This window comes from Cryptotermes secundus, unplaced genomic scaffold, assembly GCF_002891405.2.
Source record: "Cryptotermes secundus unplaced genomic scaffold, Csec_1.0 scaffold2860, whole genome shotgun sequence".
Lineage (NCBI taxonomy): Eukaryota > Metazoa > Arthropoda > Insecta > Blattodea > Kalotermitidae > Cryptotermes > Cryptotermes secundus.
The window spans coordinates 124,101-196,189 of record NW_019725472.1 but is presented as its reverse complement, the minus strand read 5'-3'; the positions used below and the strand labels follow the sequence as shown (position 1 = coordinate 196,189).

The following is a 72,089-nucleotide window of genomic DNA, read 5'->3' as shown; positions in this document are numbered from 1 at the left end:
AGTGCCCGTCGAGTGGTCAGGTTCACGCCACTGCCCCTTTACCCCCAAGGAAGTGGTCACTGGTAATCCACCGTATATGACACTGGGTGGGCCCTAACGCCTGTTTGGATGCTATAAAGAGAAAAAAATATCTTGCAGTTGCCAGGAATCAAACTCCGATTACTCGGTCGTCGAGCCCATGACCTAGTTCCTTTTCTGACTGAGGTATCCCGGGTTCAAGAATAAAAATGTAAATTGTGCACAATTTGTTATTAACTCGAGCAATGCATGTCAGGAACACGGTACGTTTTGAGGGGAGAAGATTTTGTGAACAGCGCAGATGCGGAGATGGCAATAACTTGGCGGATGTGAGTTCTCATAGCGGTGAGATGTAACGCCGTGTAGTCTGGTAGAAGTCTTTTTCAGAGGACCTACTGCCTTCATTTTCAGGATAGAATATTAATCGAAGCAGGACACCAACAAGAAGCAAGTGGTAATCAGAGCTCTGCCGTGCTTTTTACTCCTTTCTTGCTTACCTTATATGTATATCTACCCTGAAGATGGTAGCAGTATATTCCTCCGAAAAGAACTCCTACCCGACTACACGTCGTTTCATCCCAGAACATAATAATTCACGAATAAATTTGTTTTCTTATAGTTTCATCTTTTTTTCTTTCTTCTTCCATTTTCTTTCTTTATTTCTTCTCATTTTCCCTCCTCTTTCCCCTACTCCTTTCCTTCATCTCAATGTACCTCTTCCCCATCTCGCCGGCTTCACAATAAAATTACTTTCTAATTGTTAGTAAGCTATAAAGAACTACATGTTGCTCATACGGACTGATGCTTTATGTGGGTACCACAGTAGCATTGTTACTCAACTTGAACAATGTATTTGAAACCGGGATTAATGGCCTCAAACATTAAAATGTACGGACCAAAGAACGAGTGTATTCCCAAGGATTTTGTCACGTTCTTTGTTAAGTACGGCACACGGTAATAATACCAGAGAACACAAAACCTGCATTTGGGTAGACACGCGGTATCTACTGCCTCTGTCTTGTACTATGATCCAGGAAGGAAGATCTGTAGAGATTCCTGTATTAACAGCAGGACTTGATTTCTGTCCAGAGTCGCTTCTAGCGGGCTGTATTTTCCGGCTTCCGGTTGAGTTTCATTTATTTGTTTATTTATTTACGGTTTATTTAAGGAATCTTCAACAAATCAGACCATACAACGTCGAAAAACTAGGTAATAATAATTAAAAATGAATGGAAACCAAATGGAAGGAAGAGGTCGTGGACCGTTTCAAGGTACAATACTGGCATTTGCCTGGAAGGAATAAAGGAACCCACGAAAGCTTCAGTGCCTCGGCCGAGATTTGAATAAGGAACCTCCTGAACACAAGCAAGAAGCTTCACTGCCTGAACCAATTCGATTGGTCCCACGGCTTGGGTTAATCACTGTCGTCACCACCACCACCCACCTCATCTTCTTTCTCCGAGGCAGTTGCCGCAAAAACAGTCCGGGAACTTTCCGATACCACCTCGTACTGCATGTTGTTGAGATATTCATTAATACACCTCAGCCCAAGTACAAAATAACAGCTTACATTTTTAGGAATGGTTCTGATTTGTATTCATAATAAGACGTATTATATGCCAACAGTTCATGCTTCCCAGTGAGTTTTCATGTAGAAATACTGTCGCCACCCTTTAATGTCTATCAGTAAAACCTGTTACTCAAGGAACTTGCATTGTCTAAATTTGTTCAGAATATTTTCATTTTTTATCTTTGGGTTCATCTTGTGAACATCAAAAGGACGGCTATGTCTTCTTCCACAAGTCATTCTACTAAAGGAATTCTATTATTCCCTTCAGAGTATGTAAAACATTGTTTGGCAACTCTTTTAATTGAATACCATGTGATTTATTTATACCATCTGCTATTCTGCCATGTCCAGCCATATCTGTCTCCGCTTTTGATATAACATATCATCATAATCACTGTTGCTGTTGTTATTGCAGCATATATTATGTTTGTCTAAATATTATTTCTCTTTGAATTATTATCACTAGGCAGGAAGGAAAGTTTGGGGAGGGATAAGTGTATGTATGTGGATTATAGCTGCCAAATTTTCACAAATACCTCAATTTTTCTATAACACGATTTAAAGGAAAATAATTAATGATTAAGGAAAAAATCGATTTTAGACTGTAACGGATTTCTCGATCTGTGCCTTCTTCACTGATTTCTCAGTTTTCCTCAAATTAAAACATTGGCTATAGTCATGCATTAAATAACCCAGACAAATCACTTTCATAGAGATCAGTTTCTTCACCACTAAAATGACAAATAAATTTGTATCTTTTTTCAGCATTTATGGATGTTGCAACCTGTCATGAAGTACATGATCTCACATATTCCAAAAGAGTGAGAACAAGGCGCAGTGGACATTCCAAAGAAATGCTGGAACAAATTAACAGATCTAATGAATCAGTGCTTGGATCAAATGTCCACAGTCACAGACATTCGACCAGGCCTACGATTGATAGTTCAGTGGTTAATGGTGAAATATCTTTGAATGACAGTAGTACTCAGCATGGGAAAGGCACAACTATGCAATCTGTGGAAGAAAGCTCTGCAGGCAGTCTCATACAGACCGAGAGAAGAATCACTATATCCTTGGATGAAAATTATGTACAGCCTAGAAAGGCAGATGCTGTGTCCTCTGAAAACACTAATGTACAGTCAGAGAGGGAAGATCTACACTTAAATCAAAATATATCTGGGAATGATACACAGATATTAACAGAAGTCACTTCATCATTGCAACAATATTCCTATAATATGACTGGAAACTCAACATTTCAACCCCTGTACAACACTCTGATTAACACAATAGTAGAGCCTATTATGAAAAATATAAGTTCTGAAAATATAACAACAAATTTAAACACACAGTACTTGCATAATATTTCAAGAAGTGATGTACAGAGAAGTGGCAATAATTTAAGCTCTGTGAGAACAACTGCATATAATTTATCCTCACAGTCTTTAGAAATTACTACTCTCTTTGCAAAGTCACATGATTCAGTGACATTTTCACCATACCTTTTGTCTACATCAAATCATGAGAATGAAAGTTTGCATACACCTGCAATGAATAATTCAAACATTAATGATTTTAATCATCCTCCCATTATGCCAATAAACCCATTAGTTTCTTATTCAATGCCTAGCACAAATAACTTGTCAACTGCATTTCCTGAAGTAAATACAAATTTGTCTGAAGATCATAAACAAGTGGGTCAGGAAGACAACAATATAACGTACACAGTTCACTCTAACGTTTCAGACCAATATTCAGCACTCCATACAAGAAAATTACCAGAAGGAAAACCAGTTGTAACATTAATTCCTGAAGAAGTACATAAAGTACCATCAGTTACTCAAAACAGTTCTTCTTTCATATCATCCAGAGTATCTGAAAGAAATATTCAAACTAATACATTTGAAAATTACACATCTTTTCATTCAGAGTCATCCATAAACCCCACAACCCCACTATTTTATTCATCAGCAGGTGCATATATTAATTCAGAAATATCTCCCAATACCTTTCCAGTAACAACTACTTCCACAGAATCTGAAATTGCATCAGAAACTATCATTGAATCACATAATGTTGTGTCTGAAGAAGATTTTCCTCAAACAATTCTTGCACCAGTTACCAGTGCAAACTGCAGTGCCATGTCATTAGTTACACCTGTATCTCATTCACTATCATCTAGTTTTGACACACCAACGAAAACTGTGGAAACATGGGACACAAATGCTACACCTACTGTGTCATCAGTAGGAAATATACTGTCAAGTGCAATTTTCAATACTGTGGAATCAAGAGATGTTACAACAAACAAAATCTCCAGTAATGCAAAAGCTGTAGAAAGTGTGATCTCAAACTTTATTTCTAATACTGCACCATCATTAGAGAATATAACCTCAAGAACAATTTTTAATACTGTGCCATCAGTAAATGATGTGACCTCAAACACAATTTCTAGTAATGTGGAATCAGCAGAAAATATGAGCTCAGAAGAAGTTTCCAGTACTGTGCAATCAGTTGAAACTTTAACCTCGAGCACAGTTTCTTACATTATGCCATCAGTGGAAAACGCAATCTCAGACACACTCTCCAATCTTGTGGCAGTAGTAAATGTAACCTCAACAGCAAAACCTTCAAATTCGATCTCTAGTACCATTCAATCATTAGAAACTGTAACCTCAAACACAGTTCCAAACACTGTGCAATCAACAGATAATGTAACGTCAGGAGCGATTTCCCACAGTGTTCTGTCAGCAGAAACCTCAAACACAATTTCCCAAAATATGCAATCAGCAAAAACTGTAACCTTAAACTCATTCCCCAGTACCGTTCTATCATTAACAGTGGTAACTTCAAACACAACTTCTAGCCCTCTGCTATCACTAGAATCTGTAACCTCAAGCACAAGTTCTACATTTGCTAGTACTGTGCCATCAATAAAGTACATACTGCCAACTAAGGATGCTAAACAAGGCGACAAATTTCAAGTTGACATTGTCAGCGGAAAAGATGAATCCTCCCACAGAACTGAGGACGAAATAGGGAAGTCATTTGACAATCTGAGTGATAATAGTAACACCACATCTCTTAATGTCATTCATGAGGTAAACACATCAATATGTAAGCCAAATAGAAAACTTTTCCTCGTATTATTCAGTTTTTAGTGTTAAAATATGTGTAATGTTTATTAAAAGTATAATGCTACAGTATACCACTAGTGTCTACTACTGAAAATTCTATGAATTTTCTATTTGTGTTAAACACATGTAAATATCATAGGGGGGAAATGGCTTTACATCTACCTTAAATGTGTTCTATAAAGGAACAAAACATAAACAGCCCCTCAAAATGGGGATAGTCCTATTTTTCTCACATTTCTGGGAAATTATGTCAGATTTATTGAAAATATATTTTGAAATATCATACAGGTGGAAGGATAGAAAGTAACTGGAGGGGTAAAAGTCAAGACAAAGACTTTTAGCCATTTCTTTTTAGCTGTTGGTTAATTTTATTTGTTACTTGTAAAGGAATCACATAGTATTTTAAAATATTTCTCATAAAATGGAATAGAGTTCATACAACATATTTCCAACAAATGAGTAAATTTCCCAATACCTCCTATAGCTGATTTATTTGTTTTCCAGCAATTGTTTGTAAAATCTGAGAAACTAACAGAAACAGAAAAGAAAGAAGACCCATTAACCATTGTCTTCAAAAGTGATATGGAGGTTGCTGAGTGGTTCCTATCCTGGGATATGGTTTTCAGAAAATACACTTCAAAAGCACTTACAGGATGTATGGAGGTTCAGGTATGTATGAGGGTTATAAGGAAAGTAACAGCCTGCAAAATGTTAACAAAACAAGCATCACTCACTCACTCACTCATGGAGCTGAGCCCTTCTTGAGAAGATGTCAATTGCACAGCTACTCAAGAATTGCCCAGCATTTTATGGAGCCTGAAAGTTCATTACGGTGTTCACAAGAGTCCTCTACTGGTCCCTATCCTGAGCCAGACCAATCCCATTTATACCATCACATCTTATCTCTCTGAGATCCATTTTAATACTGTCCACCCACCTACATCTTGGTTTCCTTAGTGGTCTCTTTCCTTCTGGCTTTCCCATCAATATCCTATACGCATTCCTCCACCTCTGCCCCATCTGACCTGTACTCCCACTAAATCTATCTTATATTTTGAGATTTCTCCCACCACTGCACTGAGCGAAACTGCCTTATACATACTTCATTTATGAAATGATTTAACAACCAAAGTTTAACTAGAGGTACGGGAGTGTACTGCCTACAATTCTTTCAGCACAGACCAAAATACTAACTTCTCAAATCTAATGCAGGTCATTACCAAACAAACTGACAAACATGGTGGATAAAGCATGGCTGCAACTACTTAGAATCTTATATAGAATTAAAAACTGAAAATTATTCATTATGGATAAAATTTACTGATGAGCATTATGATGTAAATTGCAGGAAAAGTGGAACAAAACACTTTCACCAGAAGACATCTGTTATATGATACCAGGACCTTATGCTGATGGAGGAAACTTTACCATCTGCATACTAGTAAAAGGTCATGCAATGGCAGGAAGTATGTTTATATCAGGGAAATACCTTCAAAAATGCTTAGAGGAAATGATTCTCAATTTGAAACAAATGGTAAGAATGTTATTCATGTGTTACTAGTAAAAGTAAAGTAAAGCTATCCCTGTAACAGGCCGTGAAGGCCCATAGGGTTGTGAGATGTTGAGGGTCCCACATTATCTAGACAATCAGCTCAAAGATGGTGGTAAGGTTGTCAGCCTTACACACCGGCCGCGCTTTATTCCCCAGGAAAATTATTTAATTAATTCTTGGTACTCATTTCTGTTAGAGTGTGAGTAAATGCCAGGGCCATAGTGTGGCTGGAAGGATTAGCTCAATTGAAAAAAATCCAATGACCTCATCAGAACTTGTACCCGCGACCTCATGGCTTGTAGCATAGTGCTTCAACCAACTACGCTACTGTGTGCCCCTCATGTGTTACTTGTAGATTAGAAAATGTATTTTTCTTAAAGTAGACATGAAAGTGGTCATTGTCTGATCGAAATACTGTCCTAGCTCTTGCCTAGAATGACTGAAGAAAACCATAAAAACCTCAGGATAGCTGGTGTCCTGGCCAAAATTTGAACCCAGCATGTTCCAAATATAAATTTAGACTATTATCTTAAGTTCTAAGCTGAACTCACAAAGCCTGTTTCTCTACTGCAAATACTGTAGCCACTAAACTGCACCTTAGGCCTCATTTGAGGCTATCACAGGGGTGGTTATGAGGAGTTCCATCTTCTTGGATATAACGCTGTGTAGTCTGTTGAAAGTCAACTGAAGTTTTGGAGGAACATGTCGCCTCCATAATAATAAGCCATGCTACCTGCTTCACAGTGGTTTCTTGCATGACTTATTCTTCATCCCTGAAGATGGAGGTTACGTGTTCCCCAGAAACTTCAGTTGACTTTCAATGAACTACATGGTGTTGTATCCCAGAAGATAGAACTCTTATGCCCAATTGTTTTGGCATCATTTTAAGTCCTACACAGCTGTTCGTTGAGACCCTTGTGGTCTTAAGGCTCTTTCAGGTGTGAGTTTGATACTTATGCACAGAATGGAATGAAATCTGCGAACAAGGTCTCCATAAGGTTTCCTTCTTAAATCAAGAAAACATTTTAGAGCATATGTCCTGTGTCATTTATTTTTCAAGATTAACATCACCATAAAATTGAGCAAACTAGGAGCATTCAGAGGGTCAGGCTGTAGAAATAGCCATCTTCGAGCTTGGATGTTGGTTCAGATATGTGGATAATACATCTGTCATATGGTCACAGGGTTCACATGTGCTGAACAACTTTCTCCGCCATATAAACAGCATCCATCTTAACATGCAGTTTATGACAAAGCAGGAAGGTCAACTGCTCTCCCTGGACAGATAATTACAGGAGTGGCAATGGATTCTTAGGACACAAAGTCTATAGGAAGGCACCACACATGAACCAATACCACAACCCAACCTCACACCACCATTCAGATCAGAAACTCAGCGTTCCCTCAACCTTGACAAGCAGGGCATATAACATCTTGGATGATGCTAATATACACATAGTTGGAATAGTTGGTTTAGGCACTATGCTACAAGCCGGAAGGTCACAGGATCGAATCCAAATGAGGTCATTGGATTTTTTCAATTGACCTAATCCTTCCAGCCACACTATGGCCCTGGGGTTGACTCAGCCTCTAACAGAAATGAGTATCACAATATATCTTCATACTAAGTTTAATTCTTAGTTCCAATAGTTCATTATCAAAATCAGATCCACAGGAAAAGATATTTTCAAATGGATGCCTGTCTTTTTACATTCTGCAGATAAAACTACCTATATAAAGTTGCATATTTTCCATATATACCTAAGTGACCTCAGTATGACCAATCGCTTTGAAATTAAACTTGACTTGATCCCTATAACAGCTGTCAATTATTGCCCTGATTAACATTTATGCAGGAGCTGGGATATCTCAGTTGCTATAGCAATGGGCTGAGATGTGGATGACCAGGGTTCAATTCCTTGCAGAAACAAAAGATTCTTCTCTTCTCCACAGTATCTAATCTGGTCCTTGGGCCCATCCAACCTCCTATTCAATGAATACCAGTGGTTCTTTCCCCTGGGGGGGGGGAGGTTAAGGGACCAGTGTGTGAAACTGATCACTGAGCTCTGTAGAGCTACACCTCCATTCCCCCATACATCATAATGGCGTGGCACTTAGTTAATTAAGCACAGGGACAACTTTAACTTTATCATACTTACTTTACCCTATTATTTTTACAGCTGCATATAGAAATCATAGACATTTTCATTGGGATTCCAACAGCACAACAAAGTCACTGTAGGATACAGGAGATGAGTTGGAACAGAATAAAAGTTACAGTAGCAGTGATTGTGGTAATAGCAATATCCATGTCTATTATTGCTGCTCTCATATTCACCATAAAGCATCGGCAACGTCAGGAATTTTTGCAACCTACAGCTGGGTTATCTTACCAGGTGAGTTATATTAATTTAAATTTTAAATATAGTTTTGGAACCAATTTTACAATTAAAACATAAAGTTTAAAAAACTTACAGGTCACATTGGACGGAGTGATTTATTTTTGTAATTGTTAGTGTGATGGACCAGAATGAAACAAATCAATCTCAATTTTACAAATTTGAAGTATGCAGTTTCTGTGAAACTGTCATTCCCAACCTCAAAATTTCATATTTTTGGTTAGTAGTGACTCAGCATAGTCTGTGTAACATTCGAGCAGAAGCATTGGAAGTTGTACTGATGTTTCTGAAGAAAGAACAAAAGGAGAACACTATATAGTACTTCAGGATTATAAGGGCTTGGAGGTGGTACAGTTACATGTATATCAGGCCATCAGAGCCAATTTGATCTTTGCCAGGAGGGTAGGGCAATCAGTTTTGGAGGGGTAACAGCTAGAAAATTTGTTCTCACAAACTCATGTTTAAGCCCTTTATGAGTAATTGTACTGATCACATAAGGGTATTGTATTTTAAACAATTTGGTATCAATATTTAGCAGGCATTTTCCTTTTAATTTTGATTTTTTCCTAAGATTTGGGAAGGAAAGGCATGATGCCTGTTTCCTTCCCCCTTCTTGGTGACCAGATATGTGGAACTTCTTGACTGCAAATACAGTTTAAAGAAAAGTTGAAATAATTTTTATATAAATTAGAGTACCAAGAACGTATAACACATGAACTTAAGACTGCAACAATACACTACACTTTCAAAGGAAGGAGGCAAAAAACGTACTATTCCAAAAATCAATAGATATAAAATATGACAGTATTCGTAATTATGGGTCTCTGTTGTTCATGAATATGAATCATTACAAGAAGATGTCAACAATTAAGGGCTTCTGGGGATACTGCAGTTCTGATCTTTGCTTAGGAGTTGTACAGTGTGTGTGCTGATGTGCACTGTGTAACAGAAATACCATGACTAATATCAACTTTCACTATGATGAAAAGCAGTTGCTTCATCAGACTCACATGCTCATTCCTTCTCAGCTGAGAAGTCATAATGATGGTCGCCATCTAGCCACAGATGAGGAGTGCACTGCTATGGAAGCAAGCAATGTTCAGCTACAGGAAGTGAAAGAAGAGAAAGCTAATGGTTCCACACCTTCAACTTCTAAGGCTCCTGCGGTTGTTAAATTCATCAGCAAAGAGGAACATGAAAAGTGGGTTGTACCCTATGATGAAGTAATAATTCAAGGAGAAAAATCTATAGGTCATGAAGACACAAGACTATAACAAATGTACAAGCAAATACAGCTTTAACAGACAGAGAAATAAAAGTGAAACAATATTACCTTGAAGTTAATTAACACAAACATTTTTTTATGGTTCACCATTTAAAATATCACTATGATACTTTGTATTCACACTTGATTTTAACGATATACTCTTTAGATGGGTATTTGGAAGAACTAGTTAGATTAATTTATGTACAAGTGCAAACACACAAAAATACATTCGAATGACTTATTCTTGCAGCAGTAAAATATGATGAATGATGTTTCTGCATCCGTATGGACCAAAAGTAAGCAACACTGTTTACACCAAAAAATGCATATGATAAGGGCAAGTCTTACTATCAGGGCTCACAGAATGCTTGCTTGATGTAGGCTGTAATGTAAAAACAGAAACATTGTTTTTAACTGTCAGTTTATACTGCAATATAGCAGCTTGTGAAACAACTCATTTACTAAGCTTTACGCAACTATGACTGTGATAAAAGAATCACACAAATTCTTCTTTTGTGTACAATGATCGACTATTCCGACATAAACCATCATCCTATTTAAAAAAAAAATATCTTGAAGCCTGAATTCTATCTTCATCCTCAGGTAAAGAGCCTACTCAGTTGGACCCAATCAGTACAGCTAGTTCCTGTCTCTGGAGCTAGAATTCTTCACAGGTTAAATTGTTACCTTCCATATCCTAACTCATCCTTCACTGTTACCCTTTCACATCTCAGCTAATAAAGAGACATCTGAAGTACACCTTGCATCTACATAGACACAGCAGTTTGAATTGGCCACTTCATGCACAGCAGGCCAACTGCTTGCTCATGCAAGATGTTACATATATATATATATATATATAAGCAACAAGCGAACCCAAAAAATTCAGCATATATTGTACTTCACAATGAATGGCCACAGTCAGATAAGATTTTTTTTATTGCTAGTGGTGTGGGACTAAGTCCCTTGTACTGTGGCCACTTCTGGCCTATTGTACCAGCCCCAGATGATAGGTGAGGGTGATTGGTGGAATGAAGATTGGCAGGGGAAACCGAAGTACATGGAGAAAACCTGCCCCAGCGCCATTTTGTCCACCACAAATCCAACTTGACCAGGCCCGGGACCAAACCCGGGTCACCGTGGTGGGAAGCCAGCAACTAACTGCTTGAGCTATGGCGCAGCCTCACCAGCTGTTATAAAGTTTAATTTTGTTCCAAAAATATGCCATAAATGACTTTAATTAAACAAAAATTATTGGATGACATATAAATAACAAAATACATTTTCTAAAAATGACATAGTCACCTGAGGTATTTCCTGTTACATAAGTAACATTTTAATTACCAAGCATGCACACAACAGCTGGCAGAGAGAGAGAGTGTGGGTTGTGTGCACACATGTGGGTTTTTTGTGTGTTTGTGTGCATGCATGTGCCAGAGCTCATGTCATACTTTCTTCAAGTGACTGATTTGAGACATGGTGCTGGATTGAAGAGAATTTTGAAGGTGAGGGCAGTAGATTGCAAGTACAACTTCCTTGCCAAGAAACTTTCAGCATGGCAAGGGCAGTACCAGCTTGTCAGTGACAGATTGTGTGTCTGGCTTGGCTCCTCTATATTTCGTATTATGAAGTGGTATAAACTTCAACCGCAACAAACTGTAATTTAATGTTTATCTTTAATCTTGCAAAAGGGTGAGTTTAAGGAATAATTGCAATTTGGAGCTCAATGTACCCATCTCTCTGGCTTCACAACTTACCCTCTCTTGCTGCACAATAGTGACAAATAAAAATTCTAATATTCTTTGTTTAACATAGGTTCAAAGACAGAACAAACATAGAAAGTATTTTATAAGACAACCTCGAATAAGGACATAAATGAATTCTGGAGATCACTGAGTTTAACTTCCCAACTTTGTGGCCCATCTAGTGCCATGTCACTGAGACGAGAACACTACTTTAAGACTGAGGATGCGATAATATGCTGCCTAGACAGTGCTACTTTACACTTCAGGGGACAGTGACAGATGAGTGTAGGGCAATAGTGTAATGATTGGCAGGGAAAATTGAATAAATTTGGAGCAACACCTGCCCCAGTGCCACATTTTTCACCCTGAATCTCACATGAAGTCACCCAGGATTATACCAGCATCTAAGCACTAGAAGTATGGCATGACCCAGAGATTCCTGTATATAGGACAAATTGTATTTCAGCTGATTTGGCACTAAACAAAAATGAGATATGAAGGCTGTTCAAAAGTATAATCATTGTGACAATGCCAAAGCCACCAGTTTCAATTTCTGACAGTGTTACTTTAGATTAAGATATTTTTTCATTCAGATCCTATTAAAATTCATTCGTTCTACTACACTTAAGTTTAAACATACAAGAAGTAGAATTTTGTACATGTCTGACTTGTAGCTTGAATAAAAAAGGAAATATGTCATTTTCCTCCTGTCAACAGACCAAATATCACACCAACATACGATAAATGTTCATAATTTTGTGTCATACAGCATTCCTATTTTCAGCTAATCTACAGGAGTGCAAGTCTTACATCTTTGACAGTCAACATCAAGTGTTTTTTTTATTCTTTTTGCAAATGTACTCAGGTGAAAAAATTGGCTGCTCCTTCCATCAAGTGGGGTCAACTCATAATGCCTAAGTTTACTTCTCAGCTGTGCTGTTTGGAAAATATATAACTGGAGTAGATAGTCGAAAAGATGAACACATCCTATGGCAGGAATATAGACTGTGACATATTTAGCAAGCGGTCAAAGAATGAAGAACTTTGATATGTTGGGTTTTTGGACTTTATCCATCGTCCTGGTTTATACTATAGTAATGAAGAACTTGTGTGTTGGCTATGTGTATGCTGATTTAGGGAGTGAAGAATTTGGTCAATAATAACAACAACCATAATATCCAAATGTTTTACTTTTACAAGTACATTTTCCATAAAATATAATATGTATTCAAGTATTAAAATAAAGATTAAAATGTAAATATCATTTTCATTCAGGCTCACTTATGAAGTAAAATTAAGGCACTAGAACTAATAACATCTAGACACAGCAGTTCACAACAGCAACAACACAACTTTAATGTTTTAAATGTTTTAAACATATTTTATTACTTTTACTTTCCTTTTACTTACTTATGGGCATGCTGAACAGTCATCAAATCAACAGGGTTGTTACATTTGCATTTAAATAAAGCAATAATATAGCACTGGTATCCCCTCAGTTATGTGATATCAAATTATGCAGATTTTGTATTGATCCAATTTCATATAGATCTCTCTAATTTATTTCTGTCAGTAAACACTAAAAAACAGTTCAGTTATTTGTCTAAAACAATACATTTGGAATTATTATATGACTAAAATGACTGACATTAAAATTTTTTAATTAAAATTAAAGGTAGAGGAACTAAAGGAGTAATAACAAATTTTGAATTTCGTGAATGAGTTACGTGATAGCTCTTGTGAACATATAATTATTGTGTATGGCAATTATACAACAGCACTAGCAGGAACTTCACCACAGTCAGAAATTCCAAGTGTAACTTTGAAGAATCATAAAATGGCAGGAACATAGACAGGAAGAAACTTGTCTCATAACAATGTCAAATTTGGCAGCGGCTACAGTTAACATCTCCCATTAACACAGACAGTTCTACTGGCAGGAATGTAGGAACTTGAATGTTTGGGTAACTCTGATAAATGCAGTAAAAGTAAGTTACATCCTTAACCATACAAATCTATTCAGCATACAACAGAGAAATATCCAACTCCAGAGAGTAGAGATCTTCAGAAGCAACAGCTGCAAAGCTAGCCAAGCAATTCCAGACCTTTTATTAACAGGAAGGTTCATTATCATCTCTACAAGACCCTGCCACCAATCAATATACTTAGCCATGGGAATTCAAACAACATCACAACAGCCTATTTCTAAAATCTGTTTAATATTACGATCCTATCTATATTTACATGTTTTCTGACTAACATTCTGAACTTAAAAATCTATATCAGAATACACTGTTCAACAGAAGAGGTTAAATTTATTCCTTCTGGTATCAGGAACCTACACATAACTAAAAAGATTGTCTACTAATGCTATATTTCAGAAACTGTTGCACTGGAATCCAGACAACTCATGTCATTATGTATACCATATTCTGTGGTCACAGAGTACCATGGCATAGAGAATATAGACTTCAAATACAACACAACTGCTGTTTTTAGAACAATGAACTAGAAAAAGCAGTACAGCAAAGAAATTATGTAGAAGTATCTATCTCATGATGACCATATAAGGTCAAAACATGTCATAGAGACGGCATGTATATAAGGGTGACAAAACAGCACACCAAAATCTATGTGTACAACAACTTTAAAGATTACCTATTACTTCCATGCCGATCACAGTGAACACATGGTCTAAGGCATGAAATGTCTTCACCTGCTCTAACACTGGGATTGTGAGCTCAAAAGCCATTCATGGCAATTATTCTGTGTTTGTGTTGTTCTGTGTAGGTAGCAGCCTTGTGACAGGCTGATCCCTCATCCAAGGAGTCTTACTGACTGTCTAAGATCAAGAAACTGAAGTGAAACGAAGCGTTCCATGGATGACCTATGCTCCAAGTAGGAGCAATAGGAACAAAGATAGATATATTACTTCCACTAAATAGTAGAAACACTCACTGTGTTGTGTGGGAGATGCCCTCTAGAAACAATCACAGCTAAAACCACGATATATGGTTTGTACATATACGTTGTTTGAAAACCTGATGAAATAAAGACAATTTCTGAAATGTACTTCACAAAGCACAAGAGGATAGTTTTAATCCACGTGTCACACTACCATCAAAGACTTTAAACTCACACTGACTATTTCTTTCTTCTGTGAAACAGAAATAGTATTGCTGGTACTTGTTAATATAATCCTACCACAGGCAATCTGAACCATTTCTTACAAATCATAAACAATACTGCAATATGTACGAGTGACTACAGGTGGGGTTTGGATTGGTGATTGGATTTACTGACCACTTACAGATCACAACTACAAATGACTCTAGTGTTATTGCTAATTCACTCTTTACAATTCACTATAGCACACGCTACATATCCTCAATCTGCTGTGTCTTCAGCAGCTGTTGCCTGGTAGTGACTTCCAATGGCAGACGTTCCCCTTACTCTAGGTTCCTGAACAATTCCCGCGCCTCAGCTGCCAGCTTCCAATAGCAATGGCTCACAAGGACTGAAACGAAACAGTTCTCTAAATAACTCACTAATCTTTTTTAAATGCTAGTGGGGTGGGACTAAGTCCCTTGTACTGCGGCCACTTCTGGCCTATTGTACCAGCCCCAGATGATAGGTGAGGGTGATCGTGGAGCAATTTGTGGAATGAAGATTGGCAGGGGAAACCGAAGTACTCAGAAAAAACCTGCCCCAGGGCCACTTTGTCCACCACAAATCCCACTTGACCAGACTCGGGATCGAATCAGGGCCACCACGGTGAGAAGACAGTGCTATGGCACGGCCAAAATAACTCACTAACTCACCACCCAACTACCTCGCTTCACTTCACTAAAGTGCACTGCACTCACTCATTGTCCCACTTATAACATCTAGACATGGACTGCACAGAACAGAACACACCATTCCTATGTAACTGTATCATTGTTGTGTGCACAGCCATTGGCATGGACTGCACAGAAAACACTGCTTTCCAGCCAGTGCACTGGTGTATGTTAGAAATCTGTTGCCTAGCAATGGGTGTTGTCTACAGTTATTACTTAGCAACAGGTCTATAAGCTACAATATGTTTTATAGAACTATAAGGTTTATTTTGGACTCTATCCATCGTCTGGTATATAAGACAAAAAACCACAACATTTCAGAGACTGGATCTGTCTCCGTCCTCAGGTGGATGGGGCAAGATAGACCTACTCAGTTGGGCCTGTTAGAAAGAGCTAGTCTCAATCACTGGACCACTGTATAGTTCTATACAGCATATACCATTGTCAGATCCTTTAAAATTTACAATATGTTTGTTTAACAGTTATCATCTGGAATTAGGGGATTGTAAATTTTGTGGTTCTACAAGGCTAGTGGCCATATTTTAACTTCGGGCTAAGGGTATTAGTACAGTATTAAGAAAATGCAACACTCTGCCATCTGGACCTTGCAGACACACCATCACAGCAATGTGATACATAACCTATGAAGCTTAAAGATAAATTTGCAAAAGGAAATTTGTAATTCTGAGAATTCCTCATTATAAAAGTGGATTTTATGTAAATATTTTGAAATTAGTAATGATGAAACAAATCCAAAATTGCAGCGATGGGATGTGGCAATGCAGAGAAAGGATATACATGATGACACTTTTGTGTTCTAAAAAAAATATCAACCTAGAATGGTAATTGATGAATCTTTATATTGTAACAGACTTGATCAACGTGTAGTCAGGCAACAACTCTGTAAACATGGTCCAACACACAACAATAGATGAGGCTGTGTGTTTTCTATGTCATCTGTGTCATGCCCAGTGCTGGTAATGGACCAATCAACTCACAGTCTGACACATGATGTGTTTTCTGTGTGGTCTGCGCCATGTAACAATAGAAGGGCTGTTTTCTGTGAATGGTCCATGTCAAGAGGATAGGATAGAACACAGGAATGGGAATTGCCTGGACTTGAGTTCTGAAGTTCTGAGGGAACAGCAGTGTGGCCAGAAGAAGAATTAGAAGACTCAGTGTGTGACTTTATGTGTGCTGTAGTACATCGATATTGGGATTGTGTAATTTAGTGAGACTTTTACAGTACCTGTGTTATAAACCTGTTGCCAGGAAACGGATAGTGAAGACTAGAGGAAAGAGACAGAGAAGATTAGTGTGGAGTAATTGTAAATTGTGTAAATCAGCAATAGTGTAATAATTATTTGTAGTTACGTCCTGTGGGTGGTTAAAAAATCCAATTACCAATCCGAACCCCATCTTTAGTCACTAATACACGTGACAATGAACTTTATAATTTTCAGATTGAGAAATCTATCTACATTTTACATTCAAACTTAGCAGCCAAACATTATTTCAGCTTTCAGCTTTCATACTCTTCATATTTTATTGTAACATCAACACACTTTTAATATCCTGTTCCTCATTTTATAATCCATCAACCAATTGCAGTCACTACACACTTCAGGCATAACACGAATATTCCAAATACAGAACTAAAGTCATTCATTCATTCATTCATTCATACAAACACATATGACACTACAGATCTTCTTAAATGCATCACAATTTGTACATTAACTGCACTAGAAGCATAATAAATGTAACAATATACACATGTAATAAAATACACAATAAAATAAAATGATGTAACAGCATACAGACTTTTTACTGAAAATGTGATGTCATGGCATGTGAATTACATTTATGTCACAGTCAGCCTTGTAAAATTTTGTAATTTCTTCAGACTTCTGTTTCTTCATGCTGTCATTGTCAGTGAAACTGAAAGAATTTACTGCAGTACACATGTACTTGTATTTCACTGCTCTCCAAGGAAATAATATTACAACCATGAAAAAGGAGAACTTGAATAACATATGAGGTTCTCATGGTGGAGAATATACTGAACACATTCTTCTAGAATGTGATGCCATGTACTTCGGAAGATAAATTTGTATGAAACACTGGTACCTACCTATCAAACTATACAGCATCACATCCCATAAGACTGTGATATAAAAAGAACTTTTCAGGTGAAGAACATACAGAAACACTGCAAAACCTCTGTCAAAACTGAAAGTGTTCCTTCATGCTGAAAATCTGATTTCAGAAACAAGAAGACATGATACAACATTTACCAATTTAATTTTGTAAATAACAAACATAAAAACTTTGAAATCCCTTCACTGCTGCCACTGGAGAAAATAGAGATAGAAGGAATACATGACAAATATTTTACTTACACGGCAGATCAACTCAATGACACTACATCATACTTGCTCTAATAGGCTCTCTCTTATCTCCTACCTACCACACACCACAGCTGCCAAATATTGTCAAACTGGCATTCAAGCTATTACTGATACTTACTTTTATCTGAAATATAAACATAAATAAGATATATATATATAAACTTTTATTTAATATAGTTATAAAAAATATAATAGTTTTTAAATAAATATTTTTATCAAAAATTTGAATAATTGACTAATGTGGTTATTGGACACATTACATGAGTAAATATTTTTGTACAATTTTCTAAAAGAATAAGAAATTATAGAAAAATCATGATATGGAGGAATCAGAGTCTCAGTATAAATGTATTGACAGTATATTTACCAAGTCATAAGACATTTATAATCTTATGATTAAAATTTAATCCTTTAATAAGAATATAATGTATAAATATGTAAATGTTGACAGCCTACATTTATTATGGAGAACTTCTAATGATGAACAAAGGGTTGAAAGATATAGGTTATCTTAATAAAATATTTAATTTCCATGATCTGCATTACAGTGGAGCAGATGCAGCAAGGTTCAGAAATGGGTCATTTCAAATGGAATAAGATTTTGAACTACAAGAGTACATTATAAAGACTGGTTAATACATTATAGAATGACGCTCTCAATGTTAGGTCTACAAAGTGCTGATAAAAATAAAAAAAAATATATATTAAAAAGACATACATAATGTCACAGTGAACAAACAAAAACTACCTACACATGGCAAATGTACATAAACATTGCCATTAGTCACTTTCACTGGAACCAAAGTGACGAACTGTATCCCCGGTGCCCAGTATACAGTAATTTCTGGTGCACTGTCGCATACAAAAAGACATGCTGTAGAGGCACCAAATCTGTTCCATCACGTATGCATTTCAAATTTTTGCAATACACTTTAGAAATTGGTTCTAAAGGGTTCTGACAATGGTATACAACACTCAGAATTACTGGGTTTTTGGACTTTGCCCAACATTCGGCGTTCTAAAAGCTAGTAAACATAACATTTTTGAAACTGGGTGAGGGGGAGTCAGCTTCTCTATTGGGTCCCTTAGAAAGACCTAACCAGCTATCTGTAGTTATGCTGAGCCTGGCTGTCCAGTAATTGATGTTAGCTCTTTCTAAGGGACCCAGCAGAGTAGGTTGTCTCCCCTCACCTGAGGATGGAAAGAGATCCAGTTTCCAAAATGTTGTGTTCTCTAGTTTTTAGAATATGGGACAATGAAAAAGTCCAAAAAACCAGTAATTCTGACTTCTTACATTCTTGCATGATCTGTTATGGATAATGGGAGTTCTGGATACTAGAATCACAGATATTGGGTGCTCCATTGTGATGAGGGTCTTTGTATATACACAGAAGCTGCCCATGAAGAGAAATACAACCTGAAAAAGATCGGTGTATTACTCATTTCCACAATGGATACAAAAAGTATAACTGATTTATATTTAACTATAACAGCATGAAGCTGACAGTTAACAAAACTTTGGTTGTACAAGATTTATAAAAAATCTAAGAGATACAGTTCACTCCTTCCAACTACTGTTGTTTAAGGCAAAAATTCAAAATGAGTATTACATATATAACAGTGATATGACAGAGGTGTTTGATATGGTAAAAATAAAGGTAAAGTTATTCCTGCACCAAGCAATTAAGACATATGGGGGAGTGGAGGTACGACTCCATGCAGTCTTCTTACCCTTTCATACCTTGGGAAGAGAGTCTCCAGCACTCAATGGACTGGAATCTGGACAGTCCCTTGAGCATCTTGACTCCATGGAAACTTAACCTAAAAGTGAAAGCTAGCAGTCTGGATTGTGATTACAAATAATAAGATAATAAACAGTGACTAATCACTATTTCTGGCACATGTTAAAAATTAGGAAATGGTGACAGCATATGATGAGGGTTCATACTAGATAAAAGTACACTTGTTCTCTTTTAAAAACATAACAAATAGTAGCACTTTCATCATTGCACAGAAAGAGTCAATAATTGGTACTGTAAAACAAATAAAAAAATTACATTCTTTCCCTCTTATGTCACTGTCCTAATGTCATCTGAATGAAGCTCATTTCCTCTTAAATCTAGATTATATGGGACCATGGCCTTTAACAACCATGGTAACAATTTCCTTAATCCAATCCATGCTACAGACATAAATACTCATCCTTTGACTTGTTAGGTTGGGTTATATTAGGTTATGTACCAACATATATGTACATATTCTTCCATATTCTAAATCAGTCAAAAAGCTCAGTAAGGAAAGAGCAAACAAAAAAACAAAGATGTCATATAAACAGAGATAGGAACACACCTAACATAGCTTAAGGAAAATTACATATGTCATCCTGTTTTACAGTAGTCATAAGTTTTGAAGTTTTCACAGAAGTGTTCAAATTGTGGTCTTCTACACTGAAAATTTGTGCAGTTTTGCATGAGGACACCTACACTTTGAAGAAACAGACTGCGTCCATCCTTAGGATCCAACCATCATCATACAATCGCCATGACTCTGATGACAGAGACAGCATGTTCCTGTGAAAAGCCCCTTGGTTACCCACCTTCATGACTGCATGGCATTACAGCCCAGAGAACCACACTCTGACTAAGACAATTATGGACGAAAGCTGATTTGGCATTACAGAACTAGTAATGACTGCCTGGAGACCATGCTCGAGTAGGAGAAATAGAGAACACTGTACAAACAGATTTACATGTAAGTTTTGACTGTGAAATTAAATGTATCTTTTGCATACATCACCTGTACTATGGTGCGTTCATTTAAACATTTCTTCTCATTGTCCCATTGTCTGGATTCACAGGATGTGATGTCTCTGCTTTAAGGTAAAATAGACACATGTACTCCATGGGGCTCATTACATAAACCTAATCCTTTACATAGTACAATAGCAGATAATTTTTTTCCCTTCTTGTTCCAGTGTCCAAATCAGTTACATTCATGACAATATTAAAACAAAGCCACAAACCATTCACTCTAACTTCACTCCAACACCATGAACTACATACATTGGACCCCTGATAACAGAACCAAGCAAGTCAAAGATCACACACATCAGTAGCAGTTTAGCCTGAATGATGCTGAATAGAAATTAACTTATCATAGTCTTTTTCTCTCTGAGTCAGCTGACAGTGTTGCTGCTAGAAGACTCACTGTTGCTGTGTGCACTCCAGATGAGCTGTCTCGTGGTAGGGGTAGCTCCCACTGACTTGATGACAGTGTGTCGGAGGTCCACCTTTTTAACTGCTGTTGTAGTGGTGCCCGACTGAATGGGCGTTGGCACTGCTGTGGTCTGCGCCGATTGGCTGCTTGCTTCGCTCTGTCGGCTAGCCTGGAGAAGCACTGTGGTAGGCTTCCTCACTTATGTTGAGAATATCAAGATATTCAGATACCACATTAAGTTGCAGGTCCCCTTTATTGGCCATTGTCATCACTATCATCCTGTAACATGGACAATGGGTGCCTAAAGGATGCACCAATCCCTCAGGCGAAATTAATGCAATACCCACACAGACCTTGCTTCCTCCATAAAGCAGCTGTCTCTACAACTGTACGAGTATGAGCTTTAAATGGCGCATAGCAAACCTGATGGAGACTTTGGTAATAAATAAATGAAGTCCATTCTTGGTTAAATAGTATTACATTGCTACGTGTGAATACGCTTCCGACTAATCCCTTCGCAGCCAGTCTGATGGTGGGCAGATGAGGCAAGTTATGAGTAGAGGGATTGGGGAAGTCCTGTCTTGGGGAGTCTCATCCTGGGTGTTGCATCAGAAACATGAATCCAGACTCAACTTGCTATTTGTATGATGAAATCTTGCAAGTGAAATATGCAGCATGTCTTAAACAGAAAAGAAACATTGTATACACAGGATGAGGATTGAATATTTGAACATAAATTAAAAGAAATATGATGAAAAACACTTTAAATATAAAATATGCAGCATAAATAGAAATCTTCAAAAATATTAGGCTTATTCATAAAGCTGGCAAAATATGCATTTATATGCACCATCAAACCATGTCTAAAATTTAAAAATTGATGTAATGCATACATATATTCAAATGAACATACTTCTTGGTTGAAAGGAAGAAATATGCATTTGCATGAAAATCCAGTCCCTAGTTATGACATATTAATCTTACGAACTCTGTGATCATTTCAAATCTATTTGGTCATTTAAAGACACTTACAAGGTGTATGATCATGAATCTCATGCCAAGCTGAAGTTGGCACCCATCTAGCTCAGAGTGCAGGAGCAGTAGCAGCAACAGGTCTGTGGATAGTCTGGTGCATGAACCTTGTTCTCATAGCCACAAAGCCAGAATTCCCCATCATAGCCTTTCCACTCATAGCGGACTGACGTGATAGGAACCACACGAACCTGCTGACGCTAAAAAATAAAGCAATTCATCCATTATATTTATATAAGACGTCGTTACATAATTAACGAACAAAATCTGTACTACTTTAATATTAAAATCACAAAGAATATTTGTACTGCCCAAAATATGAGGGCTACTCGGAAAGTAACCTCCGTTTATTTTAGGCAACTAATGCAAGAATGGGGAAAAGCTCGCGCATGCAACATAGCATCACATGACTCATTGCCTTGTAAACCATCATATAACTGGTCACTTAGTATTTGCTCTTGTCTCTACAGAGTGAGTTATGATGTATCCTGCGATTGATAATATCATCATGTTAATTAGGAACAGAGGAACATCATTAAATGAAGTATAGCCAACAGGCAATACAATTCCCAAGTAAAACAAGATGTATTAGTAAAATAAATTTGAAAAAAAAAAAAAAAAACTTCTCACATTAAAACTGAAGAGGAATGGCTGAAACAAGAAGCTTACCTGGGCTAGTATCCTCTGGTCCTGGTACTTCCTCAGATGATCTTGCACAAGCTGAGCAGAAGCCATATTAATGGCCTCATCAGGGAATCCCTGCAATGGAATCACTTGTGGACCTTCCTCTTCATATGCAACTTGTCCAGACACAAAGCGAACCAATTTTTCTGGCAATGCCATATCCTCTACAATATGTTCAGAAGTATTCACTTTCCTGAAAGGAAACAATTTCAGGTAATTCAGTCTGGAAAACAGTATGATGATACATTTACATTCACTCTAGAACTTCAATTTCATCTGTCTCAGATGAATGGGTATATTATGTTTGAGATCTTTTAATGTATCACACCAGCTTTCACATAAGCATATACAGAAACCTGTCACCTCCCGTGGTTTTGCTAAAATGGTTTTAAAATATCAGCAGTTTATTATCTGTACTCATATCTTCCAACAGCTCTAAATTAATCCACTAATCCAGCATACCTAACATCACGGTTGAGTCATTACTACTTTTGCCATGTATTCTGATCCAATTCTCTGGTTGTTCTCTGCCTGGGGACCTCCACAGTCATCATTACTCCCTTGCAGGCCTTCACGTATTTCAGAGTTCATCATTCGCAGCCTTCTTCTCATTTGATGATACAAAGTATAAACAGTTGAGGAAATTATAAATACAAACCTCTCCGTCCAATGTGACATGTAAGCTTTTACTACATACTGCAGAAAGCTAGAATACACAGCACACAGTGCTGTCCTATAATTATAAGTCTAATTAGAAATGAGAGAGTTTGAGAGGAAGTTACATGATTCTACTAACCAGGTAACAGTAAGACGAATGTAGCACAGAATTTGGCCATGACCCTCACACACAGAACAGCTTAACTTTCCCTTTGCATTACACTCATTGCAGTCTTGACGACCACGGCCATGGCGAGACAGGGAGCAATTGATGCACCTCTCCCTCTGTTCTGATTGGGTCCTGTATCCATATCCATTGCACATCTGACAACGGATCTGGCAAAGTAATTCTGTCCTTCAGTAATGTTCATTACAAAAAACCTGTATCCATATGTTCCATACTTACGTTATACAGCAACTTATCAGCTGTATAAATAATGTTATGTTTTTTTATTTTCTTCAAACAACTATTAACAATATAAGAAACATTCAGTTACAAGACATCTTCATGCTGTTCACATATTTCAAGTTCCATGTAACTACACACAGAGCATTTTTTTAAATATGTTTGCTGGTATTCTAATGGAAAAAAAAAGAGGCTGAAACATGTAATGCACCAGCAATGTGCAATTTTGATGAGTACGATGGTATATAGCCACTACTGATCAGTACGCATACCTGTGCATACTCACTGAAAAAGAGCACTAGGCATGTATAACGAAAAATACATAAACAGCTTAAGGATGAGGTCACAACATATAAATTTATAGCTGACTCTCTCTTACAGTACATTATATTATTTTAAATTATGTTACATGGTGTGATCATAAAGTTGAAAAGGTGAGATAAACTATCACGTCTCATCACCCAAACCTACTGGCTATTTCACTTCTTCAATGAATGTTGGTAGCTGTTATTTTGATTGTAGTGTTAACGAAAATTGTATTCATTCATCCTGTTGCATTACTATAACTTTTACATACAATATTAATAATACAGTTCCGTCAACAGTGCAACTATTTTATTCTTTATTATTTTGAGCGTGGTTGGGAATGCTTTATTCCTATTCTTGTTCTGTTTTTCTAGTGGGGCAGCTACACTGGAAAAACATAATTTTTAAGTAGTTATCGCAGAAAAACAGCATAGTCAAGTGGCATTTTTCAAGGTTTTGCACAAAATATTAGGTGAGCTCCAAAAATTTGTCCTTATAAATGGTAGTGGTTGTTTTCCAGCTTTCAAGACGATAAATACCAGAACTTTCTTGGAATGAAATACTGTACTGTAGTGTCATTCTGTGTATGTAAGTAGGTGTGCAGGTTCCGTCAACACAATGTAATATACAATTGAACAACTACGTACACTTAATCTGTTTTGCTAAATGTTTCAGCCTAACTGGCCACCACCGAACTATGGCTACAATAATTAGCACACACTGGCCAGTCCTTAGAACTGGAATCTGGTGTTAATGATTATACAGTTTTGCAACAGAACTACACAGTTTTGTAGTGTTCACCAGTTAACATGGCTGAGTTAAAATTCAAATGTGTTTCTGTATCTAAAATTGTGGTTAATTAAAACGTAGTATGAGACACCATAGAATGTTAATGAGTGCTTGTGTTGTGAATTACTGTGTTTACATGTCATATATATATATATATATCTTCTCTGACGCATACCGTCTCTGTGTGTGTTGCTGAAGCAGTTGCTTCTAGGTTTTGAAGATGTTGTGGACAGATGTTGACCTGCTTTGTATTTGGAAGACACTGAAATCATGCCCAGCCCACAGTCCAGCTATGCTGACTAAGGGTTTTTACGGTTTCCCTCAGGCCTTCCAGGCAAATTCTGGGATCGCACCATAAAATTATATTGCGACCATTTCGTTCCATATCCTTTCCAGTTCATTTTTCATTTAAAATCTGCCCATTCCATGTTATACACAGTCTGAGCTACTGACAGTATCATTAAATAAACCACAAATATAATTTGAAGAATAATCCATTGTTAGACAATGGATTCTTAAAACACGATCCATGGCAATGAACACATTTGGAGGAATCAAAGCATTGCCCTGAGATTGAAACACGTTTCATGCCGACGGATGAAACAGGGAATAATAAAGGAACTGTAAGGCATGGTGACTTCTATCCAGCAGTGGATTTGTGAACTTGAGGAGCAGAGACCAGTCCAAGATCCAGGCAGCAGCACTGAGACATTTCTTCATAGAGATTCATCAGACAGACATCATTCAGAAGGAGTACAATGTGTGAGCTGTTTTACTTGATTCTAATTGTAAAGAATTACCAATAAACCTAATAATCAAATCCAGAACCCATTATTATTAGTCACACCAACCCCTGATAGGTGACAATAATATTTTCAACTCAAAATTAATCATCAAACATACCCAACCCTTTCCATAGCATTCAGCGCATACAATATGGCCAGCCCCTTTGCAACGATGGCACTGTTTGACTGAAGAAGTGTGAGGTACCCTGATGAACTTCTCCTCATTCTTGAACATATCAGAAGGCTGAGAATTAATATCCCATGGTAAAGGAGCTGGTCCATTCTCTGCACCATCTACTTCACCTCCAGAGTATGGAACGAATTTCCAGGATGTCTCACGCTTCTCTGTGAAAGTCTGCAGCTCGTACTGAAAATGGGGTGTTACTTGTATAAAAGTTACAGTTTTACATTACAGAGAGTATCTTGACATTTCCACTTACCTGTGGATGCAGTCAGGTTCAGTTATGGCCCACTTAGGTTAGCAATAAGAGAAAAAATACTGTTACATAAGTCATTCACATTTAATTCTTAACAGTTACGTCCTTAGACACATGGCCATGGCACTGAAGGACAACTGGACCTGTATCCTCATTAAAGGTCAAACACTGTTCACATTTCAGAATTTCAAGTAACTGTACTAAAGCTCTAAATTTAGATTATCTTACTTTGGTAGAGGACAAAATGGCCAGTCTTACAAACACATGCATCTCAAATAAGTCATACATGACATAAATCACACATGAGTTCTAAGAAACTTTACACAAATGGCATTCAGGCAAAGCAATGTTTCCTAAAGTTTTTTGACAATGGTGCAACGTGTTTAAAACTACTCTTTCGGACGTCATTCATGGGTCCCAGTTTTAAAACTGGGTTTTATTTGACACTAGGCAGAATTACTCTGTCTGGTTTGAGAACAGCAATACCTAGGGAACTAACAGAGTAGGTTTCTACTTGTATAGGCCTCATGATGGTACAGAACCCACTTAAAAATACAGTGGTCTGAAGAAACCGGGAATATTTGACTTCGTTCATCCTGGTCCGTCACATTAGCAATAGTGCCATCCAGTGTGATTCATAAATATTGTTTTTTTTTTTAATTTTTCATCCTTTACATGTTTCGGTCATAGAGAGCATCTTCAGAAGGACATTATCAATACATACGGAAGCTACAGTTCCAATGTCATAGATATATAATATTATTCTGTAATTACTACATTGTGCATCTTCCTTTAAAGAGAACAAGTAAAATGGACACAAACCAAATTGGTTCTAGGTTTTAAGTTTATTAAACAATACTTTGTAAAGAGACTAATTATAATACCTGTAATTTATAAATGTTTTTAACAAATTCATGCACATTGTAGTAATTGTTATAGAATAATATTTTATATCTATGACATTGTAACGCAGTTTCCGTATGTACTGGTAATGTCCTTCTGAAGATGGTCGCTATGACAAAAACATTTAAAGGATGAAAGATTTAAAAACAAATGTATCAATCACACTGGAGGGCATTAATAATCTTTTAAACCGGGAAAACGGACAAAAGTCCAAAAGAATAGGCTTAACCACTGCAGTGTGCACTGTAGAGGACAAATCTATACTGGTCTTCAGTACAGGGACCAAGTGCACAACACAGTACCACAGACAGAGTACAGTAAGACCTGAGGCCTATGTGTATCTGCTGTCATCTATGCTAGCGCTACACGCAGCAGTTTGCACTCACCGATCATGGCAAAGTGATTCAGCAGGGCTGTAATTAGAAGAAAGAAAAAAAAAAAAGAGTCCAAATTATCGCGAATTCTGAATTCGTAAGGTTTCACTGTAGTTCAGAAATCTATAACACATTTATGTAGTTAAATGTCCTTATGCAAGAAATGGTCTTTTGCAAAACTACGAAGGTGAAATGAACTGAACCACTCACATGAAATGCAGATGAGTGTTTGAGTTTGGTTATGGCCATGTTTCTTGCAGCACTTTCTCCGTAACACCAATGCTTTTTCACATGTTGCAATAGAGCCTGACGAGCTATCTTCTCAGACACATTTGGGTGTGGTGGTTGGACTGAGTGATTCAAGCTGTCCTCCCACCACATCTCTCTGACCGATGGTGATGGTGGTGGTGGTACACTGACTGAAAGACACAACACAGTTTACAGGATAATTTTCAATGCTATTTTTCTCAAATCAGAACATAGCTGACCGATACAAATGTACAACCAATAGGTGTATTTGAGTCAAATTCTCACTGGACTATTACATTAGTTCTCTATGCTGTCATGCTCAATACAAACTGTACGCTGAAGAATTCCCCTTCCTCTCATACAATCTGAATTTTAGTGAGAAACTGAATTAGAGTTTCAATTTCAAAGGCTTTTCAGACATTCAGTATTTCTAGGAAATGTTTATATTTGTACTGAAACCGTACTTTCTATGAACACTGAGGCGCTGAAAACATAAAGGTATAGAAAGTCACTTGGGTCCAATTATACTGTACAACACAACACATAATTTCTTTTTTTCCTTCAAAGTAAAACATGTGATTCTAATAGAATTGTAATTGCTGAACTTAAATCTGAGCTCAGAAACTTTGTAGCACTCATGATTTTACATGGAAAGGATCAAACCTTGATATGTAAGAAAGTACAGCCAGAAATGACGTGGCAGGGTTTTGACCAATCACTGCACAACAATGTTCTGACCAATAGCCGAGTTATATCAACCAACAGATGCATGCTCTTGTCACTCTCCAAGCATAATCTTAGTGAGATCTGACAAATTCTTGTATTTCTCAAAGAAATAAAAAATGTAGTTTTTGAAAGGAAATGTCAATGATGGAACATTTTCAGTAACATTTTTGTAATCTGCATATGAAACATGCTAGAGTTACCCAACTTTATACAACGGAGAAAATAAATAATGTACAGTGATTTATTATTTTATAAAAATGAAGCTAAAATATATTGGGGAAAAAAAAGTTAATTAAACACAATAATGTAATGAGTGATGATCTAAAGTAAAAAGTACCCATTTGACTGAGAGAAAAAAATATGTTGCATCAGACTGATGGCTGCACAAAGTTTATCCTGCTGGCTTGGGATTACGTAACTGGTATGCAAAGTAAATAGTCATAAAGAATTCCACTATTTAACTGCAGAATTTGAATTCTGCACACAATGTCTCAGACATATTCTTTCTTACATAACAAATAACATACATATTTTCTGAACTACAGATGTGATCACAATTGTATACAGAACCACTCACCTAGATCACCATTAGTCAGTGTCACCCTATGTGCATTTTAGACTTGCAGTAAAAGAATTTAACTCTAAATTACAGATATGTGCATGTTACAGTTACTCAGAAAACCATACATTGTGAAAATCTGTGATTATGACGGAGTCAGTGTTTGTGATGCAGTTTTCAGACTTCATATTAACAAAAAGGAACCCTTGTGTTCTTATGCGAGTGAATGAGTGAGTGAGAAGGGCTTTATTGTCTGAGCCAATAAAAACAAAATGCAATCGATGCCAGATGAGAATCATCTACCATTACTGACTACCAGAGATACCATACAAATATGTTGTGTTTACATCTTCAAAACACAGTGGTACAAGGCCAGTAACCTTGTCAATTGGCCCCTTACCAATATACATAGGGCCATACAGAGATGTTGTGTTCCACAGTTACAAATCTGTCCGCATTCATTCCTGAAGTATAAAAGAAATTACTTTACTTTACTTTACAGAACGAAGAGGAATTAACTCTTTGCGCTGTAGACTTAATGAGAGATACTGGTAATTACACGTGTGGAAACTGCACTCTCTGGAAGAATCTTTGCAGAGCGAGTTTTTTTTTTTGCGTGAGAAGCCTCGGACAGAAGAGTCGACCCATAATGCTTCACTCCTGCACTACAAAACTCACTGTATATACCAACAGCACAGTGTCCAACCAACTAACTAACTTCATGGAGCTGAGCCAGTCTTGAGAAACCGCCAATTGTGCAGGTACTCAAGAGCTTCGTAGTACTTATGGAAGCCGAAGGTTCCTTACCGTGTTCACAAGAGCCCTCCACTGGTTCTTATCCTGAGCCAGATCGATCCAATCCATCCCATCCTATTTCTCTAAGATCCATTTTAATATTGTTCACCCACCTGCGTCTTGGTCTTCCTAGTGGTCTCTTTCCTTCCAGCTTTCCCACCAATATCCTATATTCATTCCTCTTCTCCCCAATCAGTGCTGCATGCCCTGCCCGTCCACCTATACACGTCACTGACCGCTACGTTACACTGTTTGGTGACCATTTGCAGCCCTTCATGGGCTTCATGCACTCCCACATGCTGGGATATCCCAGCAGGACAATGCACCGTGTCATCGGGCCGGAGTTGTCAAGAAATGGTTCGAGGAGCATTTTGGAGAGTTCCGACGAATGGTGTGGCCACCACGTTCGCCCGACATGACGCAAATCGAGCATTTATGGGACTCGGTGCAGAGGGCCATTCGCACCCAAAATCCTGCACCTAAAAATACCAGGGAGCTGTGGGCGGCTATCCAGACGGCATGGCTCAACATCTCTCCAGAGGTCTTCCGTCCACTTGTGGAATCGATGCCACGTCGAGTTGCTGCACTTCGCCGGGCTAGAGGGGGGTCCTACACGATACTACGTGCCTATCCCATGACTTTTGGCACTTGCGTATTTTTTGTTATTTTGAGAACAAAGGTTGTAAACTAACTTTCTGAATGGTAGCCGTGTTTTGGGTCAGAGAGGCAAGTTTTCGACAAACACAACGGGCAAGATGGGTGAGATTTCAAGAAGGAATTTGTGGGGAGACACTGATCAAGAGAAAGCATCCTATATTTAAATGTATATGCAAGGCACACACAGTAAATGCATGCCGCACCACCACCACCACCACCACTAATGGTGCTAGATAGATCCAAATTTAGGCACCGGCCGCTTCTTCCACTTTTTTAACCGTATACACACACGCAAGGCGCCTACCTACACAGGAAGACACAGACGCAGATAAACGCACAGAGCCATCCATACCTTAGACCGCGCGGCAACTTTGATCGGCCTTAACAATTCTAGGTAATTCATAATTGTTCCACAAATTCCTATACGCCCTTTGTTTATTTAGTGTATGACAAAACGAGACATACTATTCTGTTGCACACAAAAATTCTCAAAAAGGCAATTCCTTAGGGCCAAAGACCACTTAGGGGCATCTTCGTGCAGTTCTCACTGGTGCCCTAAATATAAACGTGAATTGTGCTTTATACTGTCTACACCATAAGTAGTTCTATATCTATCGTTTCGAAACTGAATGCTGTTAAGAGAAACATTGACATATGGCACGCTTCAGAAAGTCGGCAGTCGGCAGCCCAGCCCGAAAATAGCGTTCAGCATCCAGAGTCTCCGCGCCTGCTGCAAATCTAAGTTGTGGGGTTCTACACTATTCGCGTTTCTGTGCGTGCTCAATTCAGTTCATTCATTTACTTAAGTGCTTATTCAGAAGTATAAAGGCCAGTTATAAAATAAGCGGGAGTAATGGGACAAACAAAACAAACACACGTGCAACGCAAATCATTGAGACAACAAGCCATTCACTTGGCATAACAATGCCAACCGTGATGCCATTACAAGAAATATGTATATAAATTAATTCTGAGTACAAGCACAAATTATAAAATAGATTAACAGAAACAATTTTGGAACCAAATACGCCAGCGTCAGTATAAACAAGACTAACAGCTGAAGTGGGCCGCGCCATAGCTGGCTTCCCACCGCGGCGGCCCGGGTTCGATTCCCGGTCTGGTCAAGTGGGATTACTCACATAAAGAACATTTATAATGCCAGAATCAGTATCAGACGACCTTCCAAGATATGACCCGGCTAGCTTTCCATGTCGCGTAGGTAATACTGCTGCTATTCTTCTGTCTCCACGTAATGGTAACAAAGCGCTCAAGAGAAAGTTCACTGTCACGGCTGAAAGGGATTCGGAAAGGACTCCGAACATCGACGCTGTAAGAAAGCATTATGCTCACAGATACAGATAATCTCGTATTCAGAATTACCGGATTTTCGGACTTTGTCCATCGTCCGGTATTCTAGAAACTAGAAAACACAACGTTCCGGAAACTTGCTGTTTCCTCAGGTGAGGGGAGAGACACTTAACTTTGTTGGGTCCCTTAGAAAAAGACCCACTTTCCGAAACGTTGTGTTTTATAGTTTCGAGAATATCGTATGATGGACAAAGTCCGAAAACCCGGCAATTCTAAGTATTACTTGTATACACCATCGTCAGAACCCTTTTTTTTCTGTGGCGCTACAGCCCCAATTTGGGCCTAGGCCTACCTCCATGAAACTCTCCGTTTCACTTCGGTTTTCTAGATTTTACATATTCGGTAGGACTCCTTGGGCGAGTGATCAGCTCGTCGCAAGGCCTCTACATGTAGACAAACACAGAAAAACGCACACAAACATCCATGCCCTGAGTGAGATTCGAACCCACGATCCCGGCTTCCGAGCGAGCGAAGACAGTGCATGCCTTAGACCGCTCGGCTACCGTGACCGGCCCAGAACCCTTTAGAATCTAGAAAGTTTCGTAGCTTATCATTTGACATCATCCATAACTTTGATACTTTTAAATCATGGAAAAAATGTTTGCAAAGCGAAGCGACAGTGTAAGTTACGTTACGGCTTCTCTGTAATGTTGTGTTCCTCTGAGTTGAAACTATTCAGTTTCATATACGCTACGTAAAACATGACGAGGTATTTTGATTTAAAGGCATACAATAATATACTCAGGATTATTAAAGATATGTTTTGTTTACAATGCTGATATTAATTTTTTCATTACAAGCTAAAATTAAGATCACATCTGTGCAATTTCTCGTGTTTCTACAAAATAAACCTTCAACTTCATAAATGTTAATTAAGAAATCATAAGGTAATTGTTAATGCAAATAACGATTTTTGGGAGATACATGTTTTAGTCAATTGCTTCTCGTTGCATTTTGGCCTGTGTGTATACACGTATATGCAGACACAGCGGTGTAGCATCTGCTTGTACATTATTCTTTCTGCTGTAACGTAATACAATTCCTATTTTTTTTTCAAGGTATGGGGTCTCTGAATTGTGTAATAGTTTAGGGTCTCAGCGTGTCTTAATCTGGCCCTACTGGCAGGTGACTAATAACATTTCGGAAGAGCATAGTACCTCCTTCTTCAGGGTCGAAATTAATATTAAATTACAATCAGTATATTAGCTTCACATACCTGAATTGAAAGATATGGTTTCATATCCACTGACTTGCTCCATCTGGTCCAATGGCGGTGCTGACGGCATCGTTGAATCGTAATCATACAGCCCTGCAAGAAGAATTGAAGATACAACATTTATATTTATCTTATATTTTGAAAAAAGCCCAATAAGTAAGTGAAGGAAGGGAATAAAAACCTTTCGTTTTATGAAGAGGACGAGCTCCTTGAAATGTGTAAAGGTAACCATACATTGTCATCAGATTAAGACCGTAACACCCTCAATTAAAATGGGTCGCCTTTTCCGATATGCATCCCTAAACTGGCCACCGACAGGGCCTTCAGGCCTTCAGAGGAGACTTTCGGATATTTTGCACAAATAAAGCAGATCAATTTTTTTTTCAGATTTTTTTTCGCGATCCATTACCGTGATTTATGTAAGACCTGAAGCCTTCACGACAGCTGAAGCTGATGATATATTCTCGGGATATAAGCCGTGTTAACGGGTTAAAACCTGCAGCTACGTTCCATCATCAGGGTCTGACATATGGCAGGCCTGATAACCCGAGAAGTTTTATCTACCGCGATTTAGTCTGTCGCCTCAGGTGAGCATCTGCACAAATATTGTGTGTCTGGACACTATCCATGGTCTTGTCTTCACCTAAATACGGTCTTCTTTATTTTTCAAAACACAACGTTTCGGAAACTGGATTCTGTCTCCATCTTCGGGTGTCCGGAGATAGGGACTAGCTCTATCGATGGCCCCAACTGAGTAGGTTTAACCTGAAGACGGAGAAACAACCAAGCATGTTCTGAAAAATAAACAGGACGGTTTTTAGATAAAGAAAAGACGGTGGATAATATCCAGAAACTTAATATTTGTACTAATATACCACCGTCACAAACTTTTAGATCATACAGCGCATCTGCGTTCATAACATTTTTCTCAACTTTCAAATTACGTGCATATGCAGTGACGTACTTCCTGAGCAAGGAAACCATATCCAAGTATGCATCTCTTCACTGTAGTCGGAACTGCGTCATTAAATAATTCATCGGTCATCCACATACTGTTTCATCAAAGTTCTCAATCAAATGCACATGCACTGCCAGCGAAGTTTATTTCTACAGAACGTGGAGAAATCTACCATCTGACAAGAGCGTTTATCTGTAGACGGTGGAGTGTTTATGTTACACGCTGTGAGTAATGACTACAATTAGTTCAATGTGTCTACTCCCAATGCTTGCAATCAGAGCACAAGACCTTCGTTTTCTCAATAAGTTTCATAAGAAGAGATCCTTTCTCAGTGACAGTGTTTAATGTTTCAATGAAGTTTTAATGGCCCGTTAAGTTTAAGAAATTTTTTCCTAAAATAACAACGAGAACACTGTCTTGCTTAACCTCGTGTAACGTCCTATGGCCTAAACCACCAAACCCACGATAAGAGCAATAACACGCGCACATTTACAGCTGGATCAGCCACAAACCCTCTTATAATTCCGTTCTTACATCCTCCGACCGGGGAAGAGGAAGATTACAATGAAGTTGGAATACACGCAAAAATTGGCTTTTCTATAAAACTGCCGAGTAACGTAAACAATAAATATTTTTGAGGCGAAACATACTGTGACATGTAAATCCATTGCTAGGTAACGGCTTGTTGAAACATGTCTCCGAGGTTATGACAGACATCGATCCGTACGCAACACATACAGAACCGCGCCATAGCTCAAGCGATTAGTCGCTGGCTTCCCACCGCGGCGGCCCGGGTTCGATCCCGGGTTGGTCAAGTGGGATTTGTGGTGGACAAAGTGGCGCTGGGGTAAGTTTTCTCCAAGTACTTCGGTTTCCCCTGCCAATCTTCATTCCACCAATTGCTCCACAATCACCCTCACCTATCATCTGGGGGTGGTACAATAGGCCAGAAGTGGCCGCAGTACAAGGGACTTAGTCCCACCCCACTAGCAATAAAAAAAATCTTATCTGACTGTGGCCATTCATTGGCCATATTCTTGAACGACGGCAATACAACACCACTCAAATAAAAAAAAAAGAGCGCTAGAATTTGAAAGAAAGGAAAGGCCGTGACTGAATTGGCCTTCCTTTGACATGATCTTACCAAGCCGCAGAAAGAGTACACGCTCTCAGCGCTCTCAGCCGCCCGCCCAGGTCACTGGAAACTTGCACAGTGCAGAACGTCCGTCGCTGCACCACATCGCCAAACAGCAGGACCGCGCATGTATGCACAGACCGGAGGTGGCATATGGAGCCGTTACAGTACATTAAATCTACTGCTATTTGTAGACTGATAAACTGGAAAACACCTGGCGGAGATCACTTGTCCACAATTTACAAAATAAAGCATAAATCCGGATGAACAACATCGCCCACGTCGTGTTTCAGAACAAAATTCCTAGAATATTTAGCCCTCTAAAGACCAGTGGTTACATCACCTGCTTTAACACAAAAACCTCTGCATTTCGCCCACACAGTGCATAGGAACTTCATAAGATTCTCAGAATAAATCGAAAGGAACCAGCCAAGTGCCGGGTCAGAGACGAAGCCCCAGACTTAAAGGCTATAGATGTGACAATCCGCTGCCTGATAAACGTCCAATGATAATTAGCAGAGGGAAACCGAAGAGAGCAAGACAAAATTCCCCAGTGTACGTTCGTCCACCACGATTATTATCCTACATGACGTCAAATGGGATTGAACACGACCCTTCCTCGTGAGAATCCAACGCCTAGATTAGTCCCCTAAACAGCATCAACCGGTTGGTCTTTATAACGGAAATGAGGCGTGTTTTGTGAGAGATATGAATTCTTTTTTATTAATGAGATACATTTCTGGAGACAAAGGAAGAAAAAAACATAGGCACATAACGGGACGACGGAAACAGTTACACACTATCGTAATATCGGATAAAAGAATCAGAGCTCTGAAGATGTAACAGGACTAATCTTATGGTCCTTAAGCATTCTTTTTCAATTCTCAGCTTCGCACAGAAGGGCCACAACACATTTCAAAACGTCTTCCCCATATTCGTCTGAAATAATGATGAAAACCACGGAAAATCTGTCAGCATAAGGTAACTCGGTCTAGATTTGAACCGGATACACCCACAGTAGAACTCCTATAGTATTACCTAGTCTGGTCGCTGGAAACATCGCCTTAGCAGCTGACGTGAAGCTGAGCACTACCGTCCGTCTAGTTCAGAAGTCAAGAATGCTGGAGCTACACCCCCACTGTCCCATGTTTTCATGGCACATCAATTAATTAAGCACAGGGACAAAGTTACTTGTATCATCATCATCATCCAAAGTCGCAGTTGAATGGGTAGCACAGCGGTCTCGAATTCAGAAAGTGCCGGCTTCAAATCTCGGCCCAGAGACCAACCCCTCCAGACAAATGTTGGGACAGTACCTCAATGAATGTATAAGGGGTGGGCCTTCTTGGCCCTTGTACCGCGACCACAGTGATCTATTGTGGCTAGAGACAGTACCTCAAACTCGACAACAACCGCTTCGTCCCAACATTTTCCAGTTCATGCATAAATCAACCTGCTACTAGATGGCGTGGTTCTTTGTTAGCTAAGCACTGGGATAACTTTATCTTTTACCATGCTCTCAGACATTCTCAGCTACGATATAACGCAGTGTAGTCCGCAAAAACGGCTACCGGCGTTTCCCTCCCAGAGTACGGAATTCTTCATAATCAGAACTCTGAGAGCCTGAAATCCTGCATTCTCACTTACGCTCTTCCCTTAATGTTGTGAAGAGGTTTCACAGAATCAAGAAGCTCCTACAAAATTACAGTGAATAAAATTAATACTTGGATCGAACTGACCAAACTTTCACAGCTCTGCCAACTGTGAACGCCTGTTTATTCATAGGAATACCAACGTTTTAAACAGAAAATAGTGATCAGTTCTCTCGCCCGCTAGTCACAGGTCTCTGTTTCGCTCTCTGGCAGATACTGTTATCCTGACTGAGCACAGAAGTGATATGTTGCTGGCCTTCGTCAGCACAGTCACTATTGGTTTCTGGACACGCCGAGACGAATTCCAATATTTTTGTTCGTTCCGAAACAACTTAAGTGTTTTATAAAGGAGCCTCCTCTTTGGCGAGAGGACGGGTCCAACTACTACTGCCCACTACCGCCGACTCACTGCCTGACTGTATACTTACTTACTTATGGAGCTGAGCCCTTCTTGAGGAGAAGCCAAATCCTAGCATTCATTACCGTGTTCACAAGAGCCCTCCACTGGTCCCTATCCTGACCCAGATCAATCCAATCCATATCATCCCATTCTATCTCTCTAAGATCCTTTTTAATATTGACCACTCACCTACGCCTTGGTCTTCCCAGTGGCTTTCTTCTGGCTTTCCCACCAATATCCTATATGAATTCCTCGTCTCCCTCGTTCTTGCTACATGGCCTGCCCACCTCATCCTCCTTGACTTGATCATTCTAATTATACGTGGAGAAGAGTACAAGTTACGAAGCTCCTCATTATGCAGTTTTCTCCAACCTCCCGTCACTTCATTTCTCTTAGATCCAAATATTCTCCTCAACACCCTGTTCTCAAACACCCTCAGTCTATGTTCCTCCCTTAATGTCAGAGACCAAGTTTCACACCCATACAGAACCACAAGTAAAATTATAGTTTTGTATATTCTAATTTTTATGTTTTTGGACAGCAGACGATGCCTGACTGTCTATCTAATTGGAAATAAGTCTAGGCAAGGCTGTCGCCATGACAGCAGCAGTCAGTTTTGAACCTTAGTTGCATTACTCAGGGCTATTATAAGGGATTTGAGTGATAAGAAATCAGTGTTACAAATACAAGCATGAATCAACTTCAAAGTGGCATATCTAGAGATGTCTGATACGTGCTATATTTGTTGCTCTGCTAATGTCAACGCGCCGACATTCGAATTCTTCTCATGCACATCGCAACTGGTTATTGTCTGTAAAATTCGTTCTCGAAGGGACAATGATATCGGAGGTTGACATACTTCATCTGTCACATATCCCCATAAGAATTTGCATGGAGTAAGGTTCGGGGATCTGGGGGCCCAAAGAATGGGTCCTGCTTGTCCCTTACAAGCCTGCGATAAGTCCATCACAGTCATACGGAAATGAGGCGGAGTTCCATCCTGTTTGAAATGGAGTTTCCTCGGGAAATTCTCTTTAACTAGGGCCACATCCATTGTTCCAACATGTCTATGTGACAGCAGCTTCTGCAAGGAAGGGCCCATACATTTTGTCTTTGTCACAACACAAAACACGTTGCCCTTCGGCGAGCCTAAAGAACTCGAGAAACAGGTTTCATCCCGACCATTAGACCAACATCGGACTGAGCTGGCTTCGGCAGGTTCACTCCATACCTCGTTCTGAAGGATCGCTGTACTCTTCGCCAGTCTCGTCACGTGAGCCACAGGCAGACCCTGTGTCTTTTGCACTCGAGACGAAGTTTGCCTTTGATGGCAATCGGAGAGCCACTCGCGGTGGTGCGCTGCAGACTTAATGAGTTTAGCAAACGGAGAGCCCCACCGGTCTCATATCAATGTACCAGTTCTCAGCTCATCTGATGACACTACGCAGCGTCTAAACGGAGAAATGTTAATGACGAACTCGCAGGGCTGCGGAATGGAGCGGTCAAGCCTGAGCATTTGAGAAAAATCACAAATCGCGAAAATTCTAAGTTAGGACGACCGATCTGCGTGCCGAGGTTTGAAACCGAACCGTCCGAAGTACAAAGCAGCATTGATAACCAGTTAATTGCAGCTACCAACAGCTAAAGCAGGTAGTCTACCAGTCAATCTATCGGTCGGTCAACTGGTTAGCTATCATCTGGGAGGATACAACGCCATGTAATCCGTTGAAAGTCAACCAACGGTTTCTTACTCGGCTTATTCTTCGATTCTGAAGATGGGGGCGGCATGCTCCTCCGAAACGTCGGTCGACATTCAACAGCTCACAAGGCGTTATATCCCAGAACCACCGCTGTGAGAACACCAAATGCTACAACTTGTTTTCTGAGGCGATCGGCCGTTTATGTGTGGGGTCGGTGTCTGGCGATTCGGGAGCTGTGTCCGTCTCCAGCATCAGACGCTGATGTGACGAGTGACACGGTCGCAACTTGTATTTACAGCGGACATCGTGCAGAGCGGCTGTCGTACCAACATCTGCAGATCGAGGCGGAAACGGCTTCAGGGGCGTTGGGTACCACCTCCGCGGTGGCATGCCGCGTCGTCCGAGAAGATTTCGCTGCGTGCAGTCGCCTGAAAGCTTCAACTGGGGGCTCTTTCCCTGGGGATGAAGCGGCCGGGAAGTGAAGCTAACTAATCATTTCCATCTAGTGCTGAGGTCGAGATTGCAGAACTGTACCTACACTCTCTAAGTCCTAATGGTGTGGTACCTAATTAAGTGCACAGACAACTTAACTTTAATTACTTAATACAGTGTGAGCGACTGGTAAGTAAGTAAAGCTACCCCTGTAAGAGGCCTTCGAGGCCCATAGGGTTGTGAGACGTTGAGGGTCCCACATTATCTAGACAATCGGCTCAAAGATGGCGGTAAGATTGTCAGCCTTACGCCCGGCAACGTTTTATTTACTTAATTCCTGGTACTTATTTCTGTTAGAGGCTGAGTGAACCCCAGGGCCATAGTGCGGCCGGAAGGATTAGGCCATCGGTATTTGAACGCGCGACCTTCCGACTTGTAGCATAGTGCCTTAACCACTACGCTAGCGCGTGCCCCGAGCGACTAGTTGCGTTGTTAAATATACCAGACATAAATAAATATAATTTAAGGCAGGGTTTTGAAGAATAGACCTATGACGTGTGAGCCGCCTCACACAGCACGACCTATGTACTGAATTTTATGAAAACCGGTCATATGGAAGCTGTTATACGAAATAAAAAGCGAGTTTCAAACTCTTTTTGCGTTTCGAAATCAACCTCAGATGCCATGCAATAAATTTTAGAACACGTACATTAACGAGTCCAGCCTTAAATGTTCCTAGGACCGCCATGATTATATCACTGCTGACAGGCACTTGAAAAGCACGAACATCGGAGGGCCACAATTCATTAATTTCTGTTCGTTATTCTGAGATGAGACACGTACGCACGCAGACAGAAACACAGGCGATCAGATACAAGTTTTTAACGTTTTCACCGTGATGGCTGCCATCCAGGCCGTATGAAACACTGGCATCTACCTACAAGACTACACGGTGTCACAAAACAGAAGAACAAATTATCAATGGAGACGAGAAACACAAGGTTGAAAAGAAATGGCAGCCTAAGGAACTTTAGAGAGAGAGGATGGGATGGTACGGATTGGATTGATCTGGCTCAGGATAGGGACCAGTGGAGGACTCTTGTGAAGACAGTTATGAACCTTTGGAAGTTCTTGAGTAGCTGCAGATTTGGCTTCTCCTCAAGAAGGGCCCACATGCTAGGCTTTCCATGATAAGCGGATCAGCTACAAGAATAAACAGAACNGCTTACTGTTCGTCTCTGTGTGTGTGTGATTTTTAGTTATAGCCCTGAGGCGCTGACGTCACGATTTATAAGGTGACAGAGCTCTGTCCGCTGGGTAAACAGCGTTCCTATGGACTGGCAATGGCGAACCGAGCTTATGAAACGTTTCCTTTTACCAGGGAAGTGCAGTTACACGCAGAGGTGCATCCTGCGGATGTTCACATCGTGACAGCTGAAGTTGGCACGAGAAGAAGTTTCAGACGGCGCGAACACTTTTATTTTATTTATACGGTCGATCTTCATCAGTTGAAAGGACACGATCTGCAATAAAGGATCCAGAAACAGTGGACCATCAATGCCTGCCGATCAGTATTGGCCAACTTGTGAACCAGAACGAAAAATCAGGTATACAAGTTGTTCCTGTGCCATGAATACTCAATCTCGGCACTAGGTGGAGATGTGTGGTCAGCTTCAGCCTCCAGCCGCTTTACCGAGGGACAAGTAGGCACCGGTACTCATCGGATGGGAGGCTGGGTGGGTGGGTCCCCAGAGCCAGCCCGGTTACTACGAAGAACTGAAAATTCTCTTGTCCCTGCCAGAAATAGAACCATGATACCTCTGTCGTCAAGTCCGCAGCCTAGTCAATATACCTACTGAGCTATCCCCCACTGAAACTTAGAATTGTCAATTAATTAACAAAATGCTAGTACCTTTACGTCATGGTGTTGCCCAAAGCAAAAGATAAGCAGGTTATCCGCAAGAGGATATGAACTTTTTTTATTAATTTCTAACACGTCACATTTAAGCTTAGACGATAAAAGTTAATTTATGTCTACAAGTCAAGCGCTTCCTAAACTGCTCAAAGTGGATCTAAATCAAAATTTATTTGTCATATCCATTCTGACGTACGTGGACCTCTGCTGAATTCGGACGGACTGGAATGACGAAATTAATGGGCAGTTCAATTTCTATTCCGAAACGCCACTAAAATGTTCACAGAGACCCAGAGAAGCACTGCTTCCAGTTCATTGTGTTTCTGATCGCTAGAAAGCGCCCAGCATCATGTGCAATGTCTTGTAGAGGAACAAAACAACTGGTACATTTATAGAGGTATAAATGTTAATATTTAATTCTGTGTATATAGATGAAATAATAAAGTTTCCGACCGAAATGTTTCATCCTATTTATTATGCTGTTAATGTTTTCATAAATCTCAGTTTAAACAAGGGCTTGGTTCCAGCACGTGAACATTTCTCAGAAGCTATGAATCAGTGGACAAATCTCGAAACTTGGCGTGTCCCGAGACAAATACAACAGCAACCACATTTCTTCTGATTCTGTTCGTATTTATCCTCAACGCTCAAACAGAAGTTTCAGAAGGTCTGTGTAACCAAACAATTTCAAGGAGAGAACTGTCTGCATATTTTCAGGACTAGATTTGTCAGGTCTTAAAGGATGTTTCATTGTCCAAACAGTGTTGTGTGTTACATACTGCAGTACCTGCATAAGCCTGCTTCATAAACCGTTCTATTTTAACACCCCCTTCCCCTACACAGGCACATGGATCCTGAAATGATCTTCCTTTGGGTCTCCTGCGAAATTCTGAACCAATCGGCCGGCAAGGAATTCTGTATAAGATTCATGACACTGTACGTCTGACTAACTCCAAGGAGCTGAGCCTTTCTTGAGAAACCGCCAATTGTGAAGTCACTGGAAAACTTTCCAGCATTTCATGGAACCCGAAGGTTCATTGCCGTGTTCACAAGAGCCCTCCACTGGACCCTATCCTGACCCAGATCAATCCAATCCATACCATCCCACCCTATATCTCTAAGATACGTTTTAATATTGTTCACCCTTCTACGTCTTGGTCTTCCCAATGGTCTCCTTCCTTCCGACTTTCCCACCAATATCCTATATACGTTTCTCTTCTCCATTCGTGCTACATACCCTGCCCATCTCATTCTTCTTGACTTGATCATTCTAATTGTACTTGAAGAAGAGTACAAGTTATGAAGATCCTCATTATGCAGTTTTCTCCAACCTCCTGTCACTTCATCTCTCTTCGGTCCAAATATTCTCCTCAGCACCCTGTTCTCAAACACCCTCAGTCTATGTTCCTCCCTTAATGTCAGAGACCAAGTTTGACACCCATACAGAACCACAGGCAAAATTACAGTTTTGTATATTCTCATTTCTATGTTTTTGGACAGCAGACGAGAAGACAAAAGGTTCTGGACTGAATGGTAGCAAGCATTACCCGAGTTCAGTCTCCTCTTAATTTCCTCCTGAATCAGGTTTCGATCTGTTATTGTTGTTCCCAAATATCTGAACTGTGCCACATTTTCAAACATCTGTTAGCTATTTTTATGTCATGATTTTGGTGACGAGACAGCAACATACACTTAGAAAGCAGTCTTCTGGGATTTGGCACGGTGTATATGTGGTGTTAACCGACGTTTCGGAGGAACGTATGGCCTCCATCTTCAGGGTAGAAGAAAAAAATATATATAAGAATCTGCAAGCAAAGAGACCGTGAGAACCGGTAAAAGCAGACTGCTTGCCCTACCCTATAAGAAGCATTCTTCAGAACAGCCGTTCGCACAACCCGCCAATGTGGCTGTGAAGTTTGTGAGTTCCACAGGAGCAGGGGTCTGAGCCACAGATAGTTCATAAACGCCACTCCAGTGCTCAGTGGCTCGCCTACGTAAGTCCTCAAGGGAGTCTGGGTCTTAAAAGAAATACTATTTTCAACACGAAAAATAAATATCTAATGTTACCACAACTGAAAGACGAAAACTGGAAAACTTTCATGGTATTCCTAGCGGCCGTTTCGTAATATCTGACACGGCTTAAATGTCCTTCTTCAGAGGAAAGACGCCCTTGTGCACGAGGCACATACAGCGATGCAGGCTTTCGAAACAAAAGTTTACACACGAGGTCTCGTACAGCCGACAAGTAGAGCAGCATTCTGAGCAACCTACGTGAATAATTCTGTAAACGACTTAAAGACTTGAAGAAAGAAGAAAACGAGATTCACTGCTGTCCCCACTTCTTTGAGGAAGGGCTTCAGATAGTATTCAGCCGTAACTGATTGGCCTGCAGAGTGATAGGTACTCAAAGAGAAGAAACTGCCTTTGAGGCGTGCCTTTGGTGGTTGTGGGGGAGTTGCTATTGTGTGAACTCAAATGCTTGTACACAAATCCCAAAGACTTTTGAGAGAAGATAGAAGATGTCAATCTTTGCGCCCAATTGCAAAAGTGAACAAACACACTCTCTTAACGAAGTTGAACGTATCAGAATTATAGCAGATGAACACTTCACTGCAGTGTAAATATTTATGCCAGATATTGGTAAGCTTGTCAGTACCTGTAAGTAGCGTCTTCAATTTATTTATTTCGTGACCGCTGGCAATAAGGAACACAATTTAGACATCTGTTTTGTTCTTGGACTTTATCCATCGTCCGGTATTCTACAAAATAGAAAACATGACGTTTCGAAAAAAAAACAGTTTCCGAAACGTCGTGTTTTCTATTCTCTAGAATACCGGACGATGGGTGAAGTCCAAAAATCCAGTAATTCTGAGTTATACAGCATCGTCAGAACCCTTTAGAGTCGGTCTCTTGTTCATTATGAAGACAAGAGAATGAAGAGAACTGCCATAACACGACGTTTTCTTGTCCCAGCTAAGGACGTGTAACCTTCAAAAAAATATCTTGTTACATCTGCTCCAGATGAAAGTCCTTTACCTTGAGTCATGCTTCCTATCGCTCGATACCACTCAATTCTAAATGGGCCGTGCAGTTGACGCAGCGTTATCAAATATACAACAGCTTGGAAACCGTGTGAGTACCGGACGCAGAATAAATACTAGCGTCGGAAAATGTAATAAAAATGAATCTCTGTGAAACAGGATGTGATATGGATTGAACTGGCTACGGCGTAGGGCAGTGGTTCGCAACCTCTGTGAGGGAATAACATATTTTCTCATTGTCGGTGTCCATGAAATTTTCGGAACATCACCCGAAGAGCATTCATATCCGTTCGTAAACATTCCAAATTTTCTATTGACTTTATTAATCTATAAAATTTCAAATCATCACAAAATGAGAAAAATGATTACAGAGATGAATTTTGTCATACCTATCATTGATAAAAATTAAACAAAAGGGGGGCCCAAGGTGGAACCTTGTGATACATCAGAAAACAAAAGTTTTGGAAGAAAAATGTCATAATTACCAGGCAACATATCTGAATACTATATAACTATGAAACAAAGTAATGCATCGTGAACAGTGCATAACTGCTCGGTTTATTCAACAATGAACTCTGTGAAACTTTATCAAAAGTGTCATGATGATATGATATTAATAATAATACCCTGTGATATATTTATTATTCCATGCTACAAACGTAATTGTGCATCGAATAGGATTCGATCCTGTGATCACCACGCACGAGCCCAGTTAGTTATCTCATTCTGTAAACCGAATTTTGCTGGATTATAAACTTAGTTAGCTAAATATAACAACAGTTTCAACAAAATATTTGTAAGACAGGAAGTCTGGGCTTTGTGAGTTCTGCCAGGCACTGGACGTTTGTTATCAGGAGTCACTGTAAGCTAATTAGCGTTAAGTTTCTAAGATGGCTTCACTTTCACGTAGTCTGTGTACAGCCAACACTGCTTTTAGAGAGGACACCGAGTAGCTAGCCATTTTGCACAGGGCTTCCCAAGAACTACAAGCAGGCCTCTATTTTATATGAATAGTCTGCATAATTTCTCACTTACGCACAATTATACACAAATACTAGGCAGAAACTAATTTACTGCCTCATTACGTAACGAGTCCAGTTCTGCTTCTGGCTCTCAAACCCTTAGACTTCTGATACTTCCTCAGGGCAAGAGCCCAACTTCTAAAGCCATGAAAGCAACGGGTAGCTAAAACAGATGAGAGCATCAGTAGCTATGAAATGGATAGAGATGTCGAGGTCCATGCTAAATGCTGTCGCATTTAAACTGATCTCGGTCGGCATAGGGCCTAGGCTACGAACTGGGGATCGACTCCCGGTAGAGGGAAGAGGTTCTTTCTTCAACAGCCTCCAGAAAGGATTTGTGGCCAACCAGGAATCCTATCCAATGAATGTCGGAACTCTTCACTGTGGGTAAAGTGGCCGGTTCGTGAAGCTCCATCTACTGTCGAGCTATATTCTTCATAAGTCATGACGAAGTAGTTAGTTAAGCACGGGGCAGCTTCTGACATGCTTGTTACATCTCTCTCACGCACACAAGAGTTCTCCTTAACAGTAGATCTGTGCCCATTTAAAGCCAGCCCCTCACATAAATATGTTACGCATTTCAGATCCTATATATTGCAGGTATTAACAGATGTGCGTGTTTTGTGCGTGTGGATGGGGCGGCATGAGCAAAAAGAAAGTGTGTGGAAAAGAGAAGACAATACTTTATCTGTTGCATTTGGACTTGGTTCAAACATCTGATGTAATGTTTTTGTTTCACATTTTCTTTTTTAATGACTGAAAAGAAATCACAATTCAACACAACCCAGAATCACTGAGCATTCATTTCAAGAAATGAACATTGACCTCCCTGCCTCCGGCAGTACCGTATCTTATTTTTAGAGTTTGTTGACTTTAGAAAATAAAAGCTCTTCAAAATTAGCCAGTTCTTGAGAATCGTAATGGGTTTCACTTCCGTGATTACTCATATGTACTCCATCAGCCTTTCCACAAATCACTGTTTCGCGGATTTATCGTCGTCTCCTTCCCTTCAGAAACATACTCGCATTTCATCGAACAATTCTGTCTCAGCTGCTCATTATGCAAACAGACGTGAAAATGATTAGTAATACTGAATCAGATACGGTAGGGGGAAAGCCTAGACATACGCATACAGGAAGCACGAATACGTCACAATACTAGGGTACCTGCACATCAGACCAAAATTTAAAGCGAATCACAGGCCTGCGGATGGTATAACAGGCCCACCCCAAATGTCTTTCAAGTCTAATCTCCTAAATTTTTAGGCGATAAGACTTGAAATTAATTACAAAATTATTAAGTTCATTACTTAACCCTTTATTTCTTCTAAATAATATAACAAATCAGTTCGTACCTCATAGGAAACACATTAATTCTCCTCTGCAAAGCCCAGCCGGTTAATGCTGCATGGGGGGAGGGGGATATGTTTACTGTGAGAATCATATGAAATACGCAATTGCACTCTGTGAGCAGAATGTGACAGCAGGTGATAGGTATAGAGCCCACTGGGATTTAAAGGCGTATGAGTACGAGGGGTGAGCCATAAAAACCGGCCCTCGCACTACGGCCTTCAATGATCTATTGTGCTTCCCCTTTGGATTAACCCTTTATTAATCCTGCACTTCCAATGAAATGTAGGACCCTATTTATGGGGGCGTCATAAAAGTCACTTGGTTCCATGAAGAACTGACCCAGGTGGTGATATCTTAAGTAAGCTATGGCCTCACAGTCACATAGGATGTGTGTGGCTAATTCCTCTTCTTGTAGGCACCTTTCACAAGTTGGGTCCTGTGTCAGTCCCAGTTTGGAAAGGTGTCCTTTTAGGTGGCAGTGTCCTGTAAGTAATCCTACCACCCATCTTAACTGGTCTCTGTTTAATTTCAACAGGTCCTTCATTCTTCTGCCAGAGGGTCCTTATATAAGTCCCTTTGTGGATTCCCAGTGTTTTTTTAGATTTCTGTTAGTCCAGTCCCTGATCGCTTTCTTGGCAACTCCAGTTGAGATGCCGCAAGCTAGTTCAGGTCCTGTGAACGGCTGTTCTTGCCAGCTGATCTCCGGTTTCATTCCCAGCAATACCCTCATGGCCTGGCATCCATAAAGGGTTAACTCGATATTTAGCAGATACTCTGTTTCCTAAATTTTCGTGAATTTCTTTAGTCGTTCCATTCAAACAATGGTATAACGACTTAGAATAGGCAACTACAGATTCCGCAACCAGGTCCATCACCCGCATATCATCATCCTGCAAAAGCGTATACAGAGGTGATTGTTGTTTAAGTAATGTTCTAACAACCGGATAGAACATCGGCAGACTTACGGGCTATTTATTGGCGTTTTTCATACTTTTTCTGCGAGTCTCCAACCTAATTCTGAGACAGTGCCTTTAAGTAGGCCATGAAAGCCTGTAATGTGGGCTATGAAACAGAGTCGATGGATTTGATGCATATAACGCGAAACATAGCTGTTTCGCCCCAACATAATAAAACAACGAAAGCTGAGCACGCTTCTCCTGATGGAAACCACACCTGGCCTCGCATGTTCGAAAGAGGGCAACACATTCGCTGTAAATAGGGGCACATGTGCAGATGTATCCCGCTTCAAAACAATCTGAAATGTGGTCTAACACAAGCGTCTTTATTGACTATAGAAAGAGGGCACATGGCTTCATCATAGACCATCTGGATATCTTCTCTTCGTTTAGGTAAAGGTGTGACACAAATTTCACTCCTGACTCACCTAAGTTAATAAACAACGTGATGACGTCACACTTTGTTGAAGATAAAAATGCACAACCGTCCCTAAAATACCGGTACAGGGAAAAAATCCTTTCCCTTGCTCTAATCAAACGCCCGAGCTATTGATAAAGTCATCACAAAAAGCACAAAATAATTTTATAGTGTTTCATAACCATGGACCGGATTTTGACGACCTAAAAATATTTTTAAAATGACCTATAAAATGACTGAAAAATCCAGAAAAATGACCTAAAAGTTAAAAAGACAACCTAAAAATTTATCATGCCAGGAAAATCTACTAACTGTTTTTAATCTTTATTAACACTGTGAACTCGATGTTACTCTTTTCAGTTCGTCCTCGTTTTTATGTTGAAAGTTAAGCAATATATGGTTGAATTTGAAGCTAAATGTTTTAATACGATTTTTTCTACCGCGTTGGAACGCCCATCAAATGTACATATACAGCATATATTTCAATATTTAAGGGCCACCTCATTCAGAGTTGCAATAGATGACGGTCAACATGCGGAGATTCTCGAAAGTGAGAGAGCGCCTCTTGTCCGACAGCACATTCTTGTCCTTGGAGAAACTCCTTTCCACATCTGCAGACGCAGCGGGAGCGTATTTGAAGAGTACCAAACAACTAGCAGTAAGTTCCTCTTCAATACTGAAAGTGCTGAAGGACTCTCCTGTCAGAATTCGAGAAATGCTGCATAACGTTTCATAACCTGAGTTTTTATGTAGAACATTTTTCATTTTTCTTGACACCATTTTACTAATGTCCCCTGACACTTTCTCCAAATCACTGGCTATTTTTTTTCTAGCGCTGCTCTTTTCTCCTGTAAGCATTTGGTTCCTTCCGTCAAAGAACTTAAATTTGCCTTTATGAAGGCCAGCTGTCCTTCCATTTCGCTGCACGAGAACGGTTCCCGAGCAGCTTCAATTGCCCTCGCATCCTCCGTCTTCACTGAGTCTACAGTGTTCTTCGCTACCTGAAATTGATTGCAATAGTAAATTGCAGCATCAATCCACGTTCCCCACCTTGTGGTGACGGGTTCCGGGGGCAGTGGAACACCAGGAGCCATAGACTTAAACTGCATTTTACGAGCTGGAGCCTTGACGAAAATCTTCTTCGTCCTCGACACGAGAGCATCCACTTGAGGAAATTTTGATCTCACGTCCTCCTTCACTCTATGCAGTGCATGAGCTAGGCAAGTAACGTGCACCAATTTCGTATAAAACGACTTCATTGACTTGCCTGCTTTTACAATATGTGGGGCTGCATCGGTCACAAAAAGCAAGACGTCGTCGTGTCGTATACCCTCTGGCCACAGCAGAAACATGGACCTGTCGAAGAGTTTACAAACTGTGGAATGATTAGCGGATTGTAGCACCTCACTCGTAGGCAGAAACACTTCACCCAGTCCTCCAATTTCCAAGGTTCAAATGATGACGTTTGTCAGGTATCGCAGGTCTCATCAACAGAAACGAAAATAATCTTCCCATGCGCTTTGTTCCTAATCGTTTCCAGGAGACTGTTGTAGCACTGGGAAAGGTAATTTTTCCTGAGGGTGGATTCAACCGGGATAGAACGATCACAATTCACTTCCAGAAATTTTTCAATTTTTCATTGTTCAGAGCCCAAAACGGAATATTTGCGGACACTAGAGCATCACACAGATCTGTGACTTATTTCCACTTCCGGATGAACACTGTTTCACTAATATTTGCACAAATTTCTTTTTGTTCGAAATTTGCACTGCTCGTATATGCTTGTTGCGGCCGATATGTTGCTGTACCGTGAAACACTTTTCTGCCGCTACTTCTGTGTCTCACAGCTTGCAGTATAAAATGTGACCGTCAGTTGAAAATACGTCATCTGCAAACTCAGCTAAAATCTGCTTTAGGTGTCTATCCTTTAGGCATCGTGGTAAAATGAGTCAGTGTAGTGCGACACAGAACTGTACCACTATGCTTTGAGTGGTTACATATCCACAGTGGGTATATTACAGGGCCTCAGGCCTGAAATCAATATAACATACTGTAACCCATATAAACGTAATAACACGGCAATGAGATGAAAAACGTACACAAACCGTGCATCAGAGATGAGTTGAGCAGGAGAACGCAGAAACAGGACCCAAGGGGGCATAATTAACGCAAACAATACTGATGCTGTCACAGAGTGAGCCTTTGTATTTATATGAATGTCCTCACTAAGCTTCATCTGGTTACATATCCGCAGTGCGATTTTTTTTCCTTGGCACTACAGCCCCAGTGGGCCTAGGCCTACCTCCATGAACTTCTCCGTTCACTTCGGTTTTTCTAGATCTTACACATACGGTAGGACTCCTTGGGCAGGTGATCAGCTCGTCGCAAGGCCTCTACCTGTAGACAAACACAGAAAAACGCACACAAACATCCATGCCCTGAGTGGGATTCGAACCCACGATTCCGGCTTCCGAGCGAGCGAAGACAGTGCATGCCTTAGACCGCAGTGCGATAGGTTACAATAATACCACAATGCAACACAAATAATAAAGAGAGCAGTCATCCCGAGAGGTAGGCAATATCTATACACACGAGGGTGATCCCCCAGATATGAGTTAACCAAAGAACAAAACGACAAAGACAGGGATTTAGGGATATACACTCCTTGAAGGTCCGATTTAGCAGCATAAAGGGGCCTTGCCACAGCCAGAGTCACGGGTGCAAGTCCAAATACCAAACTCCCGAACAATGTTCCGCAGTACACTCGAAAATAAATCTTCTGAGGTGTCATCCTTGATCACAGGTCGAAAACGACACCTAGGAGAGAACTTTAAATTACAGATTACCTCGAGTTCTGAGATTTGTTGAACGCGCGTTTGTGACATTCACTGAAACGAAAATTATAGCAAACCTTGAAAACGCCGAAAACATTATTCGCGACAACTTTCGGTTGTGAGAATGTATCGACCTGCCATCCAGAAACAACAGCTTAAACAAACTTACAAGACATGGAGTAAACGGTGAAACAAAAAATTTCTTCAGTTCAAATGCATGACAAATTNTTTTCGTGTAAATTAGAAAAAATTCAAGACCCCCAGGCCCGAGTTAATTTTTTTTTTTTTTTCCTTGTAAATCCTTCCCGATTCACTCCAGGTATCTCCCTTTGCCCCGCTGCCACTGGATCTCGAACACATGGAATCACGTAGTTCCCGTCTGAAGTACAGCACTCTTTATTGTATTACAAAGTTCATGTCAATTATAGATTCTAAAGGGTTCTGACGCTGGTGTATAACACTCAGAATTACTGGGGTTTTGGACTTTGTGCATCGTTCGGTATTCTAGAAACTAGAAAACAACGTTTCGGAAACTGGATCTGTTTCTGTCCTCAGGTGAGGACATTTAGACACCTACTCTGCTGGGTCCTTTACAAAGAGCTAACCTCAATCACTGGATTCAGAGAAGAACTAATCTCAATCCAGTGATCGAGGTTAGCTCTTTGTAAAGTACCCAACAGAGTTCGCGTCTCTGTCCTCCTCACCTGAGGACGGAAACAGATCTAGTTTCCGGAACGTTGTTTTCTAGTTTCCAGAATACCGGACGATGCATAAAGTCCAAAACCCCAGAAATTCTGATGTCAATTTATTTATCAGTTTTACAATAAAACAAAACAACCTTTTCATAATTCCAGTTATTTCCATTTTTTTTTTCCTTCGTTTGGAAGGTGCCACCATGCCCTGTGGTAGAATCTGGTAATGCATGTTCTAATTGTCACATTACAAGAACGATGAAGACGGTCCGAGCTGTACGCATAAGGGAGACACTAAAGAGATGACGGTCAGTCCAGTCTTGTGAGGAATCGTTCCATGTCCGTATCCGTACCGTGCCTTAAGCGTTACCTCCTCCTCCTCCTCCTCTTCTTCTTCATCTGTTGCTCCCACTTGTAGCATAGGGCACCGTGAAACGCTTCGTTTCACTTCAGTTTCTTAATCTAAGCGAGTCGCTAGGACTCCCTAGACGGGGGATCGGTCCGTCGCAAAGCCTCTACCTAACACAAACACAGAATAAATACAGACATCCATGCCTTAAGTTGGATCTGAACCAACGATCCTAGAGTTCGAGAGGACAGAGACGGTTCATGCCTTAGACCGCGCGGCCACTCTGGTGCTGACACTCCTAATTCCAAGAAAACGAAGAGTTGCATCCCAGAAGACGAACGCTTCATAACAACTGGCTACAGCGTGACCAGCTTTTATTGGATCGAGTTTAGTGGTGCTGATTATTTGTCAAGGCGTTGAAATTGCTCCTTTCAAGCTGTACAGACTCTCTGTTCGTGTCTTTCCTTTATTCCTCCCTTCCATCTTTCCTTTCTTCTCGCTTTCCAATTCTGTCATTCTTCTTATAGAATTACTGTCATCAATGCGTGTACGTTTCTATTTCATTTAATTAATTATACATTTGGTATGACTCCTTGGTTGGAACAAAGGCACCCTGACAACATAACGAATATACACGTTGTTGTGGTATTCTGGGTGAAGACGCCAGATGGAACGTGGATGCAGTCACGGCATGTTCCTCCGAAACGTTAGTACTCACATAACAGACAACGGCACAATATGAATCTCACCGCTGTGAAAACTTCAAACCTTAACCTAGCTATATCTCCGTTTCCGGTCCGGAATTGAACCGTGGACTCTAGTATTACAGTGGTAATAATACACATCTTTATGTAAACAGCAAGGCCGCTGTGATTAGCATGGCTGCAAACTGCCGAGTAAAATACGTTCACTGCAGCAATGTATTCCTAACGCTCCTAACGTGAGGAACCGAGCATAATGGCTGACGCGGTATGCTCCTGTCTGGTTTCGAATTTCAGCCAGGATGGCGAGGATCCTGACAGGCATTTCCTGGATTTGACCAGTCCCTCAAGGCACAACTCGAAAAGTACATTAAATTTGGCCGGTTATCGGTGTACATCTAAAGTTGTATTTAAGCCATCAAATGAAACGAATGTTCATATTACCCAGTTCTCAAAAATACATTTAATTTGCTGTTTTCAGGGTTATGCCACCGCCTAGTCTGGTAGGCGGGTACCAATGTTTCATAAACTCCATGGATATATTTTACTACGAACTTTCGACTTATGAGAAACCGTCGTTAAGACCGATGGAAACGTAAGAGACACAAATGCATATAAAGACGAGACGTCATTAAACATACAAGCAACGACAAAGCTGTCGGCGTCAACAGAAGACATCTTGAACTCCGTGGTAGAGGACTACCAGCAGCCACTGCTGCCAGTTTGCAAGCGTCCATTCAGTTCTGTGCTCTGTTCCCACTTACGCACGAACATGAATATCCGCTGACAACAAAGGCAAATATACAGATTTCGCATGAAAAATTGTGTTAATCTTTCTCCAGGACACAGCTGCTTCGAAGGCCACAGGAACCATTTTAACACGTGCCAGCCAAGAGAGCAGCAATGATTTAACACATCTCTTCCTCTTGCCTTCATGGACAAGGCGTCTCAACGCCTGTACCGACGTCAATATCTTATTTCTAGCGTAATTCTTGTTCTTCATCTAATTCCTAGCGCTGTATGATTCTAAGGCCACGCTATTCCCTTCATCTCTCTTTGCGTCTACATAGTCCAATCTGGTCCTATATGTCCTCTAGTAATCCCAACTAAATCGACACTCGCTAATCTGGATTAATTGAAGAGTAGGAGTCATCCGGATTAGTGAAGCAAAAGGCAGCTCTAAAAGATAAAGTAAGATCACAAATAAATGGAAAATTTAATTACATAAGTAGTGCTGATGAAAACAAAAAATATCACTGTATAGATTTTGTTTATAAACTATACAAAATCAATACCAGTATTCATAGATAGATGACTCCGAAGTTGCATTTGTTGTTTGACGTAACAGTGCAGGTCTGAAGCAACGTCAAGGCTCATCTGCCTCCCTAAATGCCGTGTGTTTTATAGTACGTACTCAACTGTGAGGCGCAGGATTCATATTCCGAAAGGGATTAGTGAGGGTTTGCTGTAGAGTGAAACTATGTGAGTTGGTTTCTTTAATGTTTGTCTTAACTCCCGCTGATGGTTTACGTTGTTTGGTTTTTATATCCTTTGTTGTGTTGGTTCTGCTGTCCGGATATAGGGAGCAGTTGTATCGATTGGGCCCAGCTGAGCAGGTTTTAACTTCAGCCCAGTCACCAACTGGACGATGGGCGATGCCCCCAAACTCAGTACTTGTATAGTGAAACTACTTGGCGGATTCGCGTTCGTTACGCTTTCGGAGCAAAATTCATATCAGATAAAAACCCGGCTAAGCGACCTTTTCTTAAATTTTTAATGACGGTTCAATTATAGGGATGAGGGATAAGAAAAGGTCAGTAGGTAAATATTATTCAGCAAAGAGGCGGTAGAAGCTTATTTCAATGCGATATCGCCGTTTTTCTGACGACTATGCACATAATACAAAATCTAGAAGACGAATCTTTAAAATCCACTGAACCTGCAACTTAATAGTCACGGAAAACTGTCAACACTATATGAATACTTCTGATTGTGTGGCAGTCCCTTTCCGTTTTAAACCACATTAACGCAATCTAATCCAGAATGAGGTTTCTGCATAGTGCCATTGTAAAGCCAACTTACACATAATGGGTCAGCCCGACTTCACAACAAAAGCTGACTAAGTGCACGCAAAAAGAAAATCCTCCCTGCATATGAAGAGCACGGATAGCTCAGTCGGTACAGCGACGGGCTACAGGCTGGGACGCAGCGGTTGCATTACCATCAGGGGAAACATTTTTCTCTTCTCCACAGCGCCCAGACGAGCTCTGGGGCCCATAAAAGACTCATATCCAATGGGTACCAGGGTTCTTACCCTGGCGGTAAAGCGGCAGGAGCATGAAGCTGACCCCTCATCTCAAATCAGTAACGTGGTCGAGAATGTTTGGGTTATAACTCCACTCCCGCATGCGTCTTCTTGGCGTAGTGCTTACAACTTTATCCTGAACTGTGTACAAATGAGTGTGTGCCTACGTGCGTTCGTCCATTCATAATTCCATGGCAGGTAGCTTTCTTATTAGAAACTATAATCTGATTTCAGAATCCCAGCGAGTCAAAATGGCGTACGAACACATCCTTTGAGTCTGATACAGCATTATAGTCAATGGAGCATCAATATTACATTGGACGCGATCTTTAAGCGGAAGCTGCCCGTTTAAACAAACCTTGAACTGCGCAGGAAGGAACCTTGTGATACTGCGTTATTTTAAATAAACGAGACCAAAGACATGCCGTACTGAAAGGCAGAATTATTTCCGTGAATATAAACATAAACGAGATTAATCTTGTAAACAATTAGGCCTATTTGTTTCTACAATTTTCGCAATACTATGTGCACATTTATTTTTCTTAATACATGTGAAGATGGATTCGCTATTGACATTCGAAATACTGGCAGCCTTCAACACGCGAACAGCACATATCACTGTCCGGGGCAGCTGGTATTCAGTGTAGAACTTTCCTCTGCATATTTCTTGAAAGTGCAGAAGAGCAGGGGAGTGTGTGCGCGCTCAGTCGGTATAGCAACTGGGTTACAGGCTGGGCGACCCAGAAATCGAGGTTCGATTCTTGGCAAGGTCAGAAGAATTTTCCCCTCAGCATAAAGTCCACACTGACTCTTGGGCCCACCCAGCCTCCTACACATCGTGTGCCTGCGGTTGCCCCATGGGGGTAAACTGGAAGGGGCATGAACACAACCACTCACCTCCAACTGGTGCCGAGGATAAGAATGGTGGAACTATACCTCCATTCCACTATACGCCTCCATGGTTTGTTGCTTAATTAATTAAGCCTGAAGTTACCTTTTACAGACGGGTCAGCAAATGAAGGTATTTTTGCCTGCATAATTTTCATTTTTTGCAGTCTCTAGCAGTCTCTATATCTCTATCGAGATATAAAAGATAACGCAAACCTCCATTTCAGCCGAAAACGCGTTTTTTTCGCATTATAAAAACGGCTGTACCGGGAGAATCGAGCGGATTAATTTTTTTTAATATTTTTGAAGTATGAAAACATGTATAAATAAATGTACAAAACATATTTTTTTTAAATGGTCGAGCGACCTATCTGGATGATTTCATATGGAATGACCCTATACCCACTTAATTTAATTAACCAAAACCTTGCCTATGGTTGTGGAGACCACTTCTTGCAACTGCCCATCCGCACTTACCACGCTACCGTTGCTTCTGTATGAAAGCGAAACGCGACCTGAGAAAACAACACTCACGATGCCTGACAGCAAAGGGGTATGGAGAATAACTGGATGTATTCGTCACCTCTCATTATTAGGGTCGTCAAACAAGGAAGGTAGGATGGGTATGCCATGTAGCACACAAAAAGAAATTCGTGCAGAAATTTGGTTGGGAAGCCTCAAGGGAAGAGGCAACATTTGACACTTGTTTGTACACGCTAAGGTAAAGCTGTCCCTGTGCTTAACTAATTCAGCACCATACTATGAAAGCGTATGGGGGAGTGGATGCATAGAGCCATAGTTTCTTGACCTGAGCACTAGTTGGACACGAGTGGTCAGCTCCACGCCCTGGCCGCTTTCCCCCCCGTACCCATTTGATAGGAGGCTGGGTGGGCCCCAGAGCCGGTGTGGACGACGCGGAGAAGAGAAAATTCTTGACTTTATCGGGACTCGAACTCCGACCCTCTGTCGTCCAGCCCATAGCCAGTCGATATACCGACTGAGCTATCCCGGCTCCTTTGTATGTACATGGAAGAATAATATTAAAACGGTTCCTATATCAATACAACGTGAATATAAGAACTAGACTGAACTGACGAGTGTACACTTCGGGTTTCTTACAGGGATGGAGCTTCTTAGCTGGCTCAGTACAATTGTAGTATTATTCTTGCTTGATATATGGGAGCTTGCAACAGCGTCCAGTGACAGGATAATTACTGAATAATCAATTGCAAAATTGCGACATGTAGCGCAGGTAGCCTAATTTAAGACAATATTCCACCATTTGCATGAAAGGACTGATACAAATAACCAAAATCCTCAGTAAGGATAACCCGTCTCCGGATTTGGGTTTGAACCCGGTCCTCCTGAATGCAAAACTGGAGCGGCAACCACTGGACCGTAACATTCGGCGGCTATCCTTTATTCAGTGAAGGAAATGCAGACGTTGGCTGACTGGCTATTAGTGTCTGCAGTTTCCAGTTTTCAAGTGGATATCATGCTTCAGACTTTAAGTTATGTAACTGCGGTAACATTTCCACAAAGCATGTGACGTAGACCATGTGAATCTGATTATCACATCCAGACTGGGGGCTCCTTGTTCTCTACAGCCCTTTGTTGGGCCCTGGCCTCTTCTTCAGTTTCGTAATATTTTACACAGACGGTAGGACTCCTTGGAGGAGTGATCAGCCGGTCGCAAGGCCGCTACCAACACACAGGACAACACAAACAGAATAAACGCACACAGACATCCATCCTTAGAGTAGAATTAGAACCCACGATCCCAGCTTTCGAGTTAGCGAAGACAGTTCATGCCTTAGAACGCGCGGCCACCGTGACTGGCAATCTTGTCTATAAGTAAACAATTTAATGGAGAAACTCCTTAGCCATTTGTTCGCCGAAAACGAGGGTTCATATATAAATAGTGTATCCATACTGTTTCTCTCTTTGGGGTGGGGAATTGTGTCCCAGCACAGATGCACACAACCGAAAACTATCCGTGCATTCATATTCGCCACAATTGCTCAGAAAAAAAAAACCCACGAACATACTGCTGGGATATGACCGTGTATTAGTCTAGCAGTGAGCACCAAGGTTTCGGTGCCGCCACTACTTCCATCTTCAGGATTCACCCGCAATGTCGGTACCCCTCTACCAGACTACAAGACGGTGTCGTAACCCAGATAATATGAATCTTCTCCGCAGTTGACTCTTTGAAGTTTTACAAGAACATTTCTTGGGCTTGTTTTTCAATCGACCAGTGGTCAGTCAATCTGCCAAAAATTATATGCAAAAGCAATCTACGCAACAGTATTTCGAAGTTCTTAAAATATTATTTTAATCATATATAAAGGGCCAAGTTTTGCAATTATTCTGTCATTATGTATGTTAGCAGCCAATGCTGGTAGTAGTTACGAACAGGAATAGAATATGGCAGAAATAAACGGCAGTGGGAGGTGTGTTCGAGCTGGTATGGCAGTTCCCACCTTTTGTCGGAAAATATCCATAGTGCACGTTTACATAACAGTTCCGCTCGGCGAGCACGTTCTCCTACACAACCTAGTTCCTTGGAACTACAAAAGTTGCTGTCTTTCCAGAATGTTTCATGTTACTGGGGTTAAGTAGTTTCGACTGGATTTTATTTACACGGAAACAATATCGTGCGTGCAGAGAAATTGTTTTCTAGATAGATCATGTGCTCCAGATTCTGCAATGACGTTTATAACTTCAACAAATAGAACAGCCTCATCATTTCCACAAATCCCAACAGCCTAAGTTTCGGAACGCCGAAGCACAAACACAATGGGAACTATGACGCCCAACGTCCCGTTACGGAATCACGAGAGCCACATGAAGCAAGAGAACGTTCCCAGAGAGCTGACAATAAATCACTCAAGAAAATAACACGTCTGACTTGTGTATCTTCTTACAGCGCATACAATCAAAGGCTGCCGCTGATTTAAATCTGAAACATTACACTCTAAACAAAAGCTCTACGGATTCGGCGAAATGAGCGTTTTAAAACTTATTTCACTTACCATCAAAGTACAATACGCATTTTAATACAGCGTCTAGAAACGCATGCGCCGATTCTAATGTTAACGAACGACGCAATTTTGAGTTAAGTAAGTCTTACTTACTTACTCATGGAGCTGAGCCCTTCTTGAGAAGCCAAATCTGCCGCTACTCAAGAATTTCCGAGACACATAACACAGCACTTGGAATACACATGCGCGTAGAGGGGACCATACATTAAAAGTTATTAACCGAAACCACGATAACAGAAGCACAGCAGTTTCCTCAACTATAACGTTAAACACCTGATGATGACCATATTGGTGGAACATGTAGTGAAAAACTTTTAAAATGAGCGACTTTTAGTAAGACGTTTTGCACTTGAGACAGTAGATCCAGTAACATGTGATACTAAGCCATATGCAGCGCTATGCTACAAGCAATTGTCTTAGTAACTTGAACATTACGGCGACTTTCGTGAGCCCACACAGATTCAAACAAAATGTTTCTTACCTACAAATCCGTTCCCTCATAACGATTATTTTTAAATATCTGAAACTTTTATTAGAGAACCCTTTTAAATAATGTAATAAGAACATGGCCGTAGAGTGAAAATGTACTTTACTCTTCAGTTTAAGGGCGAGAAACACTACATCAATGGAACTTGGGACATAAAATTATGTCGGCCTACGTACCTAGACAGATTAATAATCATCCCTGCAAACTGTGTACGTACTACGTATATATGTATCCAAGACGGACACTGTACTTTCTAAAAAGATGATGATTATGATGATGATCATGGGGGTGGATACTATAACAATACAGCAGGAGACATTACAAAGTTTTGACACGAACAGGATTCAATCATGCTCGTATGAGCATGCCCAAAACGCTATCCCCATGAAGAAAACTACGTTTTATTGATGAACTGATGTTATCTCGACATACCCTTAACAACACAAGATTTGTGGAATGGGAAATTTCTGTAACAGGGATACAGAATTCTGCCAGGAACTCTTTGCTCTATACCTTTGATAGAGTACCTGTTTAATTAACCTAAAAAACGGCAGGTGGCAAAAGTCAGAACTCAGTTTCTGCTCTTATCACCGAAATGAGAAAGGGTGACAAATTATTTCTCAATATATTTTTACCCTTATTGCTCCCCCGGCAGGGCGACGAAACTGCACTGCAGTAGGCACTGTATCTTCGCCGGTTTGGCATGCTAGTTGCTCGCCACTTAAAACCGGTTGCTAAATCTCTGGGAACAGATGAGTCACCGACTGCGCTCCTTGCAGTACTGAAAGCGCGAGGTCTCCCGCTCTCACGCAGCCCACAGGCCGAAGATTAAACAAACACATCCATCCCTATCTTCCCGCACGCATTTCTCACTCACTGGCATAGGTAAAAGCGGAAGACGTTACTGAGGCATCTAAATGTTCAAAATAAATATCCTCTTCTGCGTATGGTGAAACGGGAAATATAGGGCACACTAATGTGTGAGTGCAAACTCTACCTTAAAAAAAATACTCAGCTAATCCCCCACCCCCACCCCAAAAAAAAATTCGTCTCAGTGGACTGCTACCGTAAGGCTGAGGGGAGGTTTGCATGCACGGCTCACTCGGAGAGTTACGTTACAAGTGGTAGGGTCACCCTTGCTAGAGAGTTCGAAGGAAGGAATGAAGCCTTTGGTCATTCAGGATATGGGTTGAACATGAGGCTCACAAACTCGCCTTCTAAAACAATATGTGTTATGGTGCCTGAAGATAGATGCCGGATGGAAAAAGTGAAGACAGGCACCAGGATTCTTTCAGGGCCGTACAGCCATGACGTGCGTAAGTGGCCTCATCCTCCTTGACTCGATCATTCTAATTATACTTGGAGAAGAGTACAAGTTATGAAGCTCCTCGTTACGCAGTTTTCTCCAACCTCCTGTCACTTCATTTCTCTTCGGTCCAAATATTCTCCTCAGCACCCTGTTCTCAAACACCCTCAGTCTGTGTTCCTCCCTTAGTGTCAGAGTCCAAGTTTCACACCCATACAGAACCACAGGCAAAATTATAGTTTTGTATATTCTCAGTTCTACGTTTTTGGACAGCAGACGAGAAGACAAAAGGTTCTGGACTGAATGGTAGCAAGCATTACCCGAGTTCAACCTCCTCTTAAAGATATACATGACATATTGTAAGCATGTACTGTGTTAATTAACTTCATGAAGCAGAATCATTGTTGAAAAGCTTATGGTTGCCCAACCAGCCAAGAAATTCCTCACCCTTTGTTAAACCTGTGTGTTACCACATTTTCCAATTTAATCCAAGTTTTCTAACTGAAACCCTGTATGTAGCTCTCATCAGCCCCACACCCTGTCCAGCTCAACCTTCATTTCATGACCCTCACACATGAAGCTGAGTCCTTCTTGGAAGCGGCACATATCTCAGCCACTCAAGAATTTACCAACATTTTATGGAACCCAAAGGTTCATTACCGTCTTCACAGGAGCCCGCCAGTCCCCATCCTAAGCCAGATAAAACCAGTCCATACCACTTCACCCTATCTCTCTTGAGATCCATATCACCCACCTATGCCTTGGTCTTCCTAGTGGTCTCTTTCCTTCTGGCTTCCTTACCAAATCCCTACAAGCATTTCTCTTCTCTCCAATGCGTTCCACATGCCCTGCCCATCTCATCCTCCTTGACTTGATCATTCTAATTATGCTTGGAGAAGAGTAAAAGTTATGAAGCTCCTCATTATGCAGTTTTCTCCAACCTCCCGTCACTTCATTTCTCTTGGGTCAAAATATTCTCCTCAACACCCTGTTCTCAAACACCCTCAGTCTATGTTCCTCCCTTAATGTCAGAGACCAAGCTCCATCATTACCATCTATACAATTTGGTTAAAGGTGCCCACAGATGAGGGCTACGCCAGAATAACTATGATGTAGTTGCTCCATTCAAAACTTCCAATCAGTGGCAAGTGGTACGTATTCTCCAATGATTAAATAAATTTGAAATTCTGAAACTTGTGACACATGGACCATATGGACATGTTCCTTGCATGGTCTGCAATTCTAAATTATAAAGTAGTTTCTAAGTTCAAAATATTAAGTTACATTAAAATTAACATGTCCCAAACAACTACATGAAGAAACTGAATTGAAAAATTTGGTTATTAAATGACAAATTAAAATAAATAAGTAAATCTGTGAAGTGTATGCTATACAACTGAACTATTATGTAAGAGTCATAATCTTAAATTGTATTGTGATAAACTGGTAAAATATAAAGTAACTTCCACTGAAAACTGAACCAAACTTATCTAGTTTCATGAAGTCAGTTTTAGCCGTGGCATCCCTGAACTGTCTCATGCACTCTGACCCTGCTAACTGCCAAAATTCACATTTCCACATTTCCTGTCTGAAATTGATGAGATGGAATCAAGGTAAACTACTGAAACAAATGTAAATTCAGATCACTCACCTTCAAAATCAACTCCACGTGGCCTGTTGCCATGTTTTGGTATAGTTCCTGTAGAATATGGAGCACTTGGTTTGCTGGGATTGTCGCCATTTTTCTTTCCGGTCATGGTTTTTACTTTGTAGCGTCAACACCTCTGATCACCTACACACAACAAGAGATAATAAAAAATGCAATTATCCCGTGGAACAGCAATTTGAAACACACAGAATGATTACCCAAAGTAAGCATTTATATGATAACTTCATTCGATAACATTCTCCCTTAAAAGTTTCAAAAATATATCACATCTTGTCTTCCATTACCAGAACATGCAGTACTGCTCTAATTAACTGGTGAGAAGGAGTACATGTAAGACAGACATTAAGCAACAAACTAATTCCACGGAGAAAAGTCCTTCTGAAGCTAGTTGCTCCACTGTTCCTTTTCTAAAAGGCAAAAAAAGACGAAGATGTCCCTGTGCTCAACGAATAAAGCACTACAGCATGAAGGCGTATGGGGGAGTGAATGTATAGATCCACATTTTCTTGACCTTGGCACTAGCTGGAGGTGAGTGGTCAGCTTTACACCCTGGCCGCTTTACCCCCGGGGAAAGAGCCCCCAGTACCAATTGGATAAGAGGTTCAGTGGACCCCAGAGCTCGTCTGGACAACGTGGAGAAGAGAAAATTCTTGACGCTACTGAGACTCGAACTCCACCCTCTCTGTCATCCAGCCCATAGCCAGTCACTATACCAACTACACTACCCTGGCTCCTCATTTCCTTTCCTATCTGAACCATTTTTTCCAAGGCACCCTAACCTTAATTTTACCATCGTAATAATACTAGATGAACTGTATAAATTATAAAATTTAAGGTCACATAAATTAACACCCCATGACCCCATTATTTCATCTCACTTACGTCTAAATTATTTCCTTGCTTTAAAATATGTCTAAATACTTGCTCCTCACTTGACACATCCTTGCTAAGCCCAACTTTTGGCCCTGAAAATGGACCTAGTATATTCCTCTGAATTATCAGTAAATTTTTATCAGATTACACGTCATCACATCCCAGAATACATCATACTCTACCCCAGATTGTGTTTAAAAATGGACAGCTCAACCTAACAGGGAGGAAGAGACAGAAGACTGGAGAAAACTACATAATCCACACAGTTCACTGTATATTATAAGTGTGATCAAATCAAGGGGAATAAGGAGACAAGTTGGAAGACAGAGGTGCACAAGGGATGATAATATTAAAATGGATCTTAAATAAACTGTAGGTGACAATGAGGGCAGGACTATCCTGGCTTGGGACAGGGAAATTTTTACAGAGCTGATCATGAAGAATTCTGCTTCTAGTTCAGTTAGTTCTACAAAAGGAAATGCCACAGCTCAGGTGGAGTTACTCGGCTTGTCAGAGTAGAGCCCTGATGCATAAAGTGGCACAGGCTCTGGATTTTCTTTGAGCACTTCAGCTTCCTTGCCTTCTCAGTCCACCAGGGAGTGGTACAACAGGCCAATTTGATGACACAATCCCATGGGACTCATCCTCACACACTTCTACAATTAACTGAACTAGTTCTCAAAAAAGTAAAGATGTTTCACTGTAGAACACTCTGGACTACAATATGCAGTATTCTGGTTTCAAAGTTATTTTGGTGTTTCACTTATTTTTCAATAATTGGGATGTTCATATCTGCTAACCATAAGCAAGAATAAGTTCATCAACAAGTAAAATTACATTAATAAATAAAACAGTGTAGTTCTTCCCTCCCTGTGGAAATCCATACAATTAAAATACAATTTGATACTGTGCAACTGAGAATCTACACACAGAACCTCACTATGTAAACTGCATGTATATGTTAATGTGTTACTGACAGTGATAACACATAGTGAGCTATCACATGCTACAATGAAACATCAGGGAACACCTGAAGCACCATGGCAGCGTTTGACTGAAGCATGATTCAATAAAAGATTTTGATAAACAATACACTAAGATTCAAACTATAAAAACCACAAATATTTGCAGTCACTAAAGTCTGCTTATCTACCAAACTCCATTATATTATTGTGCAATACTTCCCTCCTAACTGAATCATAGGTTTTCTTTGAAGTTTCTAAATAGCTCATGTACTATCTCATTGCACTCACATTTCTCTCCAGAATCTGACAAATGCAAAAAAAAATCTAATCCGAACAACACTGAAGATCCTCAGTAATTTCGTCTACATATTGACTTAAACTTCAGAGAAGGATATTGGATAAAATTTTATATGAAGCTAATAACAATATGCCTTAATAATTACTAGAGTTAGTTTCAATGCTCTTCTTCTAAAAAAGTACAATATTAAACCCCTCCCAGTGCTCAGGCAATTCATAATGAGTTTAAGGTCTCTGATCATAATATTTTACCTTCTGCCTGAACCCCTTCTGCCAGAATTTGATCATTACCTGGCTATTTATACCTTCACAATTTCACCATAACAATTTAAATCTCAGATGGACTAAGCTCAGGTAATAATGTCTTCACTGCATACATTTCCATCTGCCTAACGTTACCAACCGTACGTAAATTCCATAATGAGAGAAGTAATTCTCGCAGCTATTCAAAATGTTATGGTCATCTGCCAGCATATCACCCTTCTCCACCTTTACCAAGTTACATTAAAATTGATGTTCTTAACCTTAAAATATCATATTAACAGACACTGATATTTCATCCATAATACTTAATATTCTGACACGACATCAGAATGTAGGCTTGGAAAACAGCACGTACCGTATCCTGCTTTTAACACGAATTCAAATTCTGTCTGCAGATTCATTCCTCTTGCATATTCCACTAATTAATGGTGCATTTTATAACGCTCAATTAAAGAGTTTGTGAGATTACATTATTTCTGTAATCCGCTTAGTATACACATCGATCATGCAAACACAGTTCCAACGAGCAAAGAATAACTTCATTTATAAAAAAATGAGTTAATTAATGTCTCACGAACTTTAATTTCACCACAAACACAACATTGACAACTGCTTCAACAGCACCATCTATTAGAACTGTGGAACAACTACATAGATAATGTTCCCACAAAAATAGTTATCTTGCTGCCATCTAGTATCGAATAATCCTAGAACTGTCACGTAACCACAGAATCGTGATATAGTTAAGCAAAATACTAGGTAACGGTAAAATTGTCCCTGTGCGTAACTAATTAAGCACTACGCCATGAAAAGGCGTAAGGGGAGTGGATGTATAGATCTACATTGTCTTGACCTCGGCACTAGCTGGAGGTAAGTGGTCAGCTTAACGCCCCGTCCGCTTTACTCCCGGGAAGGAACACCCGGTACTCACTAGAGAGGAGGTTGGGTGGACTCCCGAGCCGGTCTAGACGACATGGAGAAGAGAAAATTCTAGACCTTACCGGAACTCGAACTCCGACCCCTCCCGTTCATCTAGCTCCTAGCCAGTCGCTATACCCACTACGTTATCCCGGCTCCCTACTAAAACACAAGCCGGCGCGTAAAGTGACAAATTACTGAATAGATTTCTCTTACCATTTATCAATAAAAGTGTTCACAGACCTTTTGTTGGCGACGATATGATAATAATTAAAGAAATGTATTTACTACATTGAGGGCACGCGGTAGCGTAGTTCGTTGAGGTAGAAGCTAGAAGCGTAGGTTGCGGATTCAAGTCCCGATGAGGTCATTGGATTTTTTTTCAATTGACCTAATCCTTCTAACCGCACCATGGCCCTGGGGTCGACTCAGCCTCTAACAGAAATGAGTAAGTAAAGTAAAGTGAAGTAAAGCTATCCCTGTAACAGGCCATGAAGGCCCATAGGGTTGTGAGACGTCGAGGGTCCCACATTATCAAGACAATCGGCTCAAAGATGGCGGTAAGGTTGTCAGCCTTACGCACCGGCCGCGCTTTACTCCCCAAGAAAAGTATTTAATTAATTCCTGGTACTCATTTCTGTTGGAGGCTGAGTAAACTCCAGGGCGGCTGGAAGGATTAGGTCAACTGAAAAAAATCCAATGACCTCATCGGGATTTGAACCCGCGACCTTCCGGCTCGTAGCGTAGCACCTCACCCACTACGCTGGGGTTAAATGGCGGCCGGTACGTAAGGATGACAACCTTACCGCCACCTATGAGCCGACTGTCTAGATAATGTGGGAACCTCAACATCTCACAACCCTATGGGCCTCCATGGCCTGTTACAGGGATAGCTTTACTTGCTTAATTTACTACATTACGGGATGAGTCGTATTGAAGTCTTTCGTAAGATATCATTGCATTGTAAGCATGGTCGTGAAAAGAAAAGCGAAGTGAAGATATGAAATTTGGTTGTAACCAAACGGAATGAAAGAGGGTTTAAATTCCATGTCTTATATGGAGCAATTTGAATCAAACCTAGAGTACGACTAAAGGACCGGTTGTTCTGCCGCAATTCCCTTTCGGACTCCTCTGTTTGTTGGTTTGGTGGATACCTAAATTTGGCGAATATTGTGTAGAGACCTTCGCGCTTGTCTCCATGCTTTTCTAGACCAAATTACGTGTTCGTCCTTTCACATGTCCGTAATTTGGTTCTGCACCGTCTTCACAGGTTGCCTTCTTCGAATTCTCGGCTGAATACGCATGAATCTAAAATGCGTGTCTGTACTTTTTATGCAGAGGATTATCCGACGCCAAGTTAAGAACGTGACAAACTACAGACAGAATATTTTCCCCTCCTCATTTTCACAAATAATGTCACTCTTTGTCAGCATATCACAAAAGTATCACCAAATAAATTGTCTCTCGTCGTTCAGAAACGCTATACAAATTGACTAGAACCTGTAACAAAGCCATGGCCATCATGCTTAGAGATAGTCTGTAATTTGTACAATAAATAATTCACATATTAGACTAATCTTGATTTCGAATATGATAATAGTGCTCTACGTAACTTCTTAAACATGGGTATTGCATTCATATAAGCCAGGTACAAATGTACACGTGGCTATGTAGACGCACGAGAACTGGATTCTCACTGCATACTTCTCAATAATAGCACCGTAGTTGTACAGTCAATTGAAACGAAATACGGAAGAAATTTTGCGAACATTTTTATTACATTCTGTTTGCATCTATCCATCTTAATCTGCCTTCGTGTATGCAAATGATGAAAATTTATTCTACTCATTGAATTTATTTAATTGGTCAGAGTTCCTGGCTACAGATCCAGAGGTCTCGGGTTCGATTCCCGGCGCTACCAGATTTTCTGAGAAGTAGTGGGTCTGGAACGTCTGGAACGGGGTCCACTCAGCCTCGTGAGGATAATTGAGGAGCTACCGTCTAGAAAACCGAAATTAACGGCCGTGGGGATTCGTTGCGCTGAGCACGTGACACTATCTATCCGCTAAATTTGGCACTAACTTCGCCGACAAGCGGCGGTTGTTGTTGTGTGAAATTGATGTCATCAAATCAATAAACATTAATTAAACTTATGTGCGAATTAGAACACTTATATTTCAAAGCGTATTAAAATATTATTACACTGTTTGCACTCAAATTGTTTTGAATTCTTGTAAATACTTTATTGAACGAAAATAAAATGCATTGTAACTGCGTAACAAAATCCTGTCTGTCCAGTTATATATTCGCATAATAAAAATGTTTTATACAGTTTAAGGTGAAAACAGCTCATATCTGCATAGTTCCATACGGATGCCACAAGACACATCTCCATATTCACGTTCGACTCTGTTCATGTTTTAACTTCTTTATTAAGGCCGTCACAACACAACTATTTCAACAGCTATACACGTACAGTTGTGTTGTGACGGCCTTAATAAAGAAGTTACATATTATAACACAACAGGATGCATGAAATGAGAACCCATAGACCACAGAAAATGAAGTCGCAGCGCCAGATTGGCTTGGGATTTAACAAGGAAAATGCTTTATGGACGATGAGTTTCAGTTCCCCTGTACGAGGAAATAAAGCAAAAACTCATAGTGACACTTCACTTAAATTGAAGACAATTTTGAAGACCATGTACATGTATTTTGTGATGTTTCTGGAAACGTCTTCCATTCACGGATTGAATCATCTGGTATCTAAGAAGCGGGATATTTCTGAACGGTGAGTAAATTAGTTTCATAATTATGGGTTTTGATTGATTTACAGCCGGTCACAGTGGCCGTGCGGTCTAAGGCTCACTGGAATGCTGGGATCGTGTGTTCGAATCCCAATCAAGGCATGGATGTCTGTGGGTACGCTTATTCTGTGTGTAGGTAGCGGCCTTGAAATGGGCTGATCCCCTATCCAAGGAGTCTTACGTCTGTGTACAAAAAAAATCACGAAACTAAGAAGAGGCCAGGGCTCTAGGGCCATTGGTGAATGATTGATTGAGTTATGAAAATGCGCGACTGAGAGCTAAGGTTAAGTATCCAAGGATGTAAATTTTAAAATCGCGATTTCCTGCTGCTCATCCATAAACGTTGCTTTACATGATTCTTAACCATTGAAAGGTGACGTGGGAGAAATGCATTTCAGATGTGCGAAGGACGGAAAGGACGAAAAATAAAACGAAATTCGTGTCTGCTGTAAAGGTATGGAGAGGGGCTGGCGATTATTTGGAACGGGAACTAAAGGAGAACTGATTTTGTTACCTCAGATGTTTTTCTTGAGTGTTCTGTTTTACTGTGAAACATGGTCATTTTTAAATTTTTCAATGTTGGTATCTCAATAGCTTGACTGTCCTCTTTTTCGATTTATACAAGAAAAGAGTCATTAGTTGCCCAACAGGTCAGGATATCAGATCTCTTCTCGCTTCCCATTGCAGTAGATATCGCGACGCCTCGCTGGTCCTACTGGTCTCAATTTATTTGGCGTGAGGAAATCAGTGGAACAAACGTGTCCAATATTCCCTCGTCAGTCAAAAATAGTTACTTTTGGATTTTAACATCATATCTCATAAGTTATCCTCGAAATATTATACAGTAGTCGTTTTAAGTAAAGACAGCTTGGAAATTCTTAGCGTTCACACGGTACTACAGAAATTATACCAACAAGAAAATTCCCAGCCAAAGAATCCGAGGTTTGAAACCCTGTTTATGGTATAAGAAGTGAAAAGCAACAAATCTGTAATTAGTGGAAATCAGTAGATAAAGCATGATCAATTGTTTCAGAGTCTTATGGCTAGTTCTCATTTCTGCCGGCATTGCTGCTACGGCGCTATTCAGTTCGTCCACGTGGAGACGCTACCAAGAAGACCCGATTGTCGTCTCAATGGAACGGGACTACAAGAGTTGGAACACGTCATTCCCGAGCATAACAATCTGTCCGCACCTGAAATATGACAACACTTCAGCAAAAGAGTAATGTAGCCGATTGTCTATTGCCAACGCGTTCCTTCTAGTGTAAAAAATTACTAACAAAGGGGAAAGAGAATATTTTCGTGTGCATTTACATAGATATAAGTAAAATAAAGCTCTTCAACTATTATTATTATTATTATTAGAGGGGTGGGTTTCCCCATGCAGAGGCATTGGAAACTACTTGGGCGGGAAATTGTTGTCTAATTTTGCTCAGAGGTCTCCTAGAGACATGAGTTTCTTTGACGTGTCGTAAATCTACGACACGGGACCCAAGGCTTAAAGTCCCTCCGGGCGACTTGTTCCCTGAATTTTTCCGCTCTTAAAAATTCCACGACCTCCGCCAGGTTTGAACCCGCGTACCTTGAGTCATGAGGTGGGAACGTTACCCCTAGACTACGGAGGCCGCTGAGTTCTTCAACTATATATAAGTGTTTGTGTCTAAAAAGATTTAACTGTTTCATGCTTAAGCCAATAAAATTGCCTCATATAGATATACACGATGTGGAGACATCCACTTTTTTAATTTTTTTAATTCGCTTAGTGGGGGATGGAGTCCAACTTTGTCCACTCGGCACGTCGGCCACTGATTGGCCTATTGTAGCCTGCCCGGGGTTATTATGATGATGGAGAATTTGGTGGAAGGAAGACTGGCATGGAAAACCGAAGTCCTCGAAAAAACCCCGCCACTTTGTCCACCACAAATCCCACTTGAGCAGACCCGGGATCGAACCCGGGCCGCCGCGGTGGGAAGCCAGCGACTAACCGCTTGAGCTGTGGCACGGCCTTTCAATCACCACTTAGTCCATGCTTTTATATAAATTCATGCCAATCCAAAACACACTGGCCACCACAGCAAATGTAACCAAGATGCAACGTAAGAAAAACGCAGTGCAAGAAGAAAACAGAACACACGCAAGAAGATCGCCATGATAAGCAACACATCATTTAGCTCAATTTAAATTATTTTAAAATTAGTTTTAAAGTATTTTAACAAGAAACAATTTCTCTTTTAAAATAATAAACTTTCGTACATACGTCCTCCATGGGCTGTCGGTGTACAGAGAGGCAAAGTGAAGGTATCCCTGTAACAGGCCGTGGGGGCCCATAGGGTTGTGAGACGTTGAGGTTCCCACATTTTCTAGACCAGCCGTGTCAAACATGCGGCCCCCATAGCCACAAAGTGCGGCCCCTCAACTTTTAGAACTAACTGATATTAAAATTTTAGTAGAAATATTTCTTGTAAAGACAAGTTTCCAAAAGACCAGAAGACAAGAAGTCTCACGCAGACATAAATTAGAAGGCTGCAGGAAAAGTGATTCTGAGAATTGCAGAAGCGTTTGTCCAACTAACGGTTTGTAAAGTTCGTGAAGGAGAAACTATTGTATTTCAGAAGGTTAATGCACTAAAATCCGCATAGCCTCACCACCCCAAGTATTTCCAAGAATCCATTTTGGAGGCGTAGTAAGAATACAAGGAGGGTGGCAACTGACAGACAAGTGCAAGGGATTTCTACCTTCAAAACTAGCTTGCAACCCCCAGCCATTGTCTAATGTATAGTAGATTCTAGACGATCGGCTCACAGATGCCGGTGAGGTTGTCAGCCTTACGCGCTGCCGCCCTTTACCACCCAGAAATATTCCTGGAACTCATTTCTGTTAGAGGTTGAGTCGACCCAGGGCCATAATGCGGCTTGAAGGATTAGGCAAATTGAAAAATTCCACCTCATCTGGATTCGATCCCGCGACCTTCCGGCTTGTAGCATAGTGCGTCAACCAACAACGCTACCGTGTGCCCCATATGTTATAGTACATTGCAGCATTTTGCGAAAATCATATGCCAAAGGATGGTGCTTTGCGGCCGCATAAACTAAGTGGCGATTCAATCAGTACTCTGCAAAGTTACAACAAAGACTGCAGATATACGTATATACACAAGCATTAAGCATACCTGCGTATCAGATGAACAAGTAATGTAGCAAGATGCTTAAATGCAGTTCAAGAAATCTGAGGATCATTATTTTCTATGACGTCACGATTATCAGTTTTCGCACATATCCAACATCCATAGATCACTGTGGTCGCGGTGCAAGGGCCAAGGAGGCCCACCCCTTTGTAGCCATCCGCCGACGTACATCTGCCACGACTGTCGCTCGAGCTTGAGTTCTTAATCACAGGATACGGGTGCTTCGGAGATGGGAGTGGAACACACTTCGGGGTTAATAAATCAGGGATCTCCAGAGCACACCGTGCATTGCAGTCTTAATTTAAAATTTCGTACAGTGATCAATCTTTACTTTAGTCCTCCAAGCTAGCCGCTCCGTCCATCCTACTCGCTACCCCTACTGTAAAACACTTCTCTGTTCTCTGCCTACATTTCACCACTGTCCTCTG

The 72,089-nt window shown here is 40.3% G+C and overlaps 2 protein-coding genes across 3 annotated transcripts in view; one reads left to right on the top strand and one right to left on the bottom strand.

Annotated features, from left to right (window-relative positions):
* The window catches only part of LOC111863473 (mucin-5AC), a 17,166-nt gene extending 3,513 nt beyond the window's left edge, over nt 1-13,653 (top strand). Inside the window, exons 2-6 of one of the 2 annotated variants that reach the window (XM_033751080.1) lie at nt 2,354-4,689; nt 5,230-5,394; nt 6,074-6,259; nt 8,458-8,673; nt 12,554-13,653. In XM_033751080.1, the coding sequence (XP_033606971.1) occupies nt 2,354-4,689; nt 5,230-5,394; nt 6,074-6,259; nt 8,458-8,673; nt 12,554-12,643 (2,993 nt within the window). In that variant the 3' untranslated portion in view covers nt 12,644-13,653. Of the gene's footprint in view, nt 1-2,353; nt 4,690-5,229; nt 5,395-6,073; nt 6,260-8,457; nt 8,674-9,704; nt 10,493-12,553 lie in introns of those variants that run through there. The other variant, XM_023849821.1, reaches the window with a different exon arrangement.
* Nucleotides 13,654-19,151: 5,498 nt separating this feature from the next.
* LOC111863474 (protein SSUH2 homolog) lies at nt 19,152-65,352 on the bottom strand. The gene is made up of 9 exons (XM_023849823.2): nt 65,108-65,352; nt 62,336-62,476; nt 33,098-33,190; nt 27,738-27,946; nt 25,932-26,180; nt 23,667-23,863; nt 22,856-23,063; nt 22,187-22,386; nt 19,152-21,833 (listed from the first exon to the last, which is right to left on the bottom strand). Exons 2-8 carry the CDS (start codon nt 62,439-62,441, stop codon nt 22,234-22,236), a joined length of 1,215 nt encoding a protein of 404 aa, XP_023705591.1. The 5' UTR covers nt 62,442-62,476; nt 65,108-65,352; the 3' UTR covers nt 19,152-21,833; nt 22,187-22,233.
* Nucleotides 65,353-72,089: the final 6,737 nt, after the last annotated feature.

Coding starts and splice junctions, on each gene's coding strand:
- LOC111863474 (XM_023849823.2), bottom strand. CDS start 62,441: ATGACCGGAAAGAAAAATGGCGACAATCCCAGCAAACCAAGTGCTCCA. Junction 33,191..62,335: donor ACGTGGAGTTGATTTTGAAG/GTGAGTGATCTG, acceptor TTCTTCTTGCAG/GGCTGTATGATTACGATTCA. Junction 23,064..23,666: donor ATTCGTCTTACTGTTACCTG/GTTAGTAGAATC, acceptor GTTTCCTTTCAG/GAAAGTGAATACTTCTGAAC.